This window comes from Musa acuminata, chromosome BXJ2-6, assembly GCF_036884655.1.
Source record: "Musa acuminata AAA Group cultivar baxijiao chromosome BXJ2-6, Cavendish_Baxijiao_AAA, whole genome shotgun sequence".
In the NCBI taxonomy this organism is placed as follows: Eukaryota; Viridiplantae; Streptophyta; class Magnoliopsida; order Zingiberales; family Musaceae; genus Musa; species Musa acuminata.
The window spans coordinates 42487889-42552380 of NC_088343.1; the positions used below are offsets into that span (position 1 = coordinate 42487889).

General features: G+C 41.6%; 8 protein-coding genes across 9 annotated transcripts; 2 read left to right on the top strand and 6 right to left on the bottom strand.

Annotated features, from left to right (window-relative positions):
- The first annotated feature begins 6903 nt into the window (after positions 1-6903).
- On the top strand, positions 6904-11264 carry LOC103989649 (cyclic dof factor 1). The gene is made up of 2 exons (XM_009408564.2): positions 6904-7140; positions 9752-11264. The coding sequence occupies exons 1-2, from the start codon at positions 6991-6993 to the stop codon at positions 10979-10981; spliced, it is 1380 nt and encodes a 459-aa protein (XP_009406839.2). The 5' UTR covers positions 6904-6990; the 3' UTR covers positions 10982-11264.
- A 987-nt stretch (positions 11265-12251) lies between these two features.
- Positions 12252-23258, bottom strand: LOC135615726 (phospholipid-transporting ATPase 1-like). 2 transcript variants are annotated; one of them, XM_065114618.1, is made up of 8 exons: positions 21812-23253; positions 21176-21482; positions 18009-18711; positions 17799-17922; positions 17499-17718; positions 13947-14402; positions 13425-13670; positions 12252-12431 (listed from the first exon to the last, which is right to left on the bottom strand). In XM_065114618.1, exons 1-7 carry the CDS (start codon positions 23202-23204, stop codon positions 13445-13447), a joined length of 3429 nt encoding a protein of 1142 aa, XP_064970690.1. In that variant the 5' UTR covers positions 23205-23253; the 3' UTR covers positions 12252-12431; positions 13425-13444. The 2 variants fall into 2 exon arrangements, 1 of the variants encoding a protein (XP_064970690.1); XR_010488131.1 differs by lacking the exons at positions 12252-12431; positions 13425-13670 and adding an exon at positions 14861-14942 and having other exon boundaries at positions 14265-14402; positions 21812-23258.
- A 5089-nt stretch (positions 23259-28347) lies between these two features.
- Positions 28348-30360, top strand: LOC135615727 (transcription factor CSA-like). The gene is made up of 3 exons (XM_065114619.1): positions 28348-29036; positions 29275-29739; positions 29907-30360. The coding sequence occupies exons 1-3, from the start codon at positions 28703-28705 to the stop codon at positions 30179-30181; spliced, it is 1074 nt and encodes a 357-aa protein (XP_064970691.1). The 5' UTR covers positions 28348-28702; the 3' UTR covers positions 30182-30360.
- Positions 30361-35656: 5296 nt separating this feature from the next.
- Positions 35657-37773, bottom strand: LOC135615728 (expansin-A15-like). The gene is made up of 3 exons (XM_065114620.1): positions 37600-37773; positions 37208-37517; positions 35657-37123 (listed from the first exon to the last, which is right to left on the bottom strand). Exons 1-3 carry the CDS (start codon positions 37727-37729, stop codon positions 36820-36822), a joined length of 744 nt encoding a protein of 247 aa, XP_064970692.1. The 5' UTR covers positions 37730-37773; the 3' UTR covers positions 35657-36819.
- Positions 37774-44934: 7161 nt separating this feature from the next.
- Positions 44935-46145, bottom strand: LOC135615729 (uncharacterized). Its single transcript, XM_065114621.1, has one exon. It carries the CDS (start codon positions 46004-46006, stop codon positions 45143-45145), a length of 864 nt encoding a protein of 287 aa, XP_064970693.1. The 5' UTR covers positions 46007-46145; the 3' UTR covers positions 44935-45142.
- Positions 46146-46467: 322 nt separating this feature from the next.
- Positions 46468-48049, bottom strand: LOC135615730 (thioredoxin-like 1-2, chloroplastic). Its single transcript, XM_065114623.1, has 3 exons — positions 47669-48049; positions 47038-47379; positions 46468-46955 (listed from the first exon to the last, which is right to left on the bottom strand). The coding sequence occupies exons 1-3, from the start codon at positions 47885-47887 to the stop codon at positions 46698-46700; spliced, it is 819 nt and encodes a 272-aa protein (XP_064970695.1). The 5' UTR covers positions 47888-48049; the 3' UTR covers positions 46468-46697.
- A 2513-nt stretch (positions 48050-50562) lies between these two features.
- LOC135613705 (NAC domain-containing protein 100-like) lies at positions 50563-52287 on the bottom strand. The gene is made up of 4 exons (XM_065110744.1): positions 52143-52287; positions 51843-52042; positions 51454-51737; positions 50563-51347 (listed from the first exon to the last, which is right to left on the bottom strand). The coding sequence occupies exons 2-4, from the start codon at positions 52030-52032 to the stop codon at positions 50778-50780; spliced, it is 1044 nt and encodes a 347-aa protein (XP_064966816.1). The 5' UTR covers positions 52033-52042; positions 52143-52287; the 3' UTR covers positions 50563-50777.
- Positions 52288-53153: 866 nt separating this feature from the next.
- On the bottom strand, positions 53154-58075 carry LOC135615731 (ricin B-like lectin R40C1). The gene is made up of 7 exons (XM_065114624.1): positions 57523-58075; positions 57280-57402; positions 56746-56974; positions 54048-54190; positions 53837-53959; positions 53534-53762; positions 53154-53453 (listed from the first exon to the last, which is right to left on the bottom strand). Coding segments are annotated over exons 1-7 (1380 nt in total). The 5' UTR covers positions 58054-58075; the 3' UTR covers positions 53154-53451.
- Positions 58076-64492: the final 6417 nt, after the last annotated feature.

Consider the following 64492-nt stretch of genomic DNA (forward strand, 5'->3'; position numbering starts at 1 on the left):
TTTCTTTTCTACACTGAAAAAGGCTTTTTTTTTCTTTGTTAATTTGTTATTATTAGTATAAAAATAATAAATCTCAAGCACCAAAATTTTATTGGTAAAATACAGAATTTGAGGAGAATGAAATTATTAGATAGTTTGACTGATAAAGATTTTATTATCGTCATAAAAATTTAAGAAAAGTTTGTGGTCACTCAATTTGTGGTCCCTCAATTTTTGAGAGAGTCAATTAATGGAGTCCACCGGTGGCTCATGAGAGGGATGTTAAAAGTATATACTGAATCTTTCCTAATAGATTGAGCTTTCAAAATTTTGGATCACCTAATTTAAAACCTAACAAAGTCAACCAATGAAGCCAATGAGTGTCAACATCAACAAAGTCATTGAGGCAAATCCTTGGTAGAAGTAGCTCAACTCCCAAGCAACAGTTGCAGTCAACAGCAGAAAGGTGCACTTGTGCCAATTCACAAAGCAAGCAAAGGCAGAGAAACTTGCTGCTTCACTGAAAGCTTTGTTCTTTATCTTCTCAATGGTCTCGTCTGCTTTTCTCAGAACAATTGTCTTCAGAAACCACTACCTAGTTGGAAGAAATTGAGATACCTTGGGATTCACATAACCCAATCTACCAACACTGGATAAGGATCAGGCTTTCCAAGTGATCAGTGGTGAAGAAATTATGAAAAGAGACAATTGAGAGCAGGTTGATATGATCGCTTAAGCGCCAATGTTACATAATACATCAACCCATCAGGTTTGGTGCCAATAGTATTACATGATAAGGTATGCAATACAAATCCAAAGCCACTTTGCGATGATCACTAGCTAATCCTTCTTCCACCTAAAGATGGATTTAAGGTTTTACAGGGTTCTTGGGATCATGGCGGCTGTTGGCTCCAGAGCCTGGGTAGTCATCGAGTTCGATGTCCATTCTACCATTCACAGGAACCCCTTCCTCAAAAAGCATTGGTTTGTTGATCACCTGCACCAGCAAGCTCATGAGCAATTGATGGTACTCAATGGTCAATCACTTGGCACTTTGATTAGTAAGCTTTGTGGTTAAGGAAGCTAAAAGTTTTTGCCAATGGCTAAAAAGCATAGTGAAGGGAGAAGGAAATTGACAAGAAGCAATTGTTTGCTTCGACTGTTTTGGGCAAATGTTTGTCTGTCTCATGCTCAGAAGAGATGATACTACTCTTCATTTTCAAGAGCAAGATGGAGAGAGAGAGAGAGAGAACCTGTTCTGCTGCCTTGATTGCTGTTTCATCTTGATTCCTTAATGCAAGGCGTCCTGCAAGACAAAGCAGAGAAGTGACTAAAACTTGAGTTCAGGGAGGAACATGCAAAACAACTCTATTGCTTCCTCTCACTAGGAGAAGAAAGCAGTACAAGAAACCTTTAAGAACATTACTTGAAAGAGGAGCTGCATCCAGAGAGAGAATGAATGAAAGGAAGAGCAGCAGTGTTAGGAGATGATTCAAAGCCTTCGTCTGAACCATGAGTGCAGGAAACTTCCTCTTACCCCAACTCTGGCACGGCCAAATTGTTGGTGGTCATGAACTTATATAGTGCAAGAAAGCAAAGGTAGCATCCTATTGTCAACCTTCTCCATTCTTCTCAGAATTTGGAGTGTGTGCTGTCATCTCCCTACTTTTTGCAGTGTCTTTCTTCTTCCTTGTTAAATGAGAACATGTGTACTGTAGCCAGGATGCAGAGCCAGCCATATACACCACAAGACACAAGAAGACCAAAGATCTTTTGCTGCACATCATTGTTTATGAACACAGTTGCAATAAATGTTTGGCAAACCTCTTGATACACATATAGTGCAGATCAAAAGCAGGGAATGGCAGCACAATGGGGGGTTGGGCCCGCCACAAGCAATGGCGTGCTCGGTGCTCCAGTCCAGTACAAAAGCAAGGAAGACCACTACTACTGTGACAGCAACCAACAAGGAAAGGTAGCTGTTGTGGAAACCGCAATCTGTGCAAGGAAATCTGAAGACCTGAACCTCCATTACATGTGGCCCTTGGAAATCGAAGCAGGTCATTAGTCCCTACTCTGGTGGGTCATCAAGTCCTTCAAAAAATTGTTGACATATCTCAGTGCATTGGTTATAGAAAGCTTCAATCTGTGCTGATTCAGTATAATAAGCTGGTAATCGATGACTGACTACTTGAGTGGCACCAGATTTCTGCAACTGGTTTCAAGAAACCATTAAAAATAGGATCAATGGGTAGATTCTGCAGAAATGCTATGAGACCTTTCCCATGCATGCCAATGAATAGGTTGTCAGTTCAGACGTCAAATTTCTGATTGATGTTTGCAGCTTTAATGAGCAGAATCAGAGGCATCAAATAATACAATTCATAAAGTGATTTCCTTTCCCTCCCGGTGGAGTTCTGAGACTTGCAGGTAGGACATCAGTTATAAACCTTTCCTTCCTGCCTTAATCCTTTTCATCTGAGACTGATCACAAACACAAGGTGTTTGAATGTGACATTTAATCAAGGGAAGATTACTTAACTTGTGCAGCATGAGAGATTTCTTGCAAGGGAGAGCTGCTTCTGGTCATGTGTTCCATAACGTTCTGGCCATGTTATCTTCCAGTGGAATCTTACTCATCCTCCAAGCTTGTAGAAATTCTCCATGTCCTCTAGTGAGTGCTATAAAGGTTTCAGCTTCAGAACTTTCACTGCGTTGGAGTTCCATTTACAATATCAAACTGTTATATCTATGGATTTCACCTCTCAAATGTGGAGCACATGAAAGGCTTCATTCTAGTCTCAGTGGAGTTGAGCGAGCAAATATGCAGCCACATTTAGCAAGAATATTTAAAGATAGTTTGTAGCCAACGCAGAACAGTGATCAAAGATATTAAATATATGATGAAACCAATGTGATGTTGAAATTGTATGATAGGTCCTACCACTAGCAAAGTACAAACAATCTGTAAATACATAAACAGAGAGATAGATGGTAGCTTAGAGGCAAAACCAAGCTAAAGTGGAGGATCATGCTGCTCTGCATGGCATACATGGTGACAATTGGTTCCACTAAAGATGAAGCTTTAGATGACAGATACAAAAATCAAGTAGTAAACAAGAAGTTGGAGGCATAGCAAGAATTAATTAGACTGCATGATTGAATCTTTCGGAACAGGAAAAGACAGTAGCACATGTGCTTTTGTAAACACAACAAGTGCAGATTATATCTATTTGCAACTCATGCAAGCAACCAATACACAAATGTGACAGGAACTGGATGCATATCTCAGGAGATCCAGCTTTTCTCATTTTGAACTTTCCAAAGTATATTTGATGGAAAACCATTTAGTTTTACAAAGGATTTAAGAAAATTTTATTCTAGATAAGGAAATCAACAAAAAAGTCATCAATTATTTGACCTAGAAATTCTAAAAATTATGTTGAAAATTAAAAAAAATCTTTTGATCTTTCTGTAGACTCTTTTTGTACTAAGTGCACTTGTGTATTAAGTGCACTCATTTACCGTTTAAGTATTCTAGAAGTTATATTTGGATTTCTAAAAATATACTAATTCCTTAGGAGATTATTTTTGGGAATCATTGTCTTCATTAATTGTATCAAGGCTTCTAAACCCTTATAAATAGTAGAGCTTATTCAACCATTTCAGATTTGAATGTAAAAAATTGTATCTTTTCTAGTCTCTTACTCTCCTCACTTATCTCACACTTCTCTTTTTTTTCTTCTCCTCTTTTTCTCTCTACTTTGGTACTTTGTTTTACATCAAGCTTGGTCATATATGAGTACACAAACTCCATTGCAACTTGGCTTCTCTAGAAAGTTAAAGCCAAAACATATCACAAGCCCATGAAGATGTCCAAAGATCAGTCATAGCTTAAACCTAATATGTGGTTGGTGGGAAATTCTCAGCATTTACCATAATTTTAAGTTTATTAGAAATAACATTTACCATGAAGCTTAGAAAGTCAAATAATCCTGATGAAAGACAAACATGAGACAAGGTTCAAGTAGAATAACTTGAGGAGGCTTCATTGTGATTGCACACTTTCTTTCAATCACTACCTATTTCTTCCCAAAGAAGCAGCCTCAGAAGAAGATCACTTAAATGGTAGAGTGTTAGGAGATTTCCTGTAGTAACATAAAGAGAAAATCTAAGATTGCTATCCTTCATTAACAATCTGAAGGACCGACAAAGCATTGTGCTTAGGGCTGTGATGAAGCCATTGCAAGATTGACATACCTTCAAGTCATTTTATCTCTTTCAGTGATTCTGGATATTATATACGCTTGTTTTCTTTTGCAATATAGCATAAGATCTCTTTACTTCCGTCTTTGTTCCATCCAAGTACAATGCTTGCGTGTCTTGTTAAAACCAAGGAACACCAAAGCCAAATGGACATGGAAATCTCTCCCATTTGCCCGCCCAACTAAATTCTGCAGCCAAACAAAGCTAGAAATCAGCTAAAATATATGGCTCCCCACATGCCAAATGATTTAGGGCCTTAGCTTTTTACATATCCATGAAGGCAATTCATAGGCCCCATCAGAGCTCAGAGATGAGAATAATGCTACATCATATCCAACCAAAGCTTTACTCCTCATCTCACCATTCACTTTCAGTTTCTTTTTTCTCTTTTGCAGCCATCATCCTGTTGATTCATCAATATACAATAAATTTTCTAACACAAACCAGTGAGTCCCTTTGTTGGCTTCCTGCAAAAGAACATGACAGAAAGTAACGTTAGCAAACTTGTACCAAGAGTCATGCAGGCAGGAATGGTTCATACAATTTTATCTTATCCTGAGGAAGACTATTGTCTTTGGTGCCTCATTCTTTGCCATCCACCAATTCCAGCATCTAACATGTCACTTTATGTCATCTATGGGATCATATGTGTGCTCTTCTTTGATCATAGCAGGCAGGTTGAGATGGTGCTCTCAAAAAGATGAGATCATGTGGTATGTAGGACTTGATAAAGAGACATTTATGGAGCCTTTAGAGAAAAATATAGTAACACTCTACAGGGGACCATTTAAGACCATTTAATTTTAAGATTTTTTACCTCCGGTCGAGAATTGATCTCCCATTGTTGAGAACAAGGGAGGAAGAATAAAAGAAGAAAAGAGTGATGGAGAAGTGTCCATGAAGCCAGATATTTTCTTGTCATGTCATGAGAGGTTAATTACATATTATCCCTTATAATTAGCTACTTTTAGTATTTCAGTTCCTACAATTTCAAAAGTTCAATTGGGTTTCCTATACTTACGAAAGCAAAATATTTAATCTTGTTTCTCTTCATGCCATCGACTCTGCTGATGAAAATACCACATATGCTCAATGATAAATCGAAGTGAGATAGAGTCAACATATACTCAGGGATAAACCTTGTGGTATTTTTATCAACAGAGTCGACAACGTGAGAGACAGGGTTAAATGTTTCATTTTCATAAGTATAGAAATCCCAATATAACTTTTAAAAATATAAGAATTGAGATGATAAGGATAACTAATTACAAGGGGGATAATCTGTAATTAGTCTTGTCATAGGTGAAATCCATGCCATGGACGTAGTGACTACGTGGATTCTTCTTTTCCTTGACTTGTTCCACAAGAAAGTGAGCACTCAAGCTGAAAAGAATGAGTTATGTACTGATTAAATAGAGAAAGGAATCTACATTAGAAGTTAGATGACCCAACAATGAAAAAGCGCCTTTTTTTTTTGGTGACCAATAATATACATAGATCAAGGCATGGATACAAACCCATCCAATTTCCACAATGTACAGAACACTGTCATTTTCCTTCAGCATACTGAGAGGAATTGACAATCAATTGGAAGTCACATAGCACATTAAAATCCATTCTGGATAAGTCTGAATCTTTGCAATGTCCTATTCAAGAAAAGACTGGAGAAGAAATATGACTTTGTTGGCTTTCAGGCAAAAATGTGTGAGCAAGAAAAGCCACAAGCAGCTCGATTGAATGCACAATAACATCAGGAATGCGTTCATCACAGAACTACAAGAAAAGACAGAAGAAGGACCTTACCAAAGTTGTCTCCTTTCACGGAGGAAAAGCTGAAAGCCCAACTTGTGGGGCGTTTGCAGCTGATGGTTTTCAGATCTTTCTGGTTTGTGGTTGAGATGGATCGACAGTTGGCTTTCACGATCCATTCGATCTGAGATCCACATGGTGGATGGCGATGAATCATTCCGTGTTTCTAATGGAAAAGATGTCGAGAAACCCTTCGCCTTATCCCTTTCCTCTCCGGCCTGCACTGTTCGTCTCTTCGCCGCTCACTGACACGCGGCGGTGAGGGAACGGGGAACATTTAGAAAAGGATGGCGGCTGGCTTGTACGAAGAGGGTGAGGGAGCGGTGACGTGGCAGCGAGCACCACCTGCTGTTGCCGGTCATGAATCCGCGAGATGAGTGGGATCTCATGCAAGGGTGCACACAACCACGAGTTTGAGATCCGGTCATGAATCCGCGAGATGAGTGGGATCTCATGCAAGGGTGCACACATCCACGAGTTTGAGATCCTATGTCTTGGTAAAGGCACCATGATGTGTGCAAATACTATATGGTTGGTCTTCAGCTGCGGGGCCCAAGATGATGGACACCTCCTTATTTGTGGTGGTCCCGCTCGGCCGAAACAGAGGATGTTTCGTCCAGGAACAAGAAAGAGCATCATTGTCGTGGCAGTTGTCGTGCACCCACGTTGGGGACCTTTTTCCAAGGCTCGGATGACGTCACCTACCGGGATTCCCAGCCACGGGAAAATTCGTGGCTCAGAACGTCTTCCCTTGCTGACTAGGACGCTCACATGGCACTCTTAACGCCCATCGATTACCGGCAACTCCCGGTCGCCCCCTCGATAAAAGAAGGAATTTTACCTTCCTTCGTCTCGCATTGAGCGCTGAGGAGGAGGACATGCGATTCGATTCTCCGTTGGAATCCTCGGGAGCAGCGATTGGACGGCGCAGAGAACATGTCCGAGGCCAAGGACCCCGCGATCAAGCTCTTCGGCACCACCATCCCCGTGGTGGCTTCCTCTCCGACCAGGATTGCGGATGCTGAGGACTCCGAGGTTGAGGCGGCGGACACGGAGCCCGTCGTGTCTGCGGCCGAGGGGCAGAAAGTGAGAAGAGAAGCCACCCACCTCTTTCTTTTTCTCGATTGGCCTTCCTTGTTTCTTCAGGGTTGCATCTAAAGATCTGGTTGTGGTTTCAGGAAAGATGGGTTCTTTTCCTCTTTTTCCTCGCTCTTTTCGCCTTGCCTCTGATTTCTTTATTGACATCGGCTAGTTCCTGGTTATAATCTCTCCTTCCTCTTGGATTTTATGTGGCCTTATACCTGATGGGGTGATTGCTAGAAGGAATTTCTGGTTCGTAGTCGATTCTTGCTATTTCGATCTTAAACATGATAAGATTTACGATCTTGCATCTCGTTCTAATAAGTTCTCCAGAAGTTTTTTCTCAATTACTCTGGGAATTTTCATGGATGGATGGTGATTTCCCTCTTTAGTGCTCCTTTTTTGGGCTCTCTTCATATTATGTTTCTAAGAGCCCAGACCAAAATTGCTTGGTTCAGCTTTCTACTATGTTCATCTTGACATCTTCTGTTCATTGAGTGCTTATGTTAGTTGGTGTCTGATTTTTGTTTTTATGTCAAGTGCTAAACTCTTCTTTTTTTTTGCTTATTGGGAACTTTTTTTCCGAAACTTGATATTGGCAACCCCTACAAAAATAATAAAATATAATTTTATTATTTACAATCTCTCAATTATCAATCATATCCTTATTCCCACAACCCCTTATTCCTACAACCCCTCGAGGGGGAGGAGGAGATGGATGATGATGATGATGATGATAGACTCATGATTAGGAGAGAAAAGAAGGAAGATGATGAGGATATTTACGTCTATTTGAAGAGGGATATCTTAGGAATATTAAAAGATCTTAAAATAAGATTGCAAATAGAAAAAATCAGTTGCCAATAGAAATCTCATCCTTTTTTTTTTTTTCTTGTTTTCCCTAATTTTTCTTAGCAAGAGTGAAAAAAAACTTGTTTGTTGTTCTTCTTATGATTTGTCTCTTTCAGCTTTGTTCACAGTGAAGGATCATGTATGAAGTAGAACAGCATACTGGTTTCATGTTCTGTTTTCTCTTTAGAAAGGTTAATTGCTATGGGATTAATCCTGTTTATGATGTTACATCTGCTACACCCGAAACCTAATTATGCATTTCGCAGAATAATTTCTATGAGAATTAAGGTTATATTCCATCCAGTTATTGATGAGAAAACAGTAAGGAAGAGAAGTAAGAAAAGATACATGAGGTTGCAACAGAAAGCACTGTCACTTGAAGATTTGTTGATTTCAGAGCAAGGATAATTTACTGTGGTTTTTTGGTAGGAGGATCTACTTGGGTGTTTCTTTATAGTTGTCTACAAGTGAAATTAGTGGATGCCAACATTTTAGTTCCATTAATCACAAACTTTTGGAAAATTTAGCATGTCACACAGCTGCAAATTTATTAGATACTTATGCTTCTCCACTGGGAGTACTCTGAAAGGATGTAGGTTAAGTTTTGGTTTCGGCATATACAGTACATTGTTCCATCGTATCTTACACTTTAAGTGCAACATCTTTATCACTTTATTCATCTTATTTTGCTGTGTGCTTATTGCTAGAATATCTTTGGCATGTCATCCATCTCTTGATAATGGAATGAGACTGAAGTGACGAATGTGTTCATGCTCATTATCAAGGAACTCAATTTTGGTAGTGAACCAGTTTCGTATCGGTCCATGGTTGGACCGGTACAGATATGATCCTTACCAACATACTGGCATATGGTGTGCCAACATATATATCAGTCGGCCGATGGTGTTTACAGGAAGAGTTAAAAAATGTTTCTTTTTATATAGTTATGTAGAGTATTCTTGTATTTCTGTGCCAGAGAAAATTCGGGGAGGGTTTTAGCTATGTAATTTTAGGGACAACACTATCCGTGTTATAATATAGTTTCTGTGATAATTTTTAGTATCGTCTCGAAGGTTGTCTATCAAGTAGCAATTTCACAGTTTAAGTGGATCTCATACTTTCAGGAGTGATGTTTTAGCATGTATAGCATTTAGGTTTGTTTATATGACACAAGATCAATATTCTACTCTACACAGGGGTCTCTATGAAGGAGAATGACAAGAACGGTCGGTCAGGAACGAATGAAGGAGGAACAGAGGGAAAAAAAAAAAAAGATTAGATTCATTTCATCTAAGTAAAAAAAGGAAGCTAACTATAGTTTGTATTCATGTAGAAAAAAATCTAAAATTGCTGGAAAAGAGAATATAGGAAGAATCACAGACGTGCATACAAAGTCTCGATCTTTTGGGGTTAACCTCATGGATCCTTTCCTTCCATATGGCTCTTCTGAAGGCAATACGATTAGGCAAACTAAGAGTCTTTGTTATGCTTTCTTGTGGTGTTCTTGAGCCTTCCTCTACTTTTGGTGTACTAATGCTTAATTTAACTCGCAGCGTTCTATCTAATGCCATTTCATATCTATATGAATTTTTGTTTATCGATTGAATGCCTTATTATAGACATGGTTTTGAAACTTCTTATCTGTACTTTGTTAGGGTAAGTTTTTGGTTTTGAATGCCTTAAGATATCGGTGCAGTCGCTGAAATATGCTACTTAACCTATTCTGCTGGATAGTTATTTATCTTAGATGGCTGTTATATTTCAGGATGCATCTGAAGAAGTCGACAATGTTTTGGCTACAGAAGCTGATGAAGAGGATGAAGGTGCACCAATCAGTTCATCTGGTTTGACCAGTAGCCATAAAGATGAAGTCAACAAAACCTCCATTGCAGATGAAAAAGCAGCAGAAAAAGGCAAATCTGAGGACACCAAAACTGAGACTGATTGCTCGACACAAGAAAAGGTTCTCAAGAAACCGGATAAGATTCTACCGTGCCCGCGCTGTAATAGCATGGACACCAAATTCTGCTATTACAACAACTACAATGTTAACCAACCGAGACACTTCTGCAAGAACTGCCAGAGGTATTGGACTGCCGGAGGAACAATGAGGAACGTCCCTGTGGGTGCCGGCAGGCGTAAGAGCAAGCATTCGGTGGCTTTACAGTGTCGGAGCTTGGTGATTCCTTCAACCGGGTTACAGTCTACTCAACCGGACACTCCGAACTCGACTCATCATCAACGAGCTCTCCCGTGTGTGCCGACGTCCCCTGCAGGACCTCTGATCGGAAATGGCACCGTCCCTAGATTTGGACAAGAGGTTCCTCTCTGCGAGTCCGTGGCCTCTGTGCTCGGTATCAGAGGAGAGCAAGGTGAGACTGCCGATTCTGGCTCCACGATACGTGGAGACAACAGGGGGGAGCCTTGCTGTGCATCTTCTGACATGGAACGAAGCAGCGTGCAAGTTCACTGCAACGGACTTGCTACCTGGGCGTATCCATGGAGACCAACTTGGAACGATGTGGCTGCCATGGAAGCGCATTCTTGCAGACCAGAGAATGGCGATTGGAGATCGGTTCCGTGGGGTGCCGGAGCGGTGATGGCAGCAACACTCCCTTTCCCTCTCATGGCAGCTCCATTTTGGGGCTTCACCGCCTGGCCAAATGGGACGTGGAATGTATCTTCTACGAGCAACAGAGGTTGTTCAGGAAATGACTCGGCGACTTTGGGGAAGCATTCCAGAGATAGCAACTTAGAGAGCGAGGCGGAGACGATGGAGAAGTCTTTGTGGGTTCCGAAGACTCTTAGGATAGATGATCCAGAGGAGGCTGCAAAGAGTTCGATATGGGCTGCGTTAGGTATCAAGCCTGACATGGGTGGTATCATCTTCCAGTCCAAGGCCGAGAAGAGAGCTAATAAGTCGGATGTCGCACGTATATTGCATGCAAATCCTGCTGCATTGTCCAGATTCGAGTCATTCCAAGAAAGCACATAGAAATCCTGCTTAGGTTTGTGACAGAGAAAGCAGGATGACCAAGTTCCTGTGCTGCTCACACGCAAGCAGGGAAGAGCTCGGCTTGTCAACAACACCTGATGTTGTGCAGGAACTCCATGTTGTAAATACAAGAGGGTGCAGTCTGTACCTTCAGATTTCTACTCCAGAGAAATAGTTCAGAACAAAAAAGCATAGCGTTGGAACTGAGCAAGTGCTGAATCTTGAATCAATAATATCCTTCTAGCACAGAAGAATAAATTTGACTTGTGTTTTTGTGTGGTCATTGGTTGTCTTTATGACTTCCTTTGAAATCTGTGAGCCATTTACATTTATGAGCCAACTAAAAGGTCTCCAAAACCTTGCTTTTAGACACACCTGCATGATCTTGCATCTAATGACATTTCTCTTTGGGCATATAGCTTTAATGCAGCAACTGCCACTGACATTATCTGTTTTCATCAGTTCTATGACAATGCCTGCAATATTTTGAGCATGAGTTGCTGAGCATGACATTGATTTGTTTGCTGAGGTTTGTACACATTTATCATGCCATAATAATAATAATCCCTGCCACCTGTAACCTTGGTTTTCTTTTGCTGCACAGCTGAGTCCAACTCTTTTATGGCATTGATGTGTTTGATGAGGTTTGTATACATTTGATAAGAGCAATGAATAAGAATTCTGTGCCACCAGCAGGCTTGGTTTCCTCTTGCTGCAGCATGACTGACACAGCTGATTCCAACTCTTTTATGACATTGATTTGTTTGCTGAGGTTTGTATACATTTATTTATCATGCCATGATAAGAGAGCAATGAAGAGTGTCTCTGACACCTGCAAAGCTTGGTTGTCTCCTGCTGCAGCATGACTGACATGGCTGATTCCCACTCTTTTATGACGCTGATTTGTTTGCTGAGGTTGGTTTGTATACATTTATCATGCCATGATAAGAGGGATGAATAAAACCTCTGCCACCTGCAAGTTTGGTTTTCTCCTGCTGCAGAAAGGCTGACACAGCTGATACCAACTCTGTTGCCAAAAGGTCAGTTGACATCACATAGAATAGGTATTACTGTCAGCGACATTTCTTGCGTGGCGAAAATCCTTTGCTAATAGTTCTTCTGTTTTTTTAGTCTGGAAATTGTGCATGTTGTTCAAGATGTATATAGTCTTGGGTGAATTTTTTTTATAAAAATTTTTTAAAAAAATTGTCAGTTAGCATCTCAATTTTTTTTAAAAAAAATTTGAATATTTTTTTTAAAATGATATTACCTTTGTCGACCATCGCATCCGCCTAATATCATCACCCTCGTCGTCCTCGCTCATAACCCCGTCTCCTAAGGTGACGATGGAGGCAACGATAGTCCTCGCGCCTCCTCCTTCCTCAAACAAGGAAAATAGGCAAGGACGTTGGTCACAATCCCTTATGTCTATACCTTTATCGCTGATCACCTGTGTCATAAGTGAGGACAATGAGGGCAAGGTGCGCAAGATGATTTTGATAGGAGCTAACGAAGGCAAAGGCAAATCCGATGGAATAGTGAAGAGAAGAGTTAGGACGATAGTAGGTCTGAAGAGAGATAATGAGATGTACGAAAGCAGAGACGATACAGAAAAGTGAGGGCAATAGTGTAAAATGAAGGCAACAACGAATCCAACGAAAGAAGAGTAAACTAATTATTTCACGCAAGAGAGAAAGCACTCTATGAAAATTTTTGAAAGTTGAGACCTAACTAAGAATTTCTCAAAACTAGAGGGTTTTTTTTTTAATTCACCTTGTACTCTTTTATGATATGTTGCCGTTGTGTTTATCAAAATTTCATATGGCATAAAAATCATGGCATAAAAAGACTGTTTTCATTTGTATTGTCTCATATTTAATCAACCATGAAGGCTTGAATAAATCGGATGCACCTTTTGTTAAACACCAATTTGGCTATCTGCCAATGGTAGTACATAACATTATGATTATAGAATCAACTCTTACATGTACATATAAGAATTTGCAGGATTTTTCTCATTTTTGCTGAAACTTCTGACCACTACATTGATGAGATGTAGATGTGCCATTTTATTCTTCAACTTAGTAATCACAATCTATTTTTCTTGCAATAAACCTATAAACAATTTGTCTACATTCTCATGCTGAAAGGAAACATCTTTATCTAAACTAAGATAGTGAGGAAAGTTGAAATAGGCTGACAGCTCAATAAGTAAAGAAGCAATTGGAAATGTGCACATTCAGTTTGGCATAAAATACTGGTATCATTTCATTTAGGGAAAAAGGGACAGTTTGACCTTTTAAGAACAGAATATTCTATTTAGATGTAAAGGGATAAGATCACCCAGATAGACATATGTAAACAAACTTCACAAAGAATCTAACAGCCAAAATAAATCTATATCAGTATACAAAGTAACAAAAAAAAAAAAGTTAGGGAATACCCGAAAGGACAAAATAAAAGTCATGAATTCGGCTGCTGATGATCTGAAGAGGACCTCAATAGAGCTTCTAGGGCTCCGTCATGTTTTCGCTTAGCAACCTTCTCGATTTCCCTAACGATTTGTACATCGTCAGGTTTTAAGTATGAAGCAAACGCCTTAACCACAAAACGCGGAAGCAATGCCAACACCAAGATGCAGAGTAAGCAGAGCCAAAATAATTTGGTAGCCATTAGATTATTGATGGCCCTGACATATATAACAAATATGTATTAGAAATATGCTTTAAAAGCAACAACCCTTTCATGCATGTATGCAGCCATCTCTTAAAGAGAATGTTCTGATGTATTGATCTTCTTTTGCTATGAATGAACTTGCATTTAGTCTTGTCAGATTTAATTAATTTCTCAATGTTTAAGTAGGATCCCTGAATTTACACTAAGGATTACATGAAAATGCCTTACTGACTTAGAAATCATGCATGGACAGAAACTAAAATTGCAGGGAAAGTTTGAGAGGAAATACCAGTAACCAGGCATTGAAGGTGAGGCATCTATTGCCACTATACAACCCATTGCTATAGCTGTGACACCCCACAAAGTCACAAGTAGAATCCAGTTCCAACTGAACACATCCATGGCCAAATGTATGTTCACCAACAGGACAACTGAAACAATCCATATATCTCCTAAGCTGGAGTCATCTAATGTCCCTGAATAAAAGAGAAAAGGAACAAAGGCGGTAACTAGGCTCTGCCAAACGGAATCCAACATAATCAGAACAAACAACTTTCGGTTGTAACGTTCATCTCTAAGCCCAGGTCCGTAGAGTTGGGGGTAACTTAGCAGAGTCCCATGGCTCAAATCCTGATCATATATTCCAACGATTACAGTCGGAAGTGCAGTATAAACAGCTGAATATAGAAACCCACTGGCATCAGTTATAGGGCTTATCAAACTGAATGCTGAGAAAAATGTGTACCTGCAGTTAACAGCCCATAAATTTCAGTTAATGTATTTCTCACATGAGGCAATTGTTATTCACTATAGATAAGCAGCATGATCAGATAAAGGGGGAATCTTAAGATGTAAGAGACCTATACAAGAGTATCCCTTAGCCAATACATACACAACCACAGCCACCACCTGATATGCAAAGTTCACGAAGAATAGGGCAGAAACTACAAAAGAAATTACCTTAGTCTTGGTTCAATCAAGATGTCTCATGAGATAAGGTAGGATGATCTCAGATTATGCAATCATCCAAGAATAACGTCGCATGAAATTAAATTGGGTTAAGGTCTATTTTAGCCTATGTGGTTTTGGCCATGGACCTCTTAAGCCCTTATGGTTTACTCATGTTTAAAATAACCTATACATTTTCAAAAACGTAGTATACGAGCCCCTCCCGTCAAGTTTGAGTTAACAGACTGTCACGACCTTAGCTGGTTTTGCCTAAGGCGTGCGGCACCCTCGCGCGTCCGTCCGCAAAGGTCAACCTCCCCGAAGCCTCCCATTGTCCCTGAGGACCAACAAAAGAGAGAACGGGTTAAAGAGAACACCTCAATCGGGATCCACAAGCAAACATGTCCGAAAAACATTTCATAGACAATGCAAATTACAAACAGACTTTACAAGCTCTGAATAGTTGCACAACAAAGGGTAAAATGATCCATTACAGACCGAAAAGCTCTCGCACGTGTCTACATGACAACCTTTATTTACAAGCCTAAAGAGGCCACCAACCCAACTAACATGGGACTATTTAGCCTTCGGCCGCCCCTCTACCTGCTGTACAAGGTATAAACGTGCCTAAAGACAACGGACAGACATAAGCATTACATCCAACATCTTGTTTAGAAGTTTGTCCGTTACAAGACGTTAAAGTATACTTACGTGACATCCTGACTAATAATAAATTATTAATATAATGACACGTGTAATTTAGGGTTAAGATTCATTTTAGCCCCTGTGGTTTTGGCCATGGACCTCTTAAGTCCTTATGGTTTACTCGTATCTAAAATAACCCTTACATTTTCAAAAACGTAACATATAAGCTTCTCTCGTTAAATCTGAGTTAATAGACATTAGAGTCTACTTATATGACATATTGACTCACAATAAACCATTAATATAATAATACGTGTAATTTAAGTTAAAAAAAACTAAGACCTCCATCAATGACGGGAGGAGGTATCGTCGTGGAAGCGAGTGTTGCTGCTGCCTAGCAAGGCGCTATATGCACGCAGCCTCTCCTGCATTGATGACGAGTTCATGAGCTTTCGGATGTCACTTGCCAGCTCCAGGGTGTATGCCAATTAGTCGCCCATCACGGTGTTGCCCGCCACCACGAATGGCACTCACTCTGATTCCGATGAGTACCTCCATACCTTGTAAGCCACCTCTCCCGCGAAGCATGACATCACGAAGATGGAGAGCAGGCGGAAGGAACGGTTGAGCTGGTCCATATATCCCTCCTGCACCCGCTCGCTCTCCTCGACCAACTTGTCGAGGAAGAGGAAGCGGCGGAGGCCGTAGCGACGGACGAAGGCAAAGAGCAAAGATAGGAGAGGTCGAAGGCGGAGGTGACGGAGAGTTGGACCACCACGTCATAGGCACGACGGGTGGGGGCGCAGAAGAGGACGAAGTGGGAGGCGGTAGAAACGAAGATGCCCAAGAGGAGGAAGAGGGACCAGGAGACCATTGGGTGCCTAGCGTCGGACTGGTTGACACACATCCACTTGAGGCAGGACCGGAAGCTCATGAGCTCATTATTAGCGTGGGAGAAACTGCGTGCGTACGATGCTCTACTAGGTAATAGCGGCTCGGTGCTGCTGGTGGTGGTCGCTTCCACGACGACGTCTCCTCCTGCTATTGATGGAGGTCTTAATTTTTTTTAACTTAAATTACATGTGTTATTATATTAATAGTTTATTGTGAGTCAACATGTCATATAATCAGAATCTAACATCTGTTAACTCAGATTGACAGAAGAGGCTTATATGCTACGTTTTTGAAAATGTAGAAGTTATTTTAGATACAAGTAAATCATAAGGGCTTAAGAGGTCCACGCCCAAAACCATGGGAGCTAAAATAAACCTTAACCCTAAATTATACGTGTCATTATATTAATGGTTTATTATGAGTTAGCATCTCACGTAAGCAGACTCTAACGTCTATTAACTCAGGCTTGACAGGAGCGGCTTATATGCTATGTTTATGAAAATATAAGGATTATTTTAAATACGAGTAGACCGTAAGGACTTAAGAAGTCCATGGCCAAAACCACAAGGGCTAAAATAAACTTTAACCCAATTAAATTACAAACTAATAAACAAAAAGATCATCAAATTATTGCAAATGTCATACTACCATGCAAGGGAGAACTTAAATAAAAATTAGAATTGTAAAATGATTAACATTCACATTCAGTTAAACTTATTCTTGAAAACCGCCATTAAATTTTGAAGGAATGGTCATTCATTAAATGACAATCAATTAATTTCACCTCAATAGAGAAAATGTACCGATGAGAAAATATAACTTGGACTGAATGCACACAATCATAAAGTGTAAGTTGATTTAAATGCAAAACCATACAAAACAGCACACATTGATATGCTCTATTAGTCTCTGATCATTCCTATTCAATTAAGCTAGATAATTAACAAGTCAAACAACTAACTTATCATAGTTTTGAAGCATGTCACAAAATATGTTTTTTTGGATCCATCCAAATAATTTTGTATAACTTAATTTGCATGAACATGAAAAGATCTTAATATCCAATATTAAGAAAGTCATATGAAATGATGGATTTCAATTGCCATTACAAGACAAAGAATCCTAAAAGAAACAAAAATCTCCCTAAGATAAAGAAAGCAACATATAACTGCTCTCCTCAACATAGAGAAAGCAACAGGGAATATATTTGAAAATTAGATGTAATTTTGAGACTTAAATTTTAACCATTTCTTGTTTTTTATACTTTAGGTTTATATCATTTCCTATTCAAAGTAGAAGCAGACTATGATTTCAGAAGGTTAAAGGGACTACAAGTATCACTTACGATGCTTACCAGAAAATCAAGAATACAACCACAGAATTCCTGTAAAAGTTGTAAATAATCATGTAACCTATGCGTTGGTAATTCCAGTGACCATGTACGAGTAAAAGCGGAACCAAAAATCTGAACTGTCCTATGGCAAAATCTGATGCCATAACTGCTTGTCGGCCCTCCTGGCCGCTGATGCCAATGCCAACATCAGCCATTTGTATCATTGAGACATCATTTGCACCTGGTCCATAAGGAAAAAGATCATGTTACAACTTACAAGTATCAATGACAAGCTCCCTCATGTTACCATAAGATTCTTACCATCACCAATAGAAAGAGTCATGTCGTTTGTTCTCTTCTTTATAAGCGCGACTATTCCAGCCTTTTGCAATGGAGCCACTCGGCAACACAAGACCACATCGCATGTAGTGGCTACTCTGTATAGCTGCCTCACCCAGATGATGGAGAATCAGTATGTAGAAGGAGCAAATAAAAGAAGAAACTAAAGACAATAACCTAATCAGCATTTACCCCATCTTCTAATTCAGTTTCAAGAATATGAACCAATGTAGGGCCATCAATAATTAAGGCCACAGGAACTGTAGCAGAACCAGTGCTCCCTCCATCAGTCTGTGTTCTTGAAATTGTCAGTTTTTCACACATGGTAATGGCATCTTCAAGACTCTGTTTACAGGATTCCTTGGAATGGCTGTTTATTATGATTTGGCTCATATTGTTGGATATAAGCTTACATGAATACCCAATAGATATAGCAGTTTCTCGTTTATCCCCTGTTAGAACCCAAACCCTCATTCCAGCTTTTCTTAGAGACTCTATGGCCTCAGGCACACCTTGCTGCAGTTTATCTTCAATTCCAGTAGCCCCCAAGATTCTGAGATCAGACTCTACCTGGCTTGCAATGTCACCAAGTAGGTCTTCCCTTCCAGATAATGATGTGCTTGCTATATTATAACAAGCCTTCCAGTTCTCAAATTCTCTGCCACTCAAATCCCGCATACCAATTACCAAAGTTCTTAGACCCAAAGAAGAGTAGGCGTGAAGATGCATCTCAGTTGCACGTACTATCTCCAAATCAAAGGATCTATCAAGAATGCTGAACATTGCACTGTCTGCACCTTTAACAAATAGTTTTACGGAATTGTCAGGGCAGCAAATTACAGCTGACATTCTCTTTCGGTCACTATCAAATGCATGAAGGCCCAAAACTTCAAACCTGAACTGACAACAATGACATAATTCAACAAGATAATGGCTTCTGCTAAGAGATGTTGAAATAAAATTTACTTGTACACAAAATACAGCAAATCATTTAGTCAATTGTCATTTGCAAACAAATGAACATGAGATCCAATAGAAGAGCATGGTTACTCATCGTGAATCATCACACTGTCACGGACTTAGCTGATTTTGCTTAAGTCGTGTAGCACCCTTACATATCTATCCGCAAAAGGTCAGCCTTTCCGAAACCTCTTGTGGTCCCTTAAGAATTTACAACAGAGAAGACGGATTAGAGAACTTGTTTAACTCGGGATCCATAAACAACCATTTCAGCAAGTACTTGATAGACAATACAAATTATAAACATGGACTTCGCAAGCTATGAACGGTCATGCGACAAAGGGTCCAAGGTGGTCCACCACAGACCAAAGCCCTCACAAGTACCCACATGACACTACTATGGAACAAGACAGCGAACCAGCTCTAGACAATACCCTAAAGGCCCATTCAACCATGTGCTATCTAGGTAGCTCTTGGGTGTTGTATTGGCTAACACTCTGCACCACTCTACAAAGTTAGAAAATCTCCAAAATGACTGCCTGGATAGCCTGTTTCTAGGCAGTTATGCCTCTATGTGACGACTACACACAACCAACGTTTATAAGCCTGAAACGGCCACAAAGCCAACCAAACTAGGTCTGCTAGGCCTACTGCAAGTCCTCTACATGCTGTGCAAAGCATGAACAAAAGATATGTATGTCTGATATGGACATACATGAGCATTCAATTGAACGCTCTTTGTACAGCTTTGTCCGTGACAACACGGATGATTTGAGAAATCAATTTGAGAAAAAGATATGCATCTCCCGCTTCATATGCTATAATAATGGACCAATAAGTAGTCGATACTAAACAACTGCAAACATATCGAATCTTGAATTAGTCAACATCCTAGGTGTACTCTAGATATGCTAGGATGATGGTAATGAGAGTTAGAGATGTCCACCAAAAAGACCGCAATTATAAATAAAATCTGTTTCTTTCTTTAAAGTAAACAGATCCAAAATATGCATCTCCCGATTTGAGAAAAAGATATGCATCTCCCGCTTCATATGCTATAATAATGGACCAAGAAGTAGTCGATACTAAACAACTGCAAACATATCGAATCTTGAATTAGTCAACATCCTAGGTGTACTCTAGATATGCTAGGATGATGGTAATGAGAGTTAGAGATGTCCACCAAAAAGACCGCAATTATAAATAAAATCTGTTTCTTTCTTTAAAGTAAACAGATCCAAAATATACCTTATTTGATACAAATATAAAAAAAAAATCCAGAAAACTAATACAATTAGAATACAAAGGTTCCAATTGTTTTGCAAACTTCTAAGCAAGTTTCTTAGCATCAAGTGTAGCTTGATAATTCACCTAGTTCATGCATTAACATGGTCTTATTTGACCAAATTAGGCTGTCATGCACCTCCAAATAAGATCTCCTTGCTTAGCCACAGTGGACAAGCTGGTGGCTAAGCCCCAAGAGTCAGCCCAGTTCTTGTCAGGGCCTCAGTGCTGCTTGGAGCCTACACTTAGTTTTCTCCAGATGCAATTCATGTCCAGGTCAAATTCCACGCCCATGGCTCCCAGTCAGGCCCATCACCCCTCCAAACCAGGTCCTAACACAGTCTAAGTGCTACCCAAAAGCCACTGGAATTAGCTCTCATTGGATCATCATACCAGGTAGGACAAGAGCATCCTATGCATGCAAAGGGTCAACTTCCCTAACATGACCCCTTGACACATACGTCGACCAAGGAGATCAGTTGACAGAAGAACTTGGAGTAATGGCATTCTATTTTGACTAGGAAATCATACTTCCAAAAGGGAGATGCTTCATCTTTGCCACATTTCGGCAATAATCACCTCTTGCAGAATTCTCTGAGTTCTCCACTCATTATCTTTATTTTCACTATAATGAAATAGGCTTCCCTACTACATCTTAGAATGATGAAGCAAGACTTTCTACAAGGCAAATCCTTCTAGAAAAGAAAGGGCATGGAGACAGCATGTTAGTCATTTACTTATGAACTAAATTTATTCTATACGAGTGACAATTTGGAAGTCAGTTATACGATTCATGGGAAAGTTAGGAACCCTTACAAGACCCTTAAGTTCAATAATGCATGAGGATCATCCAGGTTATTATGGGTCTAAATGTCCCGGGATACGTCGTAACCCACCTGATTAATAAAAAGTCTCATGTTACCCAGCATATAAGTAAACTTCAAGCAGTTTTTTAGAGTCTCAAGAATATTGCACGCCCTTACTTTTTAGAGTCTTAATCGAGAACATTCTTGATCGACACCTATAGAAATTTAGCACCACTTGAACCAGATGGTATGAAAAAAACTAGGAATGCAACACCAAACAACTGAAAAATGACAGAAAGAAAGGAGTACCTCTGTCTCTCCCCAAGAACATCAATGGTAATATGCCCGGATGTTCTTTCTATTAGCACAAAACCATAGGCTGCAGCAGCATACACCAATGCCTGTTCGTCCGGCGAGTCACCCTGATAATCTATCAGTTTCACTGCTGGATCAGATGTATCCAATACCTGAGGCACAATGGTGTTACACGTAGCCAATGCAAGGAAAAAACTAACAGCATATAATCCTGCTTCTGTGTCCCTCTCGGTCTCTAACAGTCTCAGGAGCTTGTGGTCAGTATTAACCATAACTTTCGGCCTCCAAACTTGACCATCAACTGCTAGCAACATGATAGAGTAAGTGATTAACGATAGGTTAATCACATCCAAAACATAATCAGAAGCACAGTTCAATAGTCATCTTGAAACAAAACATAGTACCCAGTGTTCATAACCTAGTGAAAATTCAAGAGCAACCAGGACATAAAAAGAAATATTTTCTAATGAAGTGCAATGTGGGTGCTCCAGTGAAGGAAATACGACCACAATGTAGCATACATTCTACTGCTAAATTGAGAGGGACATCACATAGCTACAGTTCATTTATCAAGAAACACATATATTGGCATTATAAACCACAAGGGAGCAATTGCAGAGAAGATACTACCTATGGTGGGATGAGGGGCAATCTCGCCGGGTGTCAGAGGCTCTCGACAAACATAATCAATCCCATGAATACTGGCACACTGGAAGACCATCTTATTCTCCGTGAGAGTTCCGGTCTTATCCGAGAACACATACTTGATCTGCCCCAAGTCCTCGTTTATATTCAAAGCCCTACACTTGAGCTTGTTGCCGGTCGCCTCATGGCACATGCTCTCGTCCTGGGTCATCATGAACGATTGCATCAACCTCGACAGCTCCATGGATATGTAGAGCGAGATGGGAATGAAGTTCTGGAACCTAAAAATGGACTTCAGAAATGCAAACAGCATCTCCAGCCCTAATCCATTATACAAATAATCCCTTGGCGGAACCCTGGAGTAGTCCTTCCGCCGATAGAACGGCAAGGTGTCCAGCTTATCCCTGTTGCTGTGAAGCCAAATCACAGTAGAGATCGCGATCAGTGAGCAGATTCCGACCATTATGACGGCGAGCACGATGATTTCGCGGTTCATGCGGGTCTCCAATCGACTGCGTTTGGAGGGCGCGCCGGAGTTGTTGAGCATTACCTTGGTCTCCGTCCCGATGTAGACGGCGACGCCGACGACCCAGGAGGTGTTCTTGATGTCGCAACCGCGGAGGACGATGTTGGTGGGACCGAGCGGGATCCTGGGGCCGTCGCCGCGGAGCTCGATGGTGGCCTGGAATCTATAGATGTTGAGGTTGGGTGGCTCACAGCGGATGATGGCGCCGGCTAGGGCCTCGGGGGCGAGCGCGGCGGTCTCGAGCTTGGCGTAGCAGCTCTTGAGGTTGGACTCGCCGTCGAGGTTGATGGTCTGCACGTAGGCGACGCCGGTGGGGTCGCTGGTGGCGAGGAGGACCATGTCGCAGGGGATGGTCTCGTTGGCCCCGACGCGGACGAGCTCCCCGACGCGGATCTCCTTCCACTTCTTCCTGACGGTGGAGGCGGCCTGCTGTGAACGGAGGGGGAGGACGGAGGCGGGGCGGTTGTTCTCGGCGGTGTCGGAGCGGTGGCGCTGGTAATCCTCGTAAGCGTCCTTGATGGCGGTGAGAAGGAGAACGGTGCCGAGGGGGAGGAAGGCGGTTTGGCGGCCGAAGACGGTGAGCTGGGGGATCTGGTTGAGGAGGGCCAGCGCCAGGAAGTAGATGTAGGCGACGCGGCGGAACTGCTCGAAGAGGTTGCGGGGGATGAAGGTGAGCAGGGAGTACTTGGTGGTGCGGATGGCGTTGCTGGCGGCCACGTCGGCGCCAGGGGACGAGGACCGGTCCGGGTCACCGACGAAGACCAGGCGGGCGTCCTGGGGGTCGCCGGCGGCGGAGGCCATGGAGGGGAGGAGGGGGAGGGAAAGCTTGGCAGGGGAGGAGGAGCTCGGCATTCCGGTTAAGGAGGTGGAGGAAAGAATAGAGTCGTCGGAGAAAGATGCCACCACTGTTTCTTCTTATTAAAGAATACGTCGACCCATCCGGAGGCCTTTTGTCGCAAATGCTTTACTGGAAGTGGGTCCCACTGGATCCGTTGAGGAGACTGTCCGCCTGTCTAGAAGAGAACGAAACGGGGCAAGATTTGTGCGGGACGCGAATGACTTCCGAGGAGTTGACGAGGGAAGTCCTTTTTCGATGTCTGCGTGGGCCCCGGTCCCACGTCAGTGGAAAGACGGGCACGGATTTTGGGTTGCCGCGGTGATGAGTAGCGAAAGTGTTGCCCCTTTGCTTCGCGTGCGCGCGACGACGGCACCTCAAAATCTCGTGATCCAATAATTTAGAATCCGTAAACACCGCCATCAACTTAATTCTGAGCATAATAGTAATAGATTGACCTCACGCATACACTAAAGTTGATTCTCCTTCCACGCCATATGTGGAATTAAACTAATATGTCGCATGTAAAACATGTAGCAAAATACACAAAACATTGTTCGTACTAAAACACATGATGCGTAGGACAAAATACGAACCGAGTTCATGGTCGACGAGGTCATTGTGATCTCCGATGAACATGGGTGCATGGGAATCTCCAAACCTCTTCACATGGTCATCGTAATCTCTAATCATAACTTAAATCACCATCGACAAAACATGTCACAGCTATAAAATCACCGGTCGATTGATGTGCACGATATATGAGGATTTATCAGATTGTGGATTTGGGCTTCACTTGTCGGGTTGGGCTGAATTGGTCAGCCTGGGAAGAATAGTATGCGTAGGCGGCGCGCACTTGCAGCGGAAGAGACTGGGCCGTGATGGATGCCTGCGGCGGTCGATGTCGTCCGAGGAAGAGAGAGAGGAGGAGTGGGGTCATCTCCATCGCTGAATAAGTGAAGGGCTGAGAGAGGGGATGAATGTGGCCTGCTGCGCTGCCTCAAGAAGCATGCAGGCGTGTCTCTGCAATGTTGTTAAGAGAGAGAGAGAGAGACAGAGAGATTGGGATGACAGAGAGGATTTTTTGGATTTTGCTGTTGCCTAATAAAGCGGAGACAAATCCATGCGTCGGTGTTGTGTTCTTTTGGACGAGGGAGGAGGCACCGACTCGCTCTCTCATATTACTACTACGTGTGGTGAGTTCAGCCAACGCCAATGGTAGGGGAGGGAGGGAGAAGCACAAAGGAAGTTGAAAGAGAGAATTTAGTAGCAAGCAGTGGAAGGGGGGAGTCTCAACAAAATTAGTGTTTGGGTGCGCCAAGAAAAAGAGGAGGAGGACCCACCAGCACACATCCGGCCACGCAGCAAATCCTGCGCCCGATATTATTCCTCTCTTTCTTCAGCTTCGCTGACGCCAAACCAGCAAAACGATAACACGAACATGTCCGAGCCGCGACATGAGAGAGAGAGAGAGAGTGAAAAGAGAGGTTACCAAACCGGCCCGTTACAGAATGCAGCGATTAGAATAACAGATGGTTGAGTAGAATATTGCTATTCCTACAATCAACATGTTGGGTCTCACATATCAGACGACGGGAGATGTCACATCATCTCCAACGCTTATATAGGGTGATTCAATGAACCTAAATAAGGGTGTTCTAGTTTCAAAAGTGGTGGCCATGAACATTGTTGTTCTTTACACTGTACAAATAGAGTAATTAGGGCATGTCATTTGGTGAAACCAAGTTGAATTCTACAAAGAAGAATGTGAAGGTTCTTCTTACTAATATATTTGGAATGCTACCTAATCCTAATATATTAGTGATGAATTTCAATGATGGTACTAAGTAAACCAAATTCAAAGGGCAGGTTAAGGTTGGATTATGTTGCTGTTGATTTCTTCCATCCCTTTCATTAAGAAGAATCCATGAGATGCCTCTGGGTGATACCAAATCCTAATTCTCATGCAGCACACACAACAAAGTAAATGATAAAGTTTCTTCAAGTATCAATTGTCCAAGCCAAAATCAACTTCCATTTTGATTGCTCCCCTCTTGAAATAAAATTCTTATTAGGACCATCAGGAGTTGAAAAGGAAAAAGGATGAAAAGAAATTGGAGTCAACATGCATGATCCAACATATTACACCAAATAAGGAATGTAACTTCCATGATGTCAACAAGCTTGAAAGCAGCATTTCAATTTGATGGCTTAAAACAAAAATTGTGGTCCATCAACCATGATTGCTCACAAGCAAACTTAGTAAGATGTGAATTGAGAAAATGACCTATAACTGAACTAGTCCTTCTAACATGTTTGATAGTGATGGAAGATTGGCACATTTAATCTCTCTCTCTCTCTCTCTCTCTCTCTCTCTCTCTCTCTCTCTCTCTCTACACACACACACACATATAATATATATATATAAATATATATATAATTAATTAATTAATTACTGAGGACACCTATAATTTAGGTAACTAAGAAAACCAAAGTGGGAATTGAATACTTACAAAGTAGCTCAGGAAATGACACAGGAAAAAGGGCAAGAGTTGGGTCAAAGAAAGTGGCTTACCTTGGTGCTCGTTTTACTTGTGCTTTGTCTTCTTGTCGAGGAATACATGGCATGGCTGCGGTCTCACTTAGCTTCGCAACAATTGGCATGTACATATCTATCAGTGGCAGAAAAATATTATGATACAACACAAACATGTCTGCTATTAGATTTTCACATGGCTTTGAACACAAAAAGTGGAGCAAATGCATGTACCACCATGGCTGTTGTGATTGGTGAACAAAGCATTCACCAACCAGGACAGTCGTGAAGGAACTGCTGTTCTTACAGGAAGATGCAAACCCACTCATGCCACGAAAAAGGAGCAGATCTACATGCTAGCTCATGTGACTTGATGAGTGGTTCGAGACCTTGCTGGACTTTGTGGAGAACATAAGTCCATGGTAGCATGGAATAGGTCGAAAGACTTTATGAGCTCCTTTGTTCAAATTGTCTACACACTGTAGGAGAATCTAGTGCATTCCATACATCAATCACCTCACCCAGATCTCTGCCTCTTGTCTCACCTAGAATTTTAAGATAGTATACTTTCAGAGAGAAAATAAGTTGAGAACAGTCCCTCCTCTCTTTTTCTCTCCAACGTTTATGAAATGATCCAGAAGTATAACACCTACTACAAGAAGGCTAATGTAGACCTATTCATCTCCTTCTTTGCAAAGTTGATGACTTCTTTCCTGCTTTGCTTAAGCTTCAGAAGGACATCAACTGGTTGTCAAATAAGGATCAAAGGGGTTCCTAAGTTTATCATAGCAAAGCTGGCTGGTGGTTAACAAAAAGGAGTATGTCAGCTAAGAATGGTTGAGAGGTGACAATACATCACTTGGTTGTGTCTCTATCTACCGGCGTACTTTTCTTCTCTTTTTTTATTTCCTTATCTCTTATCAGGAAGGGAAATATTCTTATAGGAAAAGGGGACCGTTTCCATGAACCATTTTGTTGTTGCTACACCATGTATTTACTTAGGATTCTTTCCCATCCAATGAGCTATTGCCTGACCAAGGAATCTATATGCACTATAATCCAAATGGTTGTGGCATCAGAATTAGTCAAGAACAATTTATCAACATTATATTTGAGAGGACTCATTAAGTGGAAAAAAAATTAAGGCATCCTGTTATATGTGCGCATCAAATGATATATTTCTCCATACAAATAATCAAGTGTAATGGCCAATCCTAGTCAATGAAAACAAAGTTCAATAACAAGGTGCTGTGTTTTTTTTCAACCGGAACATGTTCTGTGGAGTACAGCTTGTGTTTCAGCTACCCAAGAAGACAACTAGATATAAGAGAATGTAGTATCTAAAGGCAAGGTGGTTGATTTAAGCAGTCAATATTGACTCAGAAAAGGTAAATGCTTGGAATTCTATTGCACTCATTCAAGAGACATATTCTTTCAGAGAAGCAAACAAGCAACCAAGTGGAAGAGAATAAAAGTGGAGGCAGGCTGATTGTTCCACAACACAATGTGTTCTGAAAGTGTTCTTGTCCTTCCAGTATATACACATATAGGTATTTAGTCGTCAACTGCAGTATAAAAACAGATATCTGTGAAGATTGATTGGCTACAAGATAAAAAGACTTGAATGAAGGCTGATTACACAGTGATGCTTCTGTATTGAGAATTGGGTGCAATGGACCTTCTCTAAGATACCGTAAAGAACTAAATAACCAGCTACCTTATGAAGTCTCAGTGTTTGTCAGAATGCACCTGGTCGAATTAGATGATCCAGATTCTTTAGAGTAATTAAACTATAAAAGAATATGGCATGTATTTATAATCGTTTTAGTTTTTATTCTCTGTTGTAGCAGGAGACTTTTGTCTGCTTGCGGGATTTCTTTTGCCTGCAATTGTTTGTACACAACATGCAGTGAAAGATGCAAGGGGAGAATAATTATGGCCCCAAGATGATGCAATCATTCTGTAGTCACATTGTCTGTTAGTTTGTGGCATATAATATTATTCCTAGTATTCTCGTTTTTGTTTCATAACTTAAAACTCTTTCTGAGAACTTAGCTAGTGGATGCAATTTACCCGAAATTCTAGCAGACAGAATGATGCCTTTTGACGGTGAGATTTAAATATTGAGAAGGCCCAGAAAACACAATCAATAAACTATTAATTGTGACCACCAAAACAGATTGCCTGAAAATAAACATATATATATATATATATATATATATATATATATATATATATATATATATATACACACACACATTGGATGTAAAGAAATAAAGAAAGGATAAGCATGGGAGGTAGGAACGGGACAAAAGTCTAAAGGCGCAGTACAAGTTCCACCAAATAGAAGTTAGAGAGGCATATGATGCAGCACAAAAGTTTAAAGGCACAGTACATCTTCCACTAAATAGAAGTTATAGCAAACATCAGATGGTTACTGTACTAATTCTATATGCTTTTTGTTTTTCTTTTGGCACCTTTTCTTTGCTTTGGAATTGTAAGATTGGTGGGGAGGTGGAAAAAGACGAGGAAAGTTCTGATGGCTTTGTTGAGTGTTAGAGAGACAGAGGCCACCATCACATATAAAAGTGTGTGGGGGGACTTGGAGTCCCAGACCCACACGAGCGGTTCTTCTTTGAACCTGTGCTTGCAAACCCCAAGTTCCCACACCCTCCTCTGAGCTATCAGTCTCAGGAAAAAAAAAAAAACAAGCAGAGAGAGAGAGGGAGAGAGAGACTCGTGTGGTTTTCTTCCTCCCAAGCATGTTGCTGTCTTTGCTGTCCTTTATTTGAGTTTCTTTCTTGGTGAACATCTCTTGGGGTCCTCCACCATCTCTCTTTACCTTATTTTTTAAAGCCCTATCATCTTCAGACTTGCCACCAGAAGCGGCTATTCATCAACTCCTCCTCGCCTGCTCACATCTCTGGAGTCCTCATCGGGTCATCCTGGTCCTTCGACTAAAACAAAGCAAAGCAACAAATGGCTCCGAATGAGCTAAAGCTCACGGGTGACATGGGGTTCCTCCCTCCGGTAGCACCACCATTTGTTACAGGCTCTACCCATGGAGAGAGGGAATGTTGGGGCTTTCAAGGCTTAGCAGAGGGGCATGGGAATCATGGGGATCGAAGGAGCAACAGGGAAGGCAAGGAGGAAGAAGCTGGTTATGGTCATGTTCACGGGAACGAACGGCAGCACAGGCCATGTGCTAGGGGTCATTGGAGGCCAGATGAGGATGCCAAGCTCAAGGATCTTGTCTCTCAACATGGTCCCCAGAACTGGAACCTGATTGCAGAGAAACTACAAGGAAGATCAGGTACTCCAAATGGAAAAGAGAAGATCTTTGTCAAGAAAATCAAAGAACTCCACCCACCAGTAGTAGTTCTCTAATTTTCTAGCTTAATCCAGTCTTCCTTTTCGTTTATTGGAAGGAAACTAGAGAAAAAAGAAAAAACCTGATCCATCTCCGTGTCTTGTAGAATAAATACATTGATGTGTTCTGCTGATTCATCTTCTTTCTCCTTGGTTCTGGATTTGGTTTTATATTTGGGTAGGGAAGAGCTGCAGGCTGAGATGGTTCAACCAGCTGGACCCAAGGATCAACAGGGACGCATTCAGCGAGGAAGAAGAGGAGAGGCTGTTGGCTGCCCACAGGCTTTATGGCAACAAGTGGGCACTGATCGCCAGGCTCTTCCCCGGCAGGACAGACAATGCAGTCAAGAACCATTGGCATGTGATCATGGCCAGGAAGCAGCGGGAGCAGTCCAATGCCTGCAGGAGAAGAAGGCCATCTGCTTCATCCTCTATCCCTTCCCTGCCTCACTCCCTCCCTAACAGGAAGGAGGTCAACCCCAGCAACAATGCATGCAGTGGTGAGTCAACCATCACCAGCACCAGAGATGAATCTGCTTCCACTTGCGCAGACCTTTCTCTCGGTTCCTTCACCAGCAGGATTGTTCCCAGCTTCCCTAATGGATACAGCCCCTCCCACCAGCCACATTCGTATCAAGCATTCAATGGTATGACCTTTCTTTCTGTTCCTTCAAAAATCCTCGTGTGTACTGCAGTCTGATTTGGCTTTTACTTCTCTTAACCTATGCCATGCCCTTTTTCTATTTCCATCTCTCTTGTGTTCAATATCACACCTTAGTTCTGGAGCGTGATCTCTGTTAGTTACTTTACCCAGGGTCTGATGGAAAGGTGGTGACTACGAGTAACAGGATTTATGTGAAGCATGGTGACTCTGGTGGAAGCTTTTTCACACATGGTGTTCCCAAGATGTTGGTCCCAGGGTTTGATCAGTCTGATTGCACTGGCACCGGTTCAGCTTCTGGGGCTTCAGCAAATGAAGCCGTGGTCTACCACATGACCAACAACACTCTGCACCATGGTGAAACAGAACATGGGGGAGAGAAGATCAGCTTGCCCTTTTTTGATTTCCTAGGTGTTGGAGCAACATAGGGAGGCTTAGTAACTCCTTAGGTACACTATATCTATAAAGGGGGTCCTTCTATAACAAAAGGAAGAGAGGTTAGAAAGAGAAAGGGCAAGGGGTGTTGAAGAACTCTGATCGTGTGTTGTCTATCCTCTGAGCTTTGTTTAAATTTTCAGATCAAACCAATTGATATGATGTTGCTTTATCTATGGACCAAGACAACATCTCGGAAAGTCTCAGGTATATTCTAAGTTGCAAGAACAGTGGAACTTCATCTCTCTTCTGCTTTGGATTCTAAATGCATGACAGTGGATGCATGTTCATTGCAAATGAAAATTTCCCTAAAAGCATGATTGTGTCCAGAAGTACTGTGGGTTAACAATCGCATTGAATAGGAGCTCTTTCACTAAATGAAGATTCTGTGTGCATGTCTCACATATGTGCATCAACTAATATACATATATATGAAAAATGAAAAAAAAATCCATGCATTCGTTTAATTACTGAAAATTATTCTGGTGAATCAGTTTAAGATGAATCTGGAAGGATCCATCTTGTTTTCTTTTTTCAAATTTTCCCTAGTTCCACTTAAGAATTTTCAAGTAGAATTCATGGGCAGATAAAAAGATGTGACCAAGATAATATGTGAAGGTAAATTTATAAAACCATACTTCAAAAAAAAAAAAAAACTAAGCTCCGCGATAAAGTTGATACATACCGGGACACGTTTCTGAGCAGGAAAACTTCTTTGACAAATACTGGGCATATTTATGTTTGACCACCATCAGAGGTAATTTATGGACATCTGATCATAGAAGTATCATTAATGTAAATAACAAGTAGAGATTTTCTTTTGAGCAACAAATCTACCACAAATATAGGAGAGAAAGTGCCTACCCCGTAGATTAGGGCTCTTAGGTCCATCCAGGAATAGAGTAATGTTGTAGAATGAAGGCTGGATGCTGCAGCGTAGAGCTTTTTCAAAATTGAATGGTTGTCCTTGCCGTGAACTTTAGCACAAGCTTTTGCATGATTGCTCTACGAACCACTTCTGCAACACAGCAATAAAATCAATATTTAGCAAGTCCAAGAATGGTGCAACCCCATGCCGCCAGCATCTCCTTTCGTGATGACCATGACACACTTACCCATGGGTGAAACTCTAGTCTCCCACGGTTAAAAGCGTCAAGCTAAGCGTTCCAAAACGTGGCTCCGAGTGCCACAGTGGGAACCAGCCAGGCGAAGTTTGGCTTCTTCTTGTGCTGCAACTCCACATCATGTCCTCGGCCAGACTCTCTGCCCCCCAGCGGTAACGGCCTCCCACCCCCCTTGGTAGGTGGAGGGTTTGGTAGCCGGTCTGACACAAAATCCTAGGGTTGGTCATGATTCCCACGGACCATATCGGGTAAGAGATCAGCAGGAGTTGTTGGGAAGCAGAGGCCTTTTGTGTTGGCTTCACGTTCCGACTTGGGAGGCTGTTGGGTGCTCAGAGATGCTGAAGACTGACAGTCCCAGCTCAATCTGAGAGTCCCAGCTCAATCATGGTGGTGACCAATAGTTACATTCAGTGAGAAGCTGAGAACCTTAAGAGAAAACATAGACCCCAGCCTGTTAGAGTCGATGCTTTCATCCACCTGACTGAGTGAACATAGTCCTCAAACCAGTTAGACCAATCCTTGGAGAAGAAAGCAACAGAGTAAAAAGCTGGAGTAAGATACATGTTACTGCCTAAAATTATGTTTGCTTTAGTAAAAAACGAAACTGTATGTGTCATACAGATGCTCAATGCTAGGTTATTGCAGTTGTACCCTGTTCTAAGATTCCAGAAAAGCAGTCTGCTTTCATTTAGAGAGCTGTCCCTGACAAAAGACTATGGCTGGGACTCCCTGGGGGGATGCTCCATCTCTCTTCGTTTTAGCTTAATGCAGAGAGGCAACTGTATCTTTTCTCCACCTTCACCAGTGGCTACGCCATCATGGTTGCTTGTTTGACGCATCCAACCTAAGGAGGTGCCATTTATGGGGTGTGGCAGGTGGTTCAAGAGACACCACAGCCAGATCCCACGGGTTCATAAATGTAGCTAAATGCTGCTGCTGAGTGCAGAGATTTGGGTGTTCCTTTCAAGAAGAATTTCAGCAATATGGACTCGAGGGTGGGAGAGAGAGCAGCAAGAAGAAAACTGCTGAAATGCTGCTGTCTAAAGTACTTAAATACTTATCCATGGTTTAATTTGGTTCTTTCAATTATAAATAACATGAAGAGAGAGAGAGAGAGAGAGAGAGAGAGAGACAGATTCATGATGATTCTCTAACCCCAATTTGCACATACTTACATTACATATTTAAATGAATCTTTGAGGAAAAGTAAACGCACCTGCTTTGCATTAGTGAATGGATGTCCACCATCTTTTGCTGGACCTAAATTTCACAGAGCAGGTACAATAGACTGTTAGTGCCATCAGCAACATTATTAAGAGAACAGAAATAATATGACACCAGCAGATAAATAATACTAACACAAATTTAAATGTTTCTTCAGATTTTTTTTCCCCTCCGCAAAGAATTAAGAAAGCACCTCCTTTCCCATGCAAACATGCAACTTAAGAGGTATGAGCCCATTCAAGCAACATTGCAGATACAATGTCATAAAGAAAAAACTCATATATTGTTTTGTTTTATCCAACACCCAGAAAGCACTAACTGAACTGAAGGCGCAGCAATAGTTGACTTGGGAGAACCAAACTTAAAAATACTTATCTAGCATGCATAAACATTGCTGGTCATGTCATCACTTCAAAGGCTATCGAAATATACTCAAAATCAAGCACAGGTGTCAGACAGGGAGTCTAAAAGGCATTCAACGACTCATGCATTATACTCTTAAAATGATATGGCTACTTTTGGTCGGTGATGCCATGCTATCTTTAAACAATAACAGCAGAAGGAACTGTCGGTACAACCTGCTGAAGAGTCGCTTGTCAACATCAAAAATGGAATCTTGCTTAGGTGGTTCACCACGACTTCCGAGTAGGATAATAGACCTTGGAACTAACCACAAAAGCTCAATTGAGTTTTCGCAGCTGTTGGAATCTCATCCTATCGGCCGCCAAAGAGAGGAGAACCGACGGTCCTAAAAGCTATGTTGCCCATGCTTGGGAGCAATTTAAGGTTTTGGTGATGGTTCTGGGGCCACTTAACTAATGCAAAAGTCTCTATCAGGATCACTTAACATACAAATACATACACGTGTTGCCTAGAGAATGCAAATTATTTATCAAAGAACAGCATGACGAGAACGAGACATCAATCAATTGGGAGGGGAGCATCAAGAGAGGAATGCCAAGCATATGAATGAAGAACCTATGTGTCAGCAGATACGATCATGCTAAAATCTAACCATTAACTTTCCAGGTAAAATATATAAGGGATGCATGACAAAATCTCAATGTTTGCCATGATTCATCAGCATAGCATGATATTCCTACTTTGATGAAAACAATCACAAACTGAAGAAAGGAATAGCAGTGTTCAGAAGAGAGGATAGCAATGAGATGGATCTCATGAAATTCGATTCTCCAATACTTCTTCAAACAACAAAGAACCATGAGCTTCAAATTTGTTGGGAATGCTTGGAGGGCCCTTGATAAGTTGTGTACAGTAATGGCAATGCCAACAATAAACAAGTATCCAGAAAAACAAAAAAATTCTAAAATGACAATGACAAAGCCAGTGTCAGAAGTGACAATATAATAACAAAAAAACTTGATTGAGATGCCATTTCATGAAACATTGATTACTCATAACATGCAACAACAAGCATATGTACTTGGATCCTATAACTACAGTGAAAAAGGGGGTGTCCACTGTATGAGGTTCTTGGCCATGTGGAATACAGGATGGTTCAGTATACACAGGCTTATCTTTATTAAATAGATTAATTTCATGACTCGAACATTGGTCATGCAGGACATAAGGGAAAAACCTCACCATGGTGTGAAGGCTCGGCTTTCAAATTCCTGTAGCTGTCAATCAAAATCACTAACCATCTATAAAAATTATGATCAATTCTTCAAGTTGAAATTGGTCCCACTTTCCACTTTCCAATCTCCTTTTCTCCCTTTTTGTGAGCATCAAAGCGATCATCTCTTAAGAAGACGTAAGTTATGGAATGCTGCATCAGAATACCTGGCCAGAAAAGCCAGTAAGCTAAACAAAAACTATTGTGTATGGATAATAATCGTGCCTTGCAACATACAAAAATATTAAAGGAACACAGACCAAGTTGACAGTCATCTATTCAAGTTTACATGACAAATGTACTAACCTTCATTTTTTACTTGTAAAAGGATAGCAGCACAACGATAAGGCTCTGCACTGGATTGGCTTCTTTACTAACAGATGTATCATAAGTACTACCCATAGGTCAGAATTACCACTCAATTCCCTAATTTGATGAAATGATATTAGCATCCTTTACCAAAATTTCCGAAAGCATTTTTCTCACTTTAGATGTGCAAAGTTGCATAACTTTTACCCCAACTTCATGCACAAGGTCTCCATTGAAGGTTCTCAAAACACGGTTGGTGACCTTCTTAGTAGCCTATGTGGACATAATAAGGTGAGCATCCAGAATAAAGTTTATGTAAGCGAGGAATCAAGTCAATAATATATAAATGTTTCATAAAGAAATAAACTGTTCAGGTGAACCAAATCACCCCGTAATTTTTCAAGGATGGTACAGCCACTTACTAACATGATGTGTGAGTCTACATGTGCTAGCCCATACATCAGGTTTGTGAGATGCCACATCACCCTTGAAGAATTACAATGGCAATTTGGTCCACCTAAATAGCTATTTTACTCTCATAAAATACATAATTTCTTTTAAGTATTAATGATCATACAGTTTTATGGTAATTCATTCAAATTTATTTAATCTAAAAAGAGAAGACAAGTTGACTTGATGATGTTGGTTCTTCACATTTTTTGGGAACAAAAACAGTGGGTCAAACAACATAGACCCAAGGACTACAAGGCCATCTGAAACTACAAGTAGGTTATAAGGCCCATTTAGCCAATTCAGGTTCATAATACCCTCCATGAAATTGACCCTCTGATCCTGGAAAGTAACATGTCAAATCTTATTTTTAATGGACTTTTGTAGGTGGATCCAAAATGAATCAGACAATTTTTCAATGTGAATATCTCCCGATATTCTAGGATGGATGATAAGTAGCTCAGTTGAGGAGCCCAATGTCCATTGATATACGAAGATGATTACCGAATGCTGTAAAGTCAATATACTAGAAACCTACAACCATGGTGACAGGTTCCTCACAAGTCAATGTCTAACAAGAGAGGACTAGATTAACTGATGACATGCCATAAGATGTAATCGAGGCAATTAAGCACCTCCTAAAAAGAACCAAGTATCAGTGATATTTTATTTTCAGAATGAAACAGATGTCGATAACGTAAACTAAAAACAGTTGTTCTGTGAAGCAGAAAAAATTTGTGGATGTTATCATCACATAAGAACATCAACAATATAATTAGCAAGGAGAAAACATGATTAGACACATGCAAAGCTAACATCCATGCTTTATCGAGCGGTATAACTGTAATGCTGGATTGGGGGGAGGCGTGGTAGACATTAGAGATGCAGCAAAGTGCGCATCCATGCTGAATAGCAAATTTCAGTACTACAAGTTCTGTGAAGCAATCAACATCGGAAGAAAACGGAAGAAAGCATTCTAACCATCATCGCGTTCTCGGTTCTCTGATCCAGAAACACCAACGAGAACACCAAAACACTACTTCTGCATGACAAAGGAAGGAGGACAACCCATTGCTTGAAGATCTTGGGAGCGCGGGGTAGAAACATCATCTCCTCGAGGCGCTTTTCTCGGCGGCGGGCGCTCTCCGACGATCCAAGAAGACCATCCAACGTCGACGCGCCGCTAGTTAGACGTCGGCTTCGGAGGATCTGCTATCGCTGCCGTGGAGGAGGCGCCCTAATGAGACCGCCGGTTGCGATTTTGCGGGACACCTCAGCCACGGGCGGTATAACAGACATCAACTGAGCCCCAAAAACCGATCCGAATCCGAAACCGACATTTTCGGGTATAGGTATTCAAAATTTAGATCCGATGTGGTACCGAGTCGGGTACAGTTCCTAAATACTATATATATATATATATATATATATATATATATATATTCTCAGGCAAAGTTCCCTTGTCAAAATATTATATATATATATATATATATATATATATATATAATATGTAATATATATACTGATTACACTCACCGTTCCACAGAGACAGAATATTACATGACAAAGGACAGAATCCATGGGCGGGTGATCATCCTCCTTTGTTCACCTCAGCCTTCCTCCTCGCCCACCATTCTGATGATGCTCTCTTCTGCCACTCCAATGAGGCTCGGATGGCAGAAGAGAATGCCAATAAACGAAGAAGGAAAAAGAAACGAAGAAAAGAGACCGAGGAAATCAGCAAGTGCAAGGTCATCAATGACGAGGGCCATTCAAAAGAGAGGCCCCTCCCATGACCCAATTTGTGCTGCTAGCTATAAGACTTGATCGAACTGCATGCTACTGGAAGCAAGAGGAAGCTGGAGCTGGTTTGGAGTTATGGAAGCGTTCAGAACTGGCCTCCCAAATACGTCTGCCCGAAGCTCCAGTTCGGTGGCGCGACGTCCATCGAGGTGACGGAGAGGCCGTCGCTGGTGGTGACGCTGAAAGAGAGGGACTGGCCGTCGAGGTTGCTGCTGCTCTGCCAGTTTTGGCCCCAGTTGCGGCTCATCGGCTGCCACCCGGTTCTTGACCCTTTCACTGACACGGCCACCACGTCTCCCGCACCCCCGACGTTGGTGATCAGAACCAGATTGAAGTAGGAGTGACCATTAATGGTGAATCTGATTCCTCCCTTCTTCACACAGGAGACCCTGCAAGGCGAATCCATGGATATTATACGAACTTTAGAGGGCCATAGGACATGGTCCAAGGAAGTGAGTACGAGGTGCTGATACCTTTTGTATTGGACTGGGACGATGCCTGCTTTATACTGTGCGATCTTCTCGAAGACGGGCTGAGAGAGATCAAAGTGGTGCCGGGGCGGATTGCACCACCCTCCATCGTCGTTGGGAAGCGCGTTGTTTGGAGGGCAGAAGTTAGTGGCGGTAATGACGATCGAACCCTTGAGGCACCACTGCCCGCCCGCGCATTTGATCTCGAAGCACGCACCGCAGCTCTGCCCGTTGTTGAACAGAGCCGTGCTCAGTGCAGCGCTCTCGGTGCCATACCCTTGGTCGTAGAGATTACCATAACCACATGCCCCTCCTGCGACAAAGATCGAAGGAGCAACACCATGTCAGGAAGGTTGGATGAGCTGTGGCGAATCTCTGGTGAAGCGGAAGCTTACCCATCGTCCCAGAAGCATCACCACCTCCATAGAAGGTAGCGTGTGCGTCGATCCATCCACCATCACCTCCATGAGCGACTCCGAACATGATCAAAAGGGTGACGAAGGAGAACAAGCTAGGAAACGCCATGTCCCCACACCAGAACAAGCAAAGAAATCGACTGGAGTGGAGAAGCAGAGGGTTTTTTGGTGGTAGAAGACAGTAGAGGGTGAGTGTATATATAGATGAGAGGTTGCGATGGTATGAATCAGAATAAGATCAAATTGGACTGGCGGTAGAGCAGTGTCTCAACCAAAACTAAACAGCTCAGCAAACTGGTACGAGAGGACAGCCAAATTTTCTATGCCTTGTTCTGCTAACCCTACAATATCATCTTCCTATGGCCTACAAACTATTGCGACCTTACTTTTAGGTGGGTCGATTAAAGTCCTTTTGCTGATTGAAGTCATCCGGAAATAGTAAATATTATTTACTTTTCTTCTCAAAACTGAGTTGGCATCTTTCTTATTTTGTATCTGTTCGAGGATGAGAGAAAGCACCAAACTCCCGTTTTCGCTTAATTTACTGAACTTAAATGAACTTTGGTGTCTCTTTCGAGGAGATAATTATGCTCGATGCCTAAGACTGGGTTACTGTTACTGTTACTAAATTAATGGCAGAATCTGAGTTCAGGAGCTCAGAATAATTAGCAGCTACTACTAAAGTACGTGGTTTAAGCTTGAAGTTATCCCATGAAGTTTTCTTTGTGGAACTCCTCAGTGAGTCGTCTTCTTATAAGCTGTATTATATTGCTTCTGCTGCATGCACATGGTTACTGGTTTGACTTGGAGACTTGTGATTTGCCATGGGAATTGATGTCTTGACTTTTAGAGCCTTCTCAATAACCAGAGAGCAGGAAAAATAATATGTATCTGAATCTGAGACTTGCATCGGAGTGGGTGGCATGTGGTGAACTGACCAGCTTTGAAGCTAAGAAATGAGAACCTCTCCTGCTTCTTCCCTTCCATTGGAATCCGGTGTGTGTGTCTGTGTGTGTGTCCTTGGCTGTACCTTTCTCGTATATCTTGTACTGACTTCATGTGGCTCTACTGTTAATATTGCGTCTCGAGCAACCTACATGGGCAGCTTGCTCGAACTTGTTTAAGGAAGGATTACGCACAGATCTCAACCAGTCAATGGCGTAGGTCATTTGATTTGCTTCACTGTGCCACCATGTTATAAGCTATTAGATAACCATGAAGGCTGTCCTCTTAAAAGAAGCGGGCGCAAGGTTCAGTCGTCGATCACTCGGAAGTCCACGATTTGGTCAACTGGTATCATGGTGATTAAGAAATTTGGAGATCAGTAAAAGCCGGCTGTGGAAATTTGATCTTACGATGTGATCTGCAGATCAGGCAAGACTTTGGGATTCTCTCATTAAATATCCTCAACCGCAAAGCCTGATATCTCATGCACCAGGTAAACGGAGTGGAGCTTCGTCAGAACTTGTGCACGGCTCTTCAGGATATGAAAGAGCCCAACAAAACCAGACTGCCAATGAGCATTCGTCCAAGACCAGGGAGGGGTCGAAAGGCTGTCGAGATAGGGAGAGACTTCACATGGGCACACATGGCCAACATGTGTCTTCATCTCCAGCCGCGGCTCTCTCTTTTTGTGTGCTCGCCAACATGGGAGTTTGAGACTGTTGGCGTCGCCCACACCCTGTTATCTGCCACAACTGGCAGCCAGCCATGGCCGGCGAGGCGTTTGCTAGGGCTACCGCTGAAACCAAGGAAGCGGGCAAACCATGGGAAGTCGGGCGGTGGAGTTGTGCCCACAGCTTGTTGGCCGGTGGTCTCAGGGTGTTGGGAAGAAACATGTTAATACGGAATAATTCTTTTCCTATCAAAATAGGTTTCTCATCAAAATACCAACTTGATATCAAAATGCTAAATCAATCAGCACAGCATAGACAATAGAACAATAAATCAATCACACAGACCAAATCTTTTTAACGTGGAAAACCCAATATGGGAAAAATCACGGGACCGCAGTCCACCTCAAACTTCCACTATCAATAATAATGATAACATGTTTACAGTAGGACTTCTCTAGAATAACTAGAGGATCAGAATAACATCAAGATCATAGATTTTGGCTCCAAAATAGCATATCTTCATCACATAGGATGGATCTCTTCAAAAAAGAATTTTAGATCTCACAGAGTGGATATCGTAGGAAAGTACCTTAGAGAGGGTAAACTGTAGATCAACACCGTTAGGATTGTAGAGTTTGCTGCAAGGATTCTCCACATAAAATTTGGGCGGAAACTGATAACGTTTGGCCACCGATCGTAAGCAGAAAACTCAGAAACCTAATCTTTCTCTCTTGATTTCTTTGATTTGGGCTGATGGCCCAAATTTGTCCAAGCCCACATATGGGCTGGACCCAACAATTCTCCCCCTCCAGCTCATATGGTGGGCTATACCAAGCCCGCTCTTCGCCTACATGCTTCAAGCTTCTCCTTAGGCAAAGACTTTGTCAACATATCTGAACCATTCTCATTGGTATGCACCTTTTCAACTGTAATTCTTTCATCTCAAGCACATCACGAATCCAATGATATCTCATATCAATATGCTTGGATCTAGAATGATATGTTGAATTCTTAAAGAGGTGAATGGCGCTCTGACTGTCACAGTAAACAGTATATACTTCCTGTTTCAAGCCCAATTCCTGTAGAAACTTTTTCATCCATAAAGTTTCCTTACAGGCTTCAGTAACTGCTATATATTCTGCTTCTGTGGTTGATAGAGCAACACACTTCTGTAACTTAGACTGCCAAGAGACTGCTCCTCCTGCAAATGTCATCAAGAATCCTGAAGTGGACTTCCTGGAATCAATATCACCTGCCATGTCTGCATCTGTGTAGCCTTCTAACACAGGTTTATCACTGCCAAAACATAAACACAACCTGGAAGTACCTCTTAGATATCTTAATATCCATTTCACTGCTGTCCAATGTTCCTTTCCAGGATTTGAGAGAAATCGGCTAACAACTCCAACTGCATGAGCTATATCTGGCCTAGTACAAACCATAGCATACATCAAACTGCCTACTGCAGATGAGTAAGGCACTCTGGACATTTCTTCTTTTTCTTTCTCACTTGTAGGACATTGTTTCGAACTCAGTTTGAAATGACCTGCAAGTGGAGAACAAACTGCTTTGGCTTTACTCATATTGAATCTTTCAAGAACCTTTTCAATGTAGGTCTCCTGAGATAGCCAAATCTTCATTTTCTTCCTATCACGAAGAATCTTCATGCCAAGTATTTGTTTCACCGATCCTAAGTCTTTCATGGCAAAAGACTTACTTAGCTCTCTTTTAAGCTTTCCAATTTTTCCAACATCATGGCCAACAATCAGCATATCATCAACATATAACAGTAAAATAATAAAATCATCATCTGAAAATTTCTTCATAAACACACAATGATCAGATGTGGTTCTATCATACCCTTGGCTCATCATAAAGGAATCAAACTTCTTGTACCACTGTCTAGGTGCCTGTTTGAGTCCATATAAGCTTTTCTTAAGCTTACATACCAGATTTTCTTTTCCCTTGACTTTGAAACCTTCTGGTTGCTCCATGTAAATTTCTTCTTCTAAATCACCATGAAGAAATGCTGTTTTTACATCAAGTTGCTCAACTTCTAAATTCAAGCGAGCAGCCAAACCAAGAACAACTCTGATAGAGGACATTTTCACAACCGGAGAAAATATTTTTTCAAAGTCAATACCTTTCTTCTGACTGAATCCTTTCACAACTAGTCGTGCCTTGTATCTCTGTTGTGAGCTATTGCTTTCAGTCTTCAATTTGTAAACCCACTTATTCTTGAGAGCTTTCTTCTCTTTAGGCAACTTTACCAAGTCATAGGTATGGTTCTCAAGTAGGGATCTTATCTCTTCTTGCATGGCTTTAACCCACTCATTCTTATTCTCATGTAGAATAGCTTCTTGGTAAGTTTCTGGCTCTCCCCCGTTAGTAAGCATAACATACTCATGTGGAGGATATCTAGTACAAGGTTGTCGCTCTCTAGTGGATCTTCTCAATGGAATCTCAACTGGTGGTGGAGGTGCTTGTTCAGTTGGTTCAGCATCATCAACTGTAGGTGTATCATCACTAGTATTCTCACCACAATCTTCTTGTTCATCTCCCCCATGATCATCATGAACTACAGGTGAAGGAACTGGACCCAAACTCCAAGGAATATAAACAGAGGTTTCTGGCTTCTCAACATTATCACCATCATCAAACAATTGGTCTTCAAGAAACACAACATCTCTGCTTCTAATAATCTTCTTGTTCACTGGATCCCATAATCTGTACCCAAACTCTTCATGACCATATCCCAAGAAGATACATGCTTTTGCCTTATTATCAAGCTTGAATCTCTCATCTTTGGGAATATGAACAAATGCTTTACACCCAAAGACTCTCAAATGATTATAAGATATATCTTTTCCTCTCCATACTCTCTCTGGAACATCACCTTGCAGAGGAACTGATGGAGAAAGATTTATCAGGTCAACTGTAGTTCTCATAGCCTCCCCCCAAAATGACTTTGGTAACTTGGCGTGGGAAAGCATACACCTAATCCTTTCTTCAATGGTTCTGTTCATCCTTTCTGCCACACCGTTCTGCTGAGGAGTTTTAGGAACTGTTTTCTCAAGCCTGATACCATGGAACCTGCAATAATTCTCAAAAGGACCCATGTACTCGCCACCATTATTTGATCGAACACACTTTAGCTTTCTACCAGTTTCTCTTTCAACATTGACATGAAACTCCTTGAAAGCATCGAGTACCTGGTCTTTGGATTTCAAAGCAAAAGCCCACACTTTTCTAGAATGGTCATCAATAAAAGTAATAAAATAAAAAGCAACTCCAAGAGTTCTAGTTTGCATAGTACAAACATCAGTATGAACTAAATCAATAACATCAGATCTTCTAGATGATGGGTATGTCTGAAATGCAACTCTATGTGTTTTTCCAGCTAAGCAATGATCACAAGATTTAAGAGATGTACCTTGTAACTCTGGTAAGAACTACTTTCTAGCAAGAGTTTGAAGTCCCTTCTCGCTGATATGTCCAAGCCTCTTATGCTAAAGATCTATACTTTCACCTTTTCGAATTAATCTCTCCTTTGTGTAGCTTAGCTTCCATGACATAAAAAGAGTTAATCTTCTTTCCTTTTGCCACAATTAGAGAACCTTTAGTGAGTTTCCATTTACTTTCACCAAAATAATGTGCAAAGCCCTCATCATCAAGTCTACCTGTAGATATCAAGTTAAGACGAATATCTGGAACATGCCTTACATCTTTGAGTATTAATTTGCTCCCAATATTGGTCTCCAAGCAAATATCTCCAATACCCACAATCTTAGATGTACCATTGTTTCCAATTCTAACATTACCAAAATCACCAGCAGTATAAGATCTAAAGAAATCACCATGAGAAGTAACATGAAATGAAGCACCAGAGTCAATTACCTAATTACTGTCCTGAGCTACAAGGCTAACACAACCTTCATCACAGACAATAGTGATATTACCTTCAGTAGCAACTGTATTGATCTCTTTCTCATTTTTCTTCATTTCATTCTGTTCTCGCTTCCAAAACCTACACTCTTTCTTCATGTGACCTGGCCTGTTACAGTAAAAACATTTGATATCTCTTCTAGACTTAGATCTTCCTCTATAACCATATGGATTTCTGCTATGACTTCTTCCACGTCTTTCTTGTTTTTCAGTAACAAATGCACCAGAAGAAGATTCACCCTGTTCTTTCCTTCTTGCATCTTCATTTAGCAAACTGTCTTTAACCATATCTATGTTAGAGTCCCCTCTGGCGTGGAGTTACAAATAGTCACCACATACGTTTCCCAACTTTCTGGTAAAGAGCTGAGAAGCAATAATCCCTGCATCTCATCATCTATATTCATTTTCATAGCAACCAACTTGTTTGCAAGACTCTGAAATAGGCTTATGCGCTCAACAATGTTGCCACCATCTTTATATTTCAAATTTACAAGCCTTCTGAGGAGAGAAATTCTATTTCCCACTGTCTTTTTCGCAAAGAGATTTTCTAACCTTTGCCAAACAACATCAGCTCTGATTTCATCTGAAATATGCTCATGCAAGTTTATATCCATCCATCTTCTAATATAGGTAATAGCTTTTCTATGTTGAACTTCTCATTCTTCATCGTCTATAGTAGAAGGTTTATCTTTAACCTTGATAGGCTTATATAAATCTTTGCAATAGAGCAAATCTTCCATTAGACGCCTCCAAGTGGAATAATTTGATGAGTTCAATTTAATCATACCATCTGACTCCATTTCAATCACACAAGAAAACTAGCACCAAACAACCTGATGCTCTGATACCACTTGTTGGGAAGAAACCTGTTAATGCGGAATAATTCTTTTTCCTCTTTGTGTATCAAAATAGGTTCCTCATCAAAATACCAACTTGATATCAAAATGCTAAATCAATCAGCACAACATAGACAATAGAGCAATAAATCAATCACACAGTGAGACCAAATCTTTTTAACGTGGAAAACCCAATGTGGGAAAAACCACGGGATCGCAGTCCACCTCAAACTTCTACTATCAATAATAATGATAACAGGTTTACAGTAGAACTTCTCTAGAATAACTAGAGGATCAGAATAACATCAAGATCATAAATCTTGACTCCAGAATAGCATATCTTATCACATAGGATGGATGTCCTCAAAAGAGAATTCTAGGTCTCACAAAGTGAATATCGTAGGAAAGTACCTTAGAGAGGGTAAACTGTAGATCAACACCGTTAGAATTATAGAGTTTGCTGCAAGGATTCTCCACATAAAATTTGGGCCGAAATTGACAACGTTTGGCCACCGATCGTTAAGCAGAAAACTCAGAAACCTAATCTTTCTCTCTCCTTTTTTCTCTGCACACCGCACACCGCACGCTGCAGACTGCACGCTCACGCTCACTGTGGACGCTGCCCTCTCACTCAATTTTACCCTTTCTCTCTTGATTTCTTTGATTTGGGTTGATGGCCCAAATTTGTCCAAGCCCACATATGGGCTGGACCCAACACAGGGTTCAAGTCGTTCTGCGTCAGAGGCTGTAAGATAAGCTTTGAAGCTCCTGTGATTGTTTATTGCATCTGCATGACTGTGTCTCGTTCTGTAATCATCTCTCTCAAAGGTTTAGCTTTTACATTGTGTTCCTCAACATTAACCGTTCTCTGTAGGAAATTTCACCTCTATAGTAAAACACAAAAAGAAAACAATACATCGAACAACTGATCACTTGTTTGTTATATATTTGTGTTTCATCTCTCTCTCTCTCTCTCTCTCTCTCTCTCTATATATATATATATATATATATATATATATATATATATATATATATATAAGGACCAAAATCTAAGGAGATGACTTGGTTGGGATCCTGCGGTAATGGTTTTACGGCTGAAGCAGGGGATGCCATAACATGATAAGGCTACCTTGCCCGGCCAAATCGCCAGGCCTCCGCGCTCCGGCACTGCTCGACGGAGATCGGATTCATCACGCAGTAGCCTGCAGCGGAACAAGAAGCAGATGATTCCCTCCCCATCCCGATCCCCTTGCAGCCATGCAGTCCCATGTGAAGGACTCTCTCCTTCTCCAGCTCATGCCTTCCGTTTCTCCTCAGAGATTGCTTCCTACTAGCTGAAGCAGGATTAATGGCTCCATTCTTCCCTCGCCGGCCGCCTATTGGCACCGGCACAGCGTCCAGGCCCATCAATTTGGCTACAACTCCTGGTTTGCACCAAACCACATTCTCCCCCGCCACCGTCGGCGGAAGACACAGGTTTCTCTCCAGGTCCAGCTGGTAACCGGCTTTGCAGGACGCTCCCACGAATTTGCTGCAGCAGCAAACGGATCTACGGCCTCCGTCGAAGGTGCTGGGCCTCGCGCCGAGGTTGCGGAAGGACGACTTATACATGGCGTCCTTCCCGTCGAGAGAAAACCTCGGGTACTGATTCAGCGCATTCCGCGCGGACCTCAAGATGTCGGAGTTGTTCACGCACGACATCCTCCGGTGGACCTCGCTGTAGTCGTCGAGCTGCTCCCTCCTCGCAGCCTCTTCTTCCATGTCCAGCTGCAAGATCATCTGCTCCAGCGTCAGAGGGGTTGCTGTCGCGTTACTTTCCTCCAAGTAGGAGCCCTCGACGGATGGCGCGGCGACGCAGGACACGTCCGGTTCGGCCTTCTTCTGCCTCAGGGTCGATGTGGAGCTGACGCCATGGCAGAAGTTCCTGAACCCTTTCTTCATCCTGGACGCGAGGGAGTTCTTGAGAAGGAACAGGGAGAGATCCTTCATGAAAAGCAAAAGGAGAAGATGGGGAGAAACGGTGATGGATTCCGGCCATTAAAAGGAGTGGCAACCTAACTCCAAGCGTGAACGGAGTGAATGGAGAGGTGGGCTGGCAAAGGTGTTGTAATGGCGATCACATGAGGAAAGATGAGCTTTCACAAGTCTCTTCTTCATCTGGCCATGCCTTCGCGATCGAAGGTTGTACCATAATGGCTGTCACATTTCTGGAATCTCCTCGAATTATTAGGCCATTGCTGTTCCTCTACATCGATAGCGTCCAAGGCATCAACAGCATCCTCATCTTCGTAGAGCCGGTGCTTCCATTTGGTTTGGGTTTGATTCGAATCCAGTCGGCCAAACTTGACGATTGGTTCGAGTTGCATTGCATTTTTTGGAATGTTGGATCGACAACAATGATCAACCCATCCCAATGTGATTTGACATTATGGATATTAGTACCCATATAATTTGACGAAGAAACGTTTTCGTAATATAAGCAATACAAATTGAGGAAGCACACCTCTCATCATATCCAACCACATACATAACCAGTAAGCAGGCTTCTCAAACCCAAAAAAACATCACAGCCTGCACTACAGCAGCAAATCATCAAACATATATATATATATATACACAGACACACAAATTACACAGCGACGCAGAACGGAAGCATGGATGGCAGCTTATGAGCACCGTCTCATCTACCGGCTGCGGCAAAAGCCTTGTCCTCAGATTCCACGGTGAGTCTAGCAGCAGCATGCACAGGTAGGTTTCGGTTAAATGGAGCTTTCTCTGCAAGCTCATCAGGTACGGGAACAGGCGTTCTTGTGTAGGTGAAGGAGAGATCCTTGTTTGCAGCCAAGGCAAGGAGCTCCGTCTCCTCCAGCCCCTTGGCTAGCCCAAGACTGCATCTTTCGGTGATGTGCTTCGCCAAAGCATCCTTAAATTTCTTGATCTGTTTGCGAAGCAGGAAACAGTGATTCAGAACAAGTGATCGGGTTGTGTTCGACATGGAAAGAATGGGATTTGGATCTTACGGTTGCATTGGTGCAGCTGAAGCTGCACAGGCGACCGTGCGCTCCGCGATAGAACCTAAAGAAGGGGAGAACATGGACATTCAAGCTGTAACACATGGACTTGTGTTCCTCGTGGTTTAGTTGGAGAAATTGAACGTCTGGATTCAACTCTGCGAATTGGCAGATCTTTGGGTGGAGGGCTCTGCAGCCTGCACATCCTGGGGAGAAGAAATCTACGATGACGAGCTTGTCGCCCGCGTTCGACAAGGAGTCGACGAGATCCTCAGCCGACTTGATATCCTTCATATTGGGATGAAGCCCCTTCTCCCACCATTTCAAAGCCTTCTTAAAGGACAGAGTCATCTGCAATCAAAATCATACAGAAATCAGGAAATCAGCACGAAAACCCGAAGATCTAAAGAATTTCGAGAACCTAAAACAATAAATATCCAAAAACCATCTTTTACTTCAACAAACAGAGCACGAAAGATCAAAAGTGTGAACTTTTGGGCCGAAACTTGAACAGGGGATATTAGGAAGAAACCTCCTAAAAGCCGCAAAAGATCAAAACTTTAGCACATAAAAGTACAAACAAACATGGCCATGAAGAAGGAAAAAACAGAAAAGTTAGGATTTTGTAGATTTTGGTCACCTGCACAGAGCTAGAACCGCGGTTGCCTCTCAACGGCCTCTCTCTCTGTGCGCCAATAACCAGCCTTCTCCCATGGAACTGGCTATTAAAAGAAGACGAAGACCTCAAGAGATCATCCTTTGACGCATAAACAAGGCGGTTTCTCCGGTCGGAAGAGCGCGACAAAGAACGGTGGCCATGGGGCGAAAGGAGCGTCATTTGAGCCAAAGCATCCGCCATGGATTCCAAAGGTCCAAGCTTTTTCCCCTCTCCGAACGAGATCACACGAACGCCAGATCCAAACTACTAGAAATTCCAGAGGTTTAGATTGGGGTTTGCGACGAGGCCAGGGAGGAAGAAAGGGGGGGTGGGTTGGGGGGAGGGGGAACGGAAAAAGGGTCCCAAAGCCCCCGTCAGTTGCGCTACAAAAGGATTGGGGGGAGGACAAAAGGTACGCCGTTTTATAACGTCCGTTCCGTTCCGTCGATCGATGTGGTGGGTCCGGGACGGCGTATACCTACGGTGATGATGAGCGCGACGTGGACTCAGCGGCTCCGCCACGTTTAAACCCCGCCTCGTTTCAAAGAAGGGATAAGCTTTGGATAAGGCCGAACGCACCTGAGGCGCGATAATTTATGACGCCAGATTGCTGACCCAAAACCACGCCCATGGTCTTTGGTGCTGGTTTTAGTGTGGGACCCGCCACCAAGATATCCGCCCCTGGACGTGAACTTCCCCACCCCCCCGCGCCCCCCTGTCTACCTGTCTTGTGAACGGCGCGCGCGGAGGGTTCCACACATGGCGCAGTACACCTCATATTTCCTCGGGGAAGGTAAAAGAGGCGTGTGGAACCGAGTCAACCGCTCGCGCCCCAATTTGTGCGACTTGTGGGTCCGACCACAGCAATGTTTAGGAAACTGAGAGATTTATCCGCAAAAAATCTATTAATTCGCTTGTCAATTAATTTTCAGGGCTGCCTTCTAATGTAAATTCCAATCTTATTCTTAGATTCTAATCAAATATATTTTTCTATTAAAATTTGCTAAAACAATTCGAATTAGAAAATTGATTCAGGTCAAAATTCACGACTTCGTGCGTCCCTTTCTCCGCCTCTTCGTCTTCCTCGAAACGAGACTCTTTCTTTCTTTTGACACGTGCTTCTTAAGCCTATTCTCGAGTCCATGTTTTGATGACGTTCGCTCGGGCATCTCTTCGGCCGCTGGCCTGAGGTCTTCGTCACCGTGACATGGAGTGTCTTCTCCGTCCTCGCTGATCTCTTTTTCCCGTGCCTTCCAAGAGACAGACACTGCTGCGCGTACAGTGACGCTGGAAGGAAGAGACCTCCAAGTCTTCGCCTCCCTCATGAATCAACAAATGGATGCCTTGCATTGCTCGAGACATCATCTTAGCAGTTCCACATCGAGCTATTCCTATGCTGCTGCAGTCATCGATGACCAGCTTTACGACTTCACCCCAAGCTATTCCTAGAGACGGATCAGGATTTCCATGTGTCGGTGCTCTTTGCGACTCCGGAATCAACCATGATCGAACACCTCATTTTCGCTTTCTTGTTCCTTTAGTTTCTTGTCCGGGCGGTGTCTCAGCTGTAGCCCACACCTCGCATGGAATCTGATCAACTGGCTGGTCAACAAATGCCAATTGAACTCCTTGGTATGAGCCCATATGTGGATCGACCCGGCGATATTGGTCAAGAATTAGGGTTCCAAGGTTATGCACGGTGAGGTCCACACGTAAAAGTAGAAAGAAGATTACAGGAAAAAGTGAGCAAGAGAGAGAAAGAAAAGATGGTTTCACAAAATTCTTCGTCTAGCCTTATCCACCCCTATATGGAAGAAAGATTAAGATGGCATCTTACCATAAGTACAGATATAACAATGTTCATACTTTAAGCTAATCTAATCTGTTAGTACACACCTCCATCTTGTTTCAAGATTTGGAGAAAACACATCAGGATTCTTCTGAGATATGGATAGTCTCCATATTTATCATTGTGACCCCACTCCATCCTCAGCACCTCACCATACATCACCATCTGGTTTCGTGGCAAATATAGAGGAAATGCTCCTCCCGGATTCTCTCTCTCTCTCTCCCTCTTCTTTCTTTGCAGTGTTGCTTTTGGATTCTTCTGGCGTGCAGTCCAGAGATCGGTGAGGACTGCTGAAGAGAAAATCCAAGCAGGCGGTGGGATCACTGCACACTCGATCGGTTGGGGAGGCAGCATCGACATGGCCGATAAGATGAGCACGTCGATGATGAGCTCAGCTGATCAACCAGAAAATAACGGAAGCTAAGATTTGCTCGTATTGCCCTGCGACATCCGGATAGGTGTCGGCTCCTTATTGCAGTTCAAGGTCTGGTTTCGCTTCCAAGATTACGATGGATGGATTCGAGGACCAGAGCTGTAGCTTGCAGGACTCATTCATGGATATTTAGCAGTTTAGACTCGTGGTGTCTTAGTATCTCTCTCATTAGATCCACAGGCCAATGCTGTGGATGATGAGATCACAATTAGCGAGGTTGTCGGAATAAGAATATTACCTACGGTTTCTTCCCCGGGTTTCGATGCATGAAAGGTGGGTTATGGCGGAAACGCCGGTGATTCTCCTCACACCAAGTCTCTGAGAGGAACCGAAACGCTTTCCTTTGAATGGAAAGCAAGCTATTAGCTGAAGCAAATCACTCACATTAATAGAAATCCCCCTCCACTTGCACCTTATCCCCTCCCTCCCTCTCTCTCATCAGCTTTAACTGAATTCTATAAACCCTCTTCTTGCTGACACACTCTCAGCAGTTGGTCATCGTGTCCCTTTTAGTCTTTCTTTCAATGACTGTAACCCCATAAAGGAAGATTGTAAGTTGATGAGAATTCCTCAACATGCATTCAAGATGGCATATAAAGAAAATTTCCAGTAGAATTCACATATACAAAACAATAATACTTTAATTACATTAGTCCTCACACGTTTTGTTTCTCGATGGTAGATTTAATCTGCTTGTGCGACAGACAGTAAGGCGTATACATCTGGTAATCAAATCTAATACGCAATGTGAGACGAAGAAGGACTGCTAACACCATCGTAACGTATCGAATGCATCGATCTCAAAGTGTTCAGTACTGCCAGAAGTTCTCCAGATCAAAACCTGGTACGGTCGAGGAAGGGTCGCCGAGCTCATCGTAGTGCTTCGACGGCACCGAGGAGATCTCCGTGTTGTGGTCGGTGCTCAGCCCGGTTTCCTGTGAATGACAGCCCACCGAGTGGTTCGAGCTCTGCTCCACCTTGCAGTGCCTCGTGATGGCAGATGGTGCGTCGTTTTCGGCAGCAGCTAAAGCTCCCAGCATCGCCCCCTCCTGGTGCAAGTAGCTCAAGTTCATCGACCCCAAGAACGAGTAGGAAGAGCTGTTGGGGGGTAAATCTGGACCAACTTGATGGTAATCAACTCCCATCATGGACGAGAAGCTTGCATGGACATCCTGGAAGTTTAAGCTATCATCTTTGTTGCTGAAACTCGAACCAGGCCTGGTGGCAGAATCGAGGCAGGGGGGATCCATGAGAGGAGGTAATGCAGTGGAGTCCAAGAAATCATCTCCCAAGGAGTCGATCCTCTCCAAGGCAGGCAGTGTGCTATTCTTGAGTAGTCCTGTATCCTTGTGGAAGACCTTACACACAACCCATTCATCCTGCGATCGTAGAGGTAAGATTCCTTTTACTGACACATACAACAGTAGGACATTACCAGAGATGAACAGTTAAAAGTGGCTGTCCACTAACAGAGACGAACAGTACCTTTGCAGACTTGGGAAGATTGGGGATTAATGTGGAAGTGCCTTCAAGCCTGTATTCATGCATCACCCAATTCGTTTTCGCTCCCTTGGGTGCTCTTCCTCTATAGAACACAAGGGTCTTCTTCATGCCAACGACGACTCCTCGCCCCTTAAGAATCTCCTTATCCTTTCCCGTGGCTTTCCAGAACCCAGTTTCGGTGGCTCTGTTGGTCCTCGTGCCGGTTGGATACTTCCTGTCCTTCTGGAAGAAGAAGAACCATTCCTTCTCTCCCATCTTTGCATTGCCTATTATGCAAACCACAGCAGGACCCCCGGCCCAAAAGATTAAGGACTCCGGCCACCCAAAAAAGGGATTCAGACATCAACAGATCAAAGAAGAAGCGTACGTACTTGGAAGATCCCACGGCTCACACCTGTTGAGATCCACCTCTCCCATAGCGGTTGCACTGAAGCTGTGGTCGACGATCTTTGGTGAGAGGTAATGGGTTATGACCTCTTCATCCGTGGGGTGGAATCTGAATCCAGGGGGCAAGTTCATGCACTCCTCCTCCTCTTTGCTGACCACGGAGACATCAGCCATGGTTGCACCTCTAGACACAAAGCAAAGAAGGCGTGAAACATATGCATCCAATACCAGGTTGGAGACCCAAGAAAGGAGAACAAAGCAGGAGATGGAAAGGAGAAGTGTACCAAGGCGTGTTGTGTGGACCTGAGAAAGTAGAGGATGTATGGAAGGGAGAGAATCCACATAAATAGCGGGGTTCGGTTCCTAAAAGCCTAACATACGTGCTGCGCAAGTCACTTGTAGGAGAAGCCTCCAATCTATATTCAAACGCTGCACCACTTGGTTGTTTTTACTGCCCAAATTACCTTATGTTGTACTGAGATTCTACCAATCTTAGCTTTCATCCCGAGCTATATCGACAGGATGGATTCACTGCTGAACGACAGACGGCAACATAACCATGTGGCATTCCACTGGTTGTCTTCTTCTGCGTGTAGACTCAGCTACTTGCAAGGACAAATTTGTCGAAGCTGGTCCGTGCCGTGGACTGGCACACTGATCTTGTGAAGGTAATAATGGTGCGGGAGTTATCACCGTGAGTCAAAGAGCAGACGGGTGAGGGTTCATGCAAGCCTTGTTCGGAGGTTGGAGTCATCATCCCATTCGCCATGCAAGCCTTGACAACCCCGCCATGGGTCCCTTGCCACCTTCCCCATGCTGAGCCGGAAGTGAGGAGGCCTCCGACGTGTACGATCGCTACGCCACCCTACCATGTGTGTTACTGAGCGATTAGCACTAGAAAATTACAGAAGGAGAAGAAACCGCGTGGGGCCCTTAAGAGGAAGGAAGGAAGTCGCCGACTCCTTCGTTGGTCACCTGTTGCTTTACGTCGTGGAAGGTGTGGTGATGTGACTCGGAGAGAGTTTCACTGACTGGATAATGGGAAAAGGGAGTTGAGTAACACACCTCCATAAATGATCGAAAATGATGCCATGGAGACGCATTATTGGATGAGTCATGTGCTCGTTATCTTTGTACTACAATAATAATTACATAAGTTTCAACTTAATTATCGTTGATTTAACATAATCTTTCATCTTGGCTTAAGATTATAGATCGTTAATACAGTGTCAATTTCGAAGCCCATGGATGGCTAATATTAGGAGGCTTCGATTAGAAGGACGAGCATCAATCACTGAATCAATCCATCATATATATATATATATTATCAACAGGCCATCGTAATAGATGCAAACTATATATATATATATATATATATATATATATATATATATATATATATATATATATATATATATATATATATATATATATATATTTATTTATTACAGTAGATTGACCAAGTCACACAACTCCGGCAACATAGCACAGGTTGCACAGAGCCAAATTACATCTTATTCGAGCTGGCCTGCGTATTATATGGAATATATATCGCCCAGTAAATGCTCAGCAGCAGACGTTCCATCGCATTGTTCCTGCATCACAAGATGTACAGGTTTACACGGGCATGCATGTAAGAAATCTAAGAAGAAGCCGGAGATTTAGGAGAACTCACACTGGGGGACGATCTTCCACCTCTGGTTGTCCCCTTTGAGCCACTCCCACAGCACCACAGTGGTTCCATCTCGTACTCCTCCATGGTCTTTGTCCCCGTGGAAGGCATCAAAGTTCAGTCGGATGTTGTTCACCATCCTGATGCATCGGTAGCCGCGACCGGTGTCGTTGCTCTCGGACCACAGGATCGACTCGTCCAGGTAATCCGGGTTGTAAGGGATCAGCCGAACCTGCAAGGGATCGTCGATGAGACGATGAATTCTCGGAGGACCACCAGAGCAGCATGCGGCAGACGATGACTCACAGGATTCTTAGCTCCGATGGAGTGCTTGATGGCTTCGGCGGTCACCTTGTTGACGAGAGCAAAGCTCGGGAAGCCTTCCTCGTCCTTCACCTGGTTGCTGTACCTCATGTCCTTGTACCAGTGCTGCAGTGCAGTCCACAAGCAACAGAATAAGGGAGAATGAGAGAGAGGGAGAGACGATACATGGAGAGTGGACATGAGTCCTTCTTGCCTGGTAGTCGTCCTGGGGATCATTGGGGGCGAGGATGACTTCGCCGTCACGGATGGAGAGGGAGTAATTGGGCTCGGCCTTGGTGTAGATCCTGACGGTGCGCGGCGGCGGCGGCCGGCCTCCGAGGTAGTCGTAGGAGGGAGGAGGAGGGTTGGAGACCTGCTCCTCCCGGTGGTAGTGGCGGAAGAAGCGTGACATCGTCGTCGTCTCTGGTATGGTGTCCTCGACGCGCATGCCATGGCGTTTTATAGGCGACGCGAAGGGTAGGAAAGCAAACCCGATAGACCAACTTTGCCTGCCATCCCTGCAAAGCTTCAAATGAAATAATATTTATTTTATTATGCTTAATATTAAGTTATAGGTACAAACAATTGACACGGAATTAAGCTCTATAAACAGAGGAAAAAATTAATATTATTTTTAATTTTATTGGTGTTTGGAATTTTCTTTTTTCTCCTTTCTTATATTTTGGATCCTATAGCTCAATATTATTCGAATCAATAATGGCGGATTGCTCGTCTCTATCCATTCCCATAGTGGTCCATTAAATCTACCGAAAACCTGCGTCGGCTCACTGAGACCGTTCTTTTACTTCTCACGCACAAAGAATTCCTGTGAAATCTTTTTAGAAGAAGAAGAAGAAATATACGAAAAACATGGGGAGAGAGAATCTTATCTTCTCATATCGGACATCGGAGAGAAGGAAAGATTGGACTAAAGACAAGATTCCATCTTGTTTTCCTACTTTTCTATTGTTCGATTTCCTCACACACTGTGCCATGGGAAGAGAGAGAGAGAGAGATGGATGTGTCCCTCATGGCATCGGATCCATATTCGAGCACTATAGCTACAACTTGACGTCCACGAAATAAAAAGGCATAGAATCGAATTAACCTTCCATTTTAAACCTTTCACTTCTTCTCATATCAACCACTGCATTATTCTTTTACGAAAAGAAAGAAACTCATTTTTCCTATCTTCAAGGAGATATGAGAATTTCGATTTAACTTATGCTCTTACAGATTTTGTAGATACTGAATCTCGATGAAAACCTGATTATTAGTAAATTTAATTACATCCGGTTATAGATGTTTTCTTTTACAATTATATTAATAAATTATAATTTGTGACGATGGATGGCACGAAATGTCTGATTTCGTATGAACGGCAGATAATGATACCTAAATATATCCCCTTTTCAATTTTTTATCTAAACAGAATTACAGTGAAAACCAGTGACCTGGAAGTGCGTCGAGTTGTAACATCGAGCAAGCAATTGCATTAAATAAGAGAATATAAGAAATGAAAATCATACACATCTTCGACACACCGCAAAACACAAAAATAACATGAGTATATACTGTGTTTCATAGTCTGCTAAACATTAAGGTAGAATACACTGTATCTGTCTGTCTTCAGAATATAAACACAAATAGGCACACTGAGCAAAAGGGTACACCAAACAAATGCCAACCCCACAGCTTCACCAACATGAAAAGCTTGCTCGAACAGGGAGTCACAAGCTCACCTCTATGGCAACTTATTCGCAAACTAAAACGATGGTGCCAAATAAGCAGGTAAAGATCGGGACACCCTGGCGTTTCTCCTGCATGCAAATGATGGAAAAGATAAGATCACCGGAATGGATATTGAACTCAAAGATGCCTGCTTATCTGATGCATATTAGAATAACTGGTGTTGTTTCAAGACAACATCCCTCTTGGTTCCCTTCTATTGGATCCAAGAGTGATAACGAAGTGCACAGTTTCATGTAACTAGTAAGATGGAGCGACTAGCTTCAGCAGAGTGTACTATTAATGACCGGCCCATATGTATAAACCAAATGCTTCAGATAGAAACAAGAGTCTGAGATTCGATATGATGCAGTGTGGTGTAGCACTCACTAATCAATGGCACTTCAAGTGCCATCTTGTTAGCATAATGAAAGGGCGATGGGGTATTTACAGTTTTCAACTTTGCTCTTGTTCCTCGTCCTCTCTTTTTGGTTTCTTTCTCCTTACCGAGTCTTGCCAGCCGCTGCCTCTGAGCGTACCACGCGCATGCCATTTCTTCTCGACAACCCAAGTCACCAGCTGCTTCTAAGCATACAAAAGCAGAATAGCACTCTGCAGCATTGTGTTCCTTCACCGAAGTAGCCTAAATGTTCGGTATCTCTTGCAATATCAAGATAGACTACACCATGGCATGCTTATGGATGAATTTGCAGTTTGACAATCACAAAAGTTTGCCATTCGATGATAATTCACCATTTGCTTTGCATAAGATGCCTTCCCCCTTTCTCTCCAATCTATGCTTGTTTAGTGCACTTCACCATATCAATCCTCATCTCAAGATCTACATAAGCAGTGGCCGCTAGGCATATACCAGATGAAGATCCGCATCAAATAAATTTAAATTGCTTAGTGTCTTTGTACCATAAAGAGGCCGCCTAAACTAAAAGCTATGAGAATTTACCGAACCAATTCTTCAAGACTTCTTACAAATGCAACTCATAATGTAATATCTCAGACAGTCTTCTTTCTTCCATTCACCAATTCACCTCCATTCATGTCTTCCCCATTAACGGTAGTTGATCTCCTCATCTCTACTAACTAAAGCAAATGACAGGATTCGGTATTTATTGAATGACAAAAAGAAAACAATTTACTAAGAGAGTGAATCATATACAATGACTTACAGTAAGGAACAATCTTCCACCTCTGGTTATCACCCTTGAGCCATTCCCAGAGCACGAGAATGGTTCCGTCTCGGACTCCTCCATGGTCCTTGTCTCCATGGAAAGCATCAAAGTTCAAACGGATGTTGTTAACCATTCTTATGCATCGGAAGCCCTCCCCCGTGTCCCTGCTCTCAGCCCACAGGACTGACTCATCAAGATAGTCTGGATTGTATGGAACCAGCCGAACCTGCAATGAGTGTGAAAGAATCGCAAGACAAGATGAGGATAGGGAATAGAGAGAACATAAATTAGATTAGATTCCGTACACAGATAAGTAGATAGATCAGTGCCTACAGTCTAATAAAAGACCCGAGGGAAGCAAACAATCGTTTAAAAGACTAGCAGAAGAAAAGTAGCTCGTTTGTTTATGATCTCTTAGCAGGATCCCAGCAGGGTTACTCCTTACGCAAAAGAGATGGTTTTAGGATTCAATTTCATGATCCAAACACTTGCATTGAGAATATTTAGCTACACGGATTAGGCTAAACTCACCGGATGGGTTGCTCCAATGGAGTGCTTCAGAGCTTCTCCAGTGACTTTATTGATGAGGGCAAAACTTGGGAAGCCCTCTTCGTCTTTCACCTTCGTGCTGTAACTCAAGTCTTTGATCCAGTGCTACGAACCAAAACAAAAACAGGAGAAGATGTGCAAAAAAAATCCAAGTTTTACGCCCAAAAGATGTGGAATTTTGAAGGAAGAACCAAAAAAATTTGCAACTTGGTTTAGGATCTGTACCTGGTAGTCGTCGCTGGGATCGTTGGAGGCGAGTATCACCTTCCCATCCCTGATCGAAAGGGAGTAGTTCTCCTCTGCTTTAGTGAAGATCCTTACGGTAGGCTGGCGAGGCCGCGAGGGCTCCTCCGCCCATCCCTCGTGGCCGCCTAAGTGGTGGGTTCCCGAGGAATACGGGGGGCGATGGTGGTGGAAGTGTTCGCCGCCACCCCCGCCGTAGTAGCCGGGAGCGGGAGGGCAAGGGTTGGGCTGGTCGAACCCGGGTCCGCCCTCGTGTGACACGTGCTGGACAGGCGGGTAGGCGGGCCGGCCGTACTCCTCGCCGCCGCCGCCGCTAAAGAAGGAGGATGGTGGGGGCGCCTGGCCGTCGTGGTGGTGGTGGCCAGGTGGGGGGTAGCGGTGCTCCTCCCGCTCCTCCTCCTCCTCGCGGCGGTGGTGGTGGTGGTCGGGTGGGGGGCAGCGGTGCTCCTCCCGCTCCTCCTCCTCCTCGCGTCGGTGATGGTGGTGACCGTGGTGCCCGAAGGGGAATTCCATGTGGATCGAATCAATTTACTCGATCCGAACACGATGCTGGGATCCGCTATATCGACGCGTGCAACGCTGGACCGAATGATGTGTTGAGATGAGATATCCACGGCACGGCAGGAAACATCATTATTTTAGTGGGACCCACACGGAAAAGACAGCTGGTCTCTTGCGGACGCGACTCCCGTCCAGAGCTCGATCACCCTTCGAGGGGACCAAGCCGGGCGGCGATGGGAGCCGGTGTTCCTGTGTTTGGTGCTCGGCCAGTACATGGGATGTGCCACACCGACGGTGGCGGGAAGAACGCGGTGAAATATCTCCCGGCACGACGGGAAAAATATTATCGAGTGGGACCCACACGGAGAAGACAGTTGGCGTGTTCGCGACGAGCCAGCTGGCGAGCGGTGGGAGCCGGTATTCCCGCGGTCGGTGCCTCGGCCGATACGCGGGATCTTCGTCCGTGTCACAAAAGAGCCTTCTGGAATTGGGACTATTCGATCGAACGTGATGAACTCGAGTCGCACGAGCGTCATGATTCCGTGAAGGGAGAAATTTTAGGCTGTAAACATAATTAATACCGCACGCTTAACATGACATCTGTCAATTATTTTTACCATTAATTAATATATGGTAATTATTTTTGAAGATTCGAAAGGCATCAGCTACTATTTTTGTTGAATCAAACAACACATCTCCTCGTAGGTGGCATTAATTCGACGTATGTGATAGGTCAGCCACCACATGTAAGTCAAGTCCTCACATGATGATGACGTACCCTTTAGTCTTATCGACACATGTCGATTTGTCAACGTTATTGATGATATGAAATTAGAGATCAGATTCTATCTAATAGGGTTCTTCGTTTGTGTTTCCCATGGCTGAGACCATCACTTTTTTATCTGATTAGTTTAAATTATTTTTTTAACGCATATTATAATAATATTGGGGCTGATTGATTTAGATATCAATGTGATTTTTCTAGTCTTATGGGTAGAGGTAATTTGGCTACCACTTGATGAATGAATTGTTAGGTGGTCCAAAATAATCGTTGTAGACCCAAAGAAAAGAAAGGTCGATCCAAACGTAAAGATTTCATCCTAGGAGAATAAATTGTGAATTATTAGAAGGTTTATTCAAGTTTGTTCTCTATGGTTTTTGGATACGTTGTTCTTCACATCTCTATTGGTGAGATTTTACTTTTCTCTTTGGTTTATTATTAAGTGGTAATTTGCTAAAAAATAATATTCTTGATGATGTTTTAGTTAATCTAGAGACTGATATTGGCTAAATTTTATCTAACCTTTCTCGTAAGTTTGGCTTCACGCGAAACAGTTTTTTTTTTTTTTTAATGTATATTTGTTTCTTGTGGTTTGTGATCTTTTATCTCATTATTTTATAACTTATATATGATATTTAATATTAGTGTATCCTCTTTAATTTATAGAAAAATAGAAAAATGATGATTTATTACTTCTATGCATAGGCATCTTTTTCCAAAATAAATTGATATGATATGATTTATTCCATACTCATATACATATACCATAATGATTGAGGATTAGAATATATAAGAAATATTAAGTTTTTATTTCATATTTATTTTTATCATGCTTCCGTAAGATTTAGCTCAAGAATATCAACTTAAAATAGCTTATGAACGAGAGGCTTTATGGAGTCAACTAGTTTATCAAAAGTATAGATGAGAGAAATATGTAGTTGATGCTTGATAACTTAATCTCTGACAAAGTAAAAGTATATGACAATGTATTTTATACAAGAGTGGTACGTCAAGTTAGAGTTGAGCAGGAGGTAATACTATGTTCGTGTAACAGATTGTTGATCTAATTGAGTTCTATAATGGTGATAGCGATGGCTCGGTATTCAGATTTGGTGATGAATCTTGTGATTATAATTTATTTCTAAAAATTCTAATTAATCATGTTTGTTCTAAAAAAATAATATAGGCTAATATAGATATTATATCATTAGTATCGACAAAGACATGAAGACGAAGAAATAAGTGTTTATGAGAAAAAAATCTATCATTGAAGGTCCCTTTAATACATCACAAGATAAATTTTAATGTTGAACAATGCATATTGGAGGGTCAATATATGAATTATAATAATTTATTAATTATATATATAATATTTAAAAGTGTAAGAGATAAATATTGTAACGAACAAAATACTTATTGTTATTATGTATGATCTATAGTAGGATTATCACAATATAATTTTAGTGACTCAAGCTAAGTTCTTCATGGAATTTTAGTACGGTTGGCCTCTTCACGAGGATTATTAAAAACGAAAATACAAAATGTTAAAGTATTTTGTTCTCCATGGAATACTTAGGCAACACAAGCTAAGTTCGCGCCTTTACTACAAAGGTGCCTCACGCCTTAGGCAATTTCAACTAAGGCCGTGACAATGTGGTATTGTGGAGTATATTCCTAACACATAAATTTATATCGGTGTAAAGAATTTTGGGTTTGGATAATACTTATGGGTTCAATAGAGTCAGGTGAAGAGTTTGTGATAGTATATTAAGGATTTGGCATGATTTAAAAATATTATTTTTTAAACATGTCACGTGATATTTAAGTTCAACGATATTTTTGAGTTATGTTGATAGGATGAGAATTGATAAAGAGTTAGTGAGATGTATCTAATTAGGCAAATATATTTCGGTATCACTTTGCTAAAAAGAGAACAAAAATAGCATTTATGTGCCTAGAGCATTAACTTTATCGGATGTTGGAGAGCGAGTTGGTAGAGAGGTGGATGAAAAAATTACAGAAAAAATGAGGTGTCGTTGAAGTGGAGTAATAAGTGAGTACAATTCTAATGGATAACTATTAGTTGATATGATAAGAGATCAGCTTAAATGGGTTTGAGGTGTACTTATATAAATCCAGAATGGTTGCTGTAATGACTCATATTTCTAAAGCAAGATTTTGAAAATGAAAAAAATATAATATAATACAAAGACCTTATGCGTTTGAGGATTAAAATATCAAAAAATATTATATTCAAGAGAGTATCCAATAAGAATGCATAGTATGACTGTTAGTGTTAACTTGTGTGAAGCGAAGGGGTGTATCCAAGGTTAATATAAGCTATCAAATATTTAAAGTTTTTGAACATTTTGGGTTCAATGAAATACTCATTCAAATGATGACTAGTGTTGTAGGAATGTAATGAGTATGCAATTAATGGGGTAAACTGTAATTTAAAATATTGCTAACTAAAAGATTAGTGACATGAAAGCTTGGTGGAAGAGGGTGAGACAAGTTTCAACCATATGTCATCGTTCAACAGTGCCAACTAGTTAAGGTATATGCGATGGTGACTTAAGATGTTATATATTAAATGATAAAAGGTAAGTTATTAGAGCTTGATATTCACCTCATTCTTCAAAGTAAAGTGTTTGAATAGTAAACTAAAAGATTTTTTTGATAACATTTCTAAATCTAGTAAAAAATTATAATAATTTCAAATTTATGTTTGAAAGAATAAAGTCACATATATTTAGTGGAATAATCTATGAAAATAACATAAAATCTGAAATTATTATATAAAGTAATTAGAGTAGGGCCCAAGCATCAGTATAAATAATTTCAAATAATTTAGAATAAAATATGTAAGATGTTTTAAAATATAACATGCGACTTTTATTAATAAGGCAAGCATCGCAATGAGTAGCGGTTTTACTTGATTTAAAAGTTCGAAGGGATTAACGAAAAATTAACTACTAAATGGAAGATAACGGATAACCAAGATAGTGATGCCACATATTCGTTCGGTCAGTAATTAAAGCAAGATCGATTGGTTGAGTAATTTATGAAGTTGATGATTACTCGTAGATATTATTTTTATTCTAGTTTCAAACCAATGATGTCCGGTTTCATTCCAAAATGAGTCAGAGAAAACCTTAATGGAAGTATTCTTTTGTTTATATTAAGAGATAGAAATAAGATTCCTTTTGATGTTAGATGCACGCAAAATATTATTAAGTGTAAAAACATTCATGTATGAATTATGTGTTATGGAAACAGTATGAGTAATAGAGATTCCATTATCATAACCAATGATGATGTCTCTATTGTCTTGTGGATGAATAAATTCTACAGGTCAGAAATAATATAATTAAAAGCACAGAGTCGATAATCATTGATTGGATGAATAGTTGAAATAATTGTGATGTTTACTTGAAGCTAATTAAGTCTAATAGTATGCTTGGGTTGAGATCGACTAACTTTCGATTTGTGTCTAATTTTATCAAGTAATTAGTAGATATCTTTTTGGTGATTATTATTATTGGAATGTTAGAAGTGCTAATAGTTATAGTGATTATTATAGTTTAAGTTATTTTTTTAATTGTTTGTGTTAAAGTTGTCATCATAGTTGGAGAGTTAATAGTATAACAAAGGATGATAACCCTACATATTACCCATGTGTCTACGAGATATCTTGATTAGTCTTTTAATTGAATATTTTATTATTTTAATTATCCTTTTCTTTGGATATTAGATTGATTTGAGTTATGATAACTAATCCCGTCTTCCGCTCTTCTCGTTTCAAATATATTTCACAATCAATCTAAGAGATGATCTATTAAAGCCAAGTCATTTATATTAACTTTTAGATATTACATATAACTAAAAATAGTATTTTCCTTCTTAGGTTATTTTGATTAGAGTAGATAAAAGACTAGCATGAGAGGAATTAACAAAGATGGTTTATAACTAAGACCATGCTTTGCTACAGTATTATATGAAGAGATTAGTGGTACTATATAGTCAATAATTAAGACTTGAATGACTTGCAAAATAAGATGATCTTGATGGAACCACAATTTATGATTATGATTTTTCATTAAGATTGGTTCTCTTGATATTTGAATATTTTCAATTGGACAATTAAGAGAACCATTTATGTAGCCTAGTAGATTATATCTAAAGCGAAGGTTGATGAACTATGCTTGTCAAGATGCATAATTATTGCCTTTGGATGCCTGAAAGGAATTAGAGTGACTACATTATCGATTATTGTTGATATTTGGAGGAAAAGATCAATAGTGGATTAATTATATCAAACCTAATGAATTGTCACCTTTTGGTCAAATTCAATAAACAGATAAGATCTAATAGATAAGTGGTCTTTATTATCTATAGTCTAATCTGATTAGATTTGATAAGGTGGAACATATCTGATCGGAGGGATGCAACCATTATGGAGCGATCTCGACTAGATCAGTCACAATGAGAGATCACGAGGGGAAATCATATAAAAAAGAATTACGCAAGGAGGGATGCAGCCTTTCCTCGATCATGTACGTGTTAGAGTAAAGTAGAATTCGTAGAGATGAGGAGGAATCACCAATAGGGAGAATGTGCCAATAAGAAAGATGAATTACTAATGCCAAGCAGATAAATAAGAACAAGGGAGTGAGGGTCGCTATCGCCTAGGCAAACGAAGGAGTCGGGCAGATCAACGATTAAGCTTCAACAAGGAAATTGATCCCTTACAATTAGAAGAGGGGTAAAGAGAGGAAGAAAACCTTCCTCGGAAGCAATGGAGCTCTAAGACCATAAAGAGTTTACTGTAAAAAAAAATAATTTCATTAAGATAATACATGTTTATAAGGGAGAGATTTATTTCAATCATGTGCTTAAATTATATATAAATATTATGATAATTGATCTTTAAATCATAAATTGATTCAAAATTAAAACATATAAAAAATATAAAATTATCATTCTATACTTGTCCCTATCATAATAGTCAATCATATACCACCACAGTTTTAAAACTGGAATAGACTCTGACGATTTGGATAAAAGTTTGAGTAAGACGTGATGCCAATCACTTGGTATGTGAGCTATGGAAATAATAAAATAGATGAACGGTTGCTCAAATTAATGGCCACAAGCTACCACAGGACACAGATGAAGCCGCAACATTAATGATTTGAAGAGAGTGGCATTTGACGACGTCCAAAACTTTCTTGTGGTTCACTTTGTTTTAACATGTATAAAGCAAGTTCTAGACTCGATCTTATCGCTTGTCTTCCATCATGGCATGACCTTTTGGAAGGAATATATTATCTTGACAAGAACCAGTAGTCACTCCTATTTTTAAGTTACACTCCAAGGCAAGCAATTAATTGCTTCACTCTCAGAGAAGATGGTTATCAGAAACAATCATCCTTCCTTCCAACCAGTGAAGACTTCTCAACTTGGAGGCATCGGAACCTGACCTTAATCAGGCATATCAGTCACATTCGAGTGGTGTTCTTGCACCTAATGATGGGTGTCAGGAATAGTCATAGCTTGCCCGCTGTGGACTCCTCTAATTGTTAGGAATTAAGTATAGTGTGTAAGAATAACGTTGATTAATGTCCATTCCACTTTATTCTCCTCCCTCTCTCTAAGACCTGTCCTTCT

Coding starts and splice junctions, on each gene's coding strand:
- LOC103989649 (XM_009408564.2), top strand. CDS start 6,991: ATGTCCGAGGCCAAGGACCCCGCGATCAAGCTCTTCGGCACCACCATC. Junction 7,141..9,751: donor CTGCGGCCGAGGGGCAGAAA/GTGAGAAGAGAA, acceptor GTTATATTTCAG/GATGCATCTGAAGAAGTCGA.
- LOC135615726 (XM_065114618.1), bottom strand. CDS start 23,204: ATGCCGAGCTCCTCCTCCCCTGCCAAGCTTTCCCTCCCCCTCCTCCCC. Junction 18,712..21,175: donor GTTCTTGGGGAGAGACAGAG/GTACTCCTTTCT, acceptor TTGTCAGTTCAG/GTTTGAAGTTTTGGGCCTTC. Junction 14,403..17,498: donor GTTGTATTCTTGATTTTCTG/GTAAGCATCGTA, acceptor TGTTAACTGCAG/GTACACATTTTTCTCAGCAT.
- LOC135615727 (XM_065114619.1), top strand. CDS start 28,703: ATGGCTCCGAATGAGCTAAAGCTCACGGGTGACATGGGGTTCCTCCCT. Junction 29,037..29,274: donor GAAACTACAAGGAAGATCAG/GTACTCCAAATG, acceptor ATATTTGGGTAG/GGAAGAGCTGCAGGCTGAGA. Junction 29,740..29,906: donor TTCGTATCAAGCATTCAATG/GTATGACCTTTC, acceptor TACTTTACCCAG/GGTCTGATGGAAAGGTGGTG.
- LOC135615728 (XM_065114620.1), bottom strand. CDS start 37,729: ATGGCGTTTCCTAGCTTGTTCTCCTTCGTCACCCTTTTGATCATGTTC. Junction 37,518..37,599: donor TGATGCTTCTGGGACGATGG/GTAAGCTTCCGC, acceptor TCTTTGTCGCAG/GAGGGGCATGTGGTTATGGT. Junction 37,124..37,207: donor GTCCCAGTCCAATACAAAAG/GTATCAGCACCT, acceptor TTCGCCTTGCAG/GGTCTCCTGTGTGAAGAAGG.
- LOC135615729 (XM_065114621.1), bottom strand. CDS start 46,006: ATGAAGGATCTCTCCCTGTTCCTTCTCAAGAACTCCCTCGCGTCCAGG.
- LOC135615730 (XM_065114623.1), bottom strand. CDS start 47,887: ATGGCGGATGCTTTGGCTCAAATGACGCTCCTTTCGCCCCATGGCCAC. Junction 47,380..47,668: donor GCGGTTCTAGCTCTGTGCAG/GTGACCAAAATC, acceptor TTTTGATTGCAG/ATGACTCTGTCCTTTAAGAA. Junction 46,956..47,037: donor TCAGCTGCACCAATGCAACC/GTAAGATCCAAA, acceptor CTTCGCAAACAG/ATCAAGAAATTTAAGGATGC.
- LOC135613705 (XM_065110744.1), bottom strand. CDS start 52,032: ATGGCTGATGTCTCCGTGGTCAGCAAAGAGGAGGAGGAGTGCATGAAC. Junction 51,738..51,842: donor TGAGCCGTGGGATCTTCCAA/GTACGTACGCTT, acceptor TTTGCATAATAG/GCAATGCAAAGATGGGAGAG. Junction 51,348..51,453: donor ATCTTCCCAAGTCTGCAAAG/GTACTGTTCGTC, acceptor CTACGATCGCAG/GATGAATGGGTTGTGTGTAA.
- LOC135615731 (XM_065114624.1), bottom strand. CDS start 58,053: ATGGAATTCCCCTTCGGGCACCACGGTCACCACCATCACCGACGCGAG. Junction 57,403..57,522: donor ATCCCAGCGACGACTACCAG/GTACAGATCCTA, acceptor TTTGGTTCGTAG/CACTGGATCAAAGACTTGAG. Junction 56,975..57,279: donor CCATTGGAGCAACCCATCCG/GTGAGTTTAGCC, acceptor CACTCATTGCAG/GTTCGGCTGGTTCCATACAA.